Source organism: Ictalurus furcatus, chromosome 15, assembly GCF_023375685.1.
Source record: "Ictalurus furcatus strain D&B chromosome 15, Billie_1.0, whole genome shotgun sequence".
In the NCBI taxonomy this organism is placed as follows: domain Eukaryota; kingdom Metazoa; phylum Chordata; class Actinopteri; order Siluriformes; family Ictaluridae; genus Ictalurus; species Ictalurus furcatus.
The window spans coordinates 5,077,282-5,149,370 of NC_071269.1; the positions used below are offsets into that span (position 1 = coordinate 5,077,282).

General features: G+C 39.4%; 3 protein-coding genes across 6 annotated transcripts; 1 reads left to right on the forward strand and 2 right to left on the reverse strand.

Moving 5' to 3' along the window:
* Positions 1-5,142: 5,142 nt before the first annotated feature.
* On the forward strand, positions 5,143-36,923 carry vwa5b1 (von Willebrand factor A domain containing 5B1). Its single transcript, XM_053642887.1, has 21 exons — positions 5,143-5,281; positions 6,881-7,042; positions 7,399-7,618; positions 7,790-7,944; positions 8,508-8,639; positions 11,276-11,400; positions 12,334-12,510; positions 15,731-15,841; positions 17,276-17,478; positions 20,095-20,209; positions 20,487-20,672; positions 25,249-25,450; positions 25,923-26,122; positions 29,412-29,607; positions 30,319-30,612; positions 30,778-30,915; positions 31,934-32,060; positions 32,187-32,263; positions 32,439-32,508; positions 33,305-33,425; positions 36,297-36,923. The coding sequence occupies exons 1-21, from the start codon at positions 5,143-5,145 to the stop codon at positions 36,921-36,923; spliced, it is 3,777 nt and encodes a 1,258-aa protein (XP_053498862.1).
* A 20,986-nt stretch (positions 36,924-57,909) lies between these two features.
* On the reverse strand, positions 57,910-61,527 carry camk2n1b (calcium/calmodulin-dependent protein kinase II inhibitor 1b). 2 transcript variants are annotated; one of them, XM_053644367.1, is made up of 3 exons: positions 61,182-61,527; positions 60,877-61,058; positions 57,910-59,214 (listed from the first exon to the last, which is right to left on the reverse strand). In XM_053644367.1, exons 2-3 carry the CDS (start codon positions 61,040-61,042, stop codon positions 59,144-59,146), a joined length of 237 nt encoding a protein of 78 aa, XP_053500342.1. In that variant the 5' UTR covers positions 61,043-61,058; positions 61,182-61,527; the 3' UTR covers positions 57,910-59,143. The 2 variants fall into 2 exon arrangements, with proteins under 2 accessions (XP_053500342.1, XP_053500341.1); XM_053644366.1 differs by having other exon boundaries at positions 61,174-61,527.
* Positions 61,528-65,383: 3,856 nt separating this feature from the next.
* On the reverse strand, positions 65,384-68,470 carry mul1b (mitochondrial E3 ubiquitin protein ligase 1b). 3 transcript variants are annotated; one of them, XM_053644318.1, is made up of 5 exons: positions 68,201-68,470; positions 67,133-67,260; positions 66,963-67,050; positions 66,545-66,665; positions 65,384-66,403 (listed from the first exon to the last, which is right to left on the reverse strand). In XM_053644318.1, the coding sequence occupies exons 2-5, from the start codon at positions 67,250-67,252 to the stop codon at positions 65,686-65,688; spliced, it is 1,047 nt and encodes a 348-aa protein (XP_053500293.1). In that variant the 5' UTR covers positions 67,253-67,260; positions 68,201-68,470; the 3' UTR covers positions 65,384-65,685. The 3 variants fall into 3 exon arrangements, with proteins under 3 accessions (XP_053500293.1, XP_053500295.1, XP_053500294.1); XM_053644320.1 differs by lacking the exon at positions 68,201-68,470 and adding an exon at positions 67,460-67,759; XM_053644319.1 differs by lacking the exon at positions 68,201-68,470 and adding an exon at positions 67,367-67,759.
* Positions 68,471-72,089: the final 3,619 nt, after the last annotated feature.

A 72,089-nucleotide genomic window follows, 5' to 3' on the forward strand; every position in this document is an offset into this window, starting at 1 on the left:
ACTGAACTATCCAAAACACAAACCGTTAAAAACAAATCACACGCACTGTACTGTTGGATGTACAACTGTAATATGGCTGTGAAGGTTGTCAGTAGGTGTGTGTTACAAATGTCAAAGAGCAGGAAAAACACTAAAATGTGCAGGAGATGCTACCTTCCATTTTACTAAATCCTCTTGATGCTGTTCATCATCCAGGTTTCATCCTCATGACTGGAGATAAAAAAAAAAAAGGCTATTCCACTAATCAGTGTGTTTTATATCAAAGCAAGATGACCTTCTCTCAATGCAGCATTTCCACTGGTGCCTGTTTATTTAAACTGCCTCCATATATCACTCTTACTGCAGTGGAAGAACAGTCTAAAAACTGAAATATGCACTCGTACTTGTTTCATTCATACTAATTACACTGGACCACTTCCATCCATCCATCTATCCATCCATCCATCCATATTCTGTACCGATTATCCAACACAGGGTTGTGGGAAGCCTGGAGCCTATACCAGGGAACTAGGGGCACAAGGCCGGGGAAAACCATGGCCGGGGTGCCAAACCCATTGCGGGAACATTGGACCACTTTAAAATTTGAATCCTGAACACTTAGAATAATATACAGTGGACATAAAAATTCTACACAGCCCTGTTAAAATTGCAGGCTTCTGTTAGACAGTGAAAATGAAGAAAACTTTCATCTTCCAGTCTGATAATGACCCAAAGCACAAATCCAAGTTAACAACAAAATGGCCTCCGAAGAAGAAGATCAAGGTTGTGGAGTGATGCAGATCTAAATCCTGTCGAAAACCTGTGAAATGACTTGAAGAGGACTGTTCAAAGGAGATCCCAACTGACCAATCAGGATATGCCAAGCTGGTAGACTCTTACGCAAAAAGACTGAGTGCTGTATTTAAAGTATTAGTTAAGTGGTGTGAACTTTTCTATTTGTTTTTCACTTGAATTTTGGTTGTTATATCACATTAAAGGTGAAAAAAAATCTGATATGATTTTATCTTAGTTTCATTTTTTTTTTTACATCACAAAAAGCTGCAATTTCAACAGGGGTGTGTAAACTTTTTCTTTTAATACTGAATGTAATATGTGATTTTAAATTATATTTTAATGTTAGGCTCTTTACAACCATGGTTGCACCATGAAAAGCACCACAGAATGCTCAGTTGATGGAACCTTGTGGGTTTCCACTCCTCTCAACCAAGAACAGAAATCTGTGGCGACATCTGAAGATCAGAAAAACGTTGCCTGGTCTGATGAATTTCGATTTCTGCTGCGATTAATGTCAACATGAATCCATGAACCCAAGCTGCCTTGTTTTAAAGGTTCAGCCTGAACCTGGTGGTGGTGGTGTGATGCTGTGGGGAATGTTTTCTTGGCACACACATGGCCCCTTAATATCAATCGAGCATGGTTTGAATGCTACAGCTTCTTCCAAGATGATAATGTGCCATGTCAAAGCTGTCTCAAACTAGCTCCTTGAACATGACAGTGAGTTCAGTGTACTTCACCGGCCTCCCTTGTCACGGGACCTGAATCCAAAAGAGCTCCTTCAGGATTTTGTAGAACGGCAGATTCGCAGAATGAAATTATGCAATTATATAATGTGTTCATGTAAACATTGACCAGAATCTGAAAGAAATGTTCCACGCCTCGAAGAAGCCGTGGAAAGGCAGTCCTACCAAGTAAGTGAACGTCTATAATGATCTTTATTGGAAATAATAATCACGCATAAGTAATAAATAATCGAACAAAGATTATCATATTGTTTTCATGCTGAAGGTTTCATTTGACCCATAAAAAAACCCCCACAAGGCTCTTTAAATTGTTTTGAATTTGGCGAAAAAGGCTAAGCAGTCTTGTCACTGCGGAAAAGTTCCACATGTTATGAGATGTAGAGACAAGCTGCTGAGGCCAGACGCTGTTGATACCCTTGATAATAATCTCATGTCTGACGAAGACATTTACTGCTGATGTGTAACAGATAAGAATAGTCGTGCATCTTTTATTAAAGAAAGGATAAATTATTCTATAATTGTGTTAGTTGTAATTAAGAGAGACAGAGAGATAGTAAGAGAAAGAGCAAGAGAGAGAAAGAGAGAGAGAGAGAGAGAGAGATTTAATTTAATTGTGAACGCTCAGTTAAGCCCCCCTAGCACACACACACACACACACACACACACACCCCAACCTGTTGTCTTTAAGAAGCCCTAGAGGCTCCATATTGATTGTCATGGTTACCTTCTGTGCAAAAGCAGATGGATCAAATGAGCCACATTGGCAAAAATGTGAAGAGAGTGAGAGAGGGGGAGAAAAAAAAAAACAAAGCAAAATTTTACAGATTAGCAATCAAGCAAAACATATGTAGCTGCCTGTGGGGGCCAAAACGGAGACTGCTGTGCTCTCTGTGCATGCTGGTGCATTTCATTTCCGCGCTGATTTATCAAAAAGGACGCGTGAATAGACGCCCTCATCAGTGACTGTGGCCAGCCGAGGAGAGGAGGGCACACTAGGTGGTGCTGAGGGGATGGAGTAGTTGGGGGGATGTTATGTTGCTAAATGAGACATGCATCCACATCCTTCTCCGCATCCTTCTGTCTCCGCATCCCTCCACCACCAGCAGCTCCAGGCACCGACCAAGAGCTACTTTTTATAACCACATGTTGCTGTGGCGAGCAACTGCATTGGTGGGGTTGCAGCTGCTGCTCATGCACACACATACACACACACACACACTCACACACAATCTCACAGTCTCTCTGTCTCCCTCTCTCAGTTGTTTTGTGAGAGTGGTTTAATTCAGAGTTTCAACCACCTGTGACAGCTGCTGTTTCCTCTACGCCATTCACACAGACACAGACAGAGAGAAAGGTAGGAAGAAAAAGGCAGAGTGAAAAGGACTGCCTTTCATGCTGCTTCCTCAAAACCTTGCAAGTATTAGAAGAGATTTCCTCCGTCATCTCAACACCAATGTGAGGTAAGAGTGCTGCTTTGCATTTCAGCCTGTCATTTAGCTTTTGTTTTGTTTTGTTTGAAAGTCTCTGGTTAGTTGTGTTTAAGTGTAAAGGATCGAATCTGGCATGCTTTGTTGGCTGAATCCAAATATCCAACCGCAGATGTATGTTGAATTTAGGTTTTAAAAAAGAAAAAAAAAGTGCAGTAGAATTAATCAGTGAAGCCGGTGTGATGTGAACACGCAGTACGGATCAACAGGTGACTTCTGCAGCGTGTTCTCAGCATGTCTCTCTGCATGAACGGTCGCAAGGGGTAGAGCGGTTTATACTAGACGCTGGAGATCTCTCATTAGCCTGTGCACTGATTCACTCAGCCGAGACTCCTGGGAGAGGAACTGAGTCATGCTTGGGGGGGTTTCCTGGACTCCCAACTCCTCTGCTCTCCTCTTTTTTTCCTCTCCTGGTCAGTGTCTGTATCAGATGTGACAACTCAAATCATAAGCGATCAAGCTCATTACAGGGATCCTATAATTGAATCTGGCTTGCCGTAACCACCAACCGGGCTAAATATAGGTTATCTGGGATGCTGCTTGGTTTATTTTCCAGCTCACAAAATCTCGATCAGAGCGAAATCCGATTACGAGGCACCTGCTTTGTTTCAGACGCACACTGTATACTGGACACTTGATGGCAGTCTTGGCACAGACTTGCAAGGTAGAACGGTTTAACGCATCGCTGCTGTCCCTTCTCGTTTCTCATCTCAATATAGCGACATGCCAAAGCCTAATGTAATACAACGCTTCCTCTGTGCATGAGTTATTGCTGGCTGGAAGTTGGATGGGATGGATGATTGTGATGCTGGATGCTGATGTTGGTCTGTGATAACACTCAGAGAGATGTTTAATCTTCAGCTGCCATCTCTTGCTTTATTCTGGGCGAGGGATTAGGTTATGAGAGATACATTTCTGCCACATGCAATTAAGTCAGCTTTTCAGAAGGCTGTCCTCACATAAGGCTGTACTCGCACATAAACCTCACATTATTCCAGAAAAAAAACATGGAGAAGAGGAAAACAGTAAGCAATTGAGCATTAAAAAAAAAACATGGATATGGGTTAAAGTTAAAGTGTGGGTTAAAAAGGGTAAAGTGGATAGATGTAATGTAATGTAATGTAATGTAATGTAATGTAACAATGATAGTACTGTGAAAAGCCGATTATCCTTCCTTGTTGACTTTCCTTGTTGGCCTATTTTAATGAATTAAGCCAATAGCATTAATAGCATTAATAGCATTAAGCATTATTAATCTTCTTAAACAACTCGGATTCACAGGTTAAGACATGTGTTATACTGTATGAGACTGTAGGAAAAAATCGAAATATGTATCTGCACACGGTGGTACAGGTACAGATCCTCAGTTCGATCCTGAGCTCGTGTGGTGTTGGCCGTGATTGCCCATGTTTCCCTGTGGGTTTCCTCTGGGTTCTCTGGTTTCCTCCCTCCTCCCAAAACCATGCCAGTAGATGAACTGGCTATGAGAAACTGTCCCTAGGTGCGAATGTGTGTGTGCAGGGTGCCCTGTGATAGACTGGCTTCTCATAAAGGGTGCATTCCTGCTTCATTTCCCAGGATAGACTCCTATCGCCACTGTGACCCGGATCAGGATAAAGCTATTACTGAAAGTGAGTGATCGTGATAGCTAGATAGATAGATAAATAGAATAATAAGTCCCAAGCCTTGAACCTCCAGGGTTGAGGGTTGAAATCCCGCCTCCGGCCTGTGTGTGTGGAGTTTGCATGTCCTCCCTGTGCTTCGGGGGTTTCCTCCAGGTAATCCGGTTTCCTCCGCCAGTCCAAAGACATGCGTTGTAGGCTGATTGCCATTTCCAAATTGTCCTTGGTGTGTGAGTGTGTGTGCGATTGTGCCCTGCGATGGACTCGCTCCCCATCCGGGGTGTCCCTCGCCCTGAGTTCCCTGGGATAGGCTCCAGGCTCCCCCGTGACCCTGTGTAATATAAGTGGTACTGAAAATGGATTGATGGATATGTACACTGCAATAGCGCCATGTAGAAATGTTGTGTTAAATAGAAATGTGTCAGCATGTGACTTTGTTGGTGGTCGGTGTTTTCAGAGACCTTCCCCATCGCAGCTCTGTGTGTGTGAGAGAACACCTGACAGTCTGCAAGCATGCCAGGTCTGATCAACAAGGCCAAGCGCAGCGCGCTACCACTCAGCGTCTCTGACATCACTTCCTGTGTCCGCGGTTACACCCTGGCCATGACAGCCTCCATGACGTATGAAAACATTGAAGATCACCCCATAGAAGGTGAGACTGCCCTCTCTCTGTATTCACCACAATGATGGTAGAGATCTGAGATCTGAGCTCCTGCCATACTTTGTATTAAATCGTGGTTTTGAATGTATCGGGTGATATAACAGATGATATCATCTTCATTACATGCCTTAGCTTAAAAGTGTTTTTGCAGATCTTTCCAGCAATGCATAAAATTTGGCCACAGAATATATAGGATGTGTATTTCCCATACAGACCTGATGTACTACAACCAAGATGTTCTTTTGTTAAATAATACGACTCACAATCCGTTTTTCTGGCAAGTGGATGCACTTGAATGTGTAGCCTGCGCTTCAGCTACCCTCCGAAGACCTACAAAATCGTTCAGGCCAGACAGTAGACATTCCTTTGGCAGCCTAACTCTGTCTTGAGAGAGCTTGTTGCTGTCAGCCGTAGTAGCTTAACAACATTAACCTGTGACATGCTCGAAGGAAGGAATCAGGGTGATTGATACAGGCCTCGTCATTGTGTGGGCAGGGTATAGCAAATCCACAACTGTCTTCTAAAAGAACAACACAAGGGAGTGTTTTAGGTCCATTTGTCTTTCCCATTTAGTTTTACATTCAAAAAAATGTATCAGATGCCAGAGATCCAAAAAGAGAAAGCTTGCCAGAAAGGTTCACGGGGCATCTGCTCGAGACTGCACAAAGACTGGTTTCCCGTAGGATGCAAAACAAGTTGCCTGAGTGGCAGGTTTTTACTTTCATTCTGGTGTGAACAAGCAGTCAGACACGAAGCTGATGTTACAAAGAAAGATCATGTTAATGCTTTGTTGTCAGCAGGGAGTGTGTTATTAACTAACTGCCTGATCAAAGTCATGTGGGTTTAAATGAGGCTACTATGTTACATTTAGGGAAACAGAACCAACTAAATTCATTAGAAAATTAAGCAGGTAAGTACAAACAAAAATAATAACTATGCCAGAGGGATTAAAAAAAAAAAAAAAAGTCCAGCACACATCTAGTTTAAACCAATTATGAACTTGAGCGATGTAGCTGAGGTTGAAGAACTCACACACCGTACTGACAGGACTGGCATTTCTACCTCTTTTTTTTTTTTTACCAGGTTTTCTGGGGCCATTATGGTAGGGTTCATAATTAATAAAAAAAATCCCCTTCAGGTTTTGACCACACCCACTTCAGGTTTAGATCTGAATCCAGATATTTGGAGCACCAAATACCGACATAGCTATTGGCATTACGTTGCATTTCTACTTTACACATCCAAACTATTTTAGCTGTCGATGTAAAGACAGGGAATATCCCTGGTATGTTTTGATAACCAAATAACATTTTAGTACATTTTAGGTTAGTGTTCAATAAGGCTGAATTTCTCAAGACCTTCATGGCAAAATTGAATAGAAGTGCTTTTCAAAAGCCCAGATCCAGATAGTAAAAAGAAATAAATAGTGCCTTTGTTGGATACTGAAATAGCAGTTGCCATTTTTTTCAAAGATATTACTGCTAAATGACTGAATTATGAAGAAATCATTGCATGCTTTACTTTATTTCCTAATGTTGCTGAAATGTAGATGAGTTAATGTATCATTTTATTTTGTTTCTCTTTTTTGAGGTATCTTCATTTACCCGCTGGAGGAGGGCTCAGTGGTGGTGGGCTTTGAGGCGATGATATCCAGCCAGATAATAACGGTGCAGATCAAAGACAAGACAAAGATTGAAGATTGCTACTTCCACTGCTGCACAGCGACTAACGGAAATCTAAAGAGTGGCAATGGTGGGATTTTGTGCTTTGCTTTTAATACTGCCCTCAAATGCTGGCATGTTTTGACTTCATCCAGAACTTCCTTTGCATTACTGCCATTCAAAATTGCTCGTGGAATTCAAAAATTGTGTGAAGATTATCTAAGTATCCTAGCTGCAGCCATAAGCCTTCTCAGAGTGCTGGTCTAGAACAGGGGTATTGTATCCTGATGAATACTGTGATAGGGACGAGTGGTGAGGTGATCCTACTAAAGCACTCTTACGGTTAGACACAGTGACTCCACTTCACTTGCTCATTAAAGGTAATGGAACACGCTGATTACATGGCCTTGATTGGACCCTGAATAGTACTTTGCGATTGTGCCGCAGGTCATGTGGTACTTGATGAGGATCTAGAGAGGATGGTGTTGGTGGTAAACCTGGGGATCATTCCACCTCTGGAGACTGTGAATGTGTTGGTCAGCACATCCTATGAACTTTCCACCCTTCCAAATGGGGGCATACGTGTCACTTCACCGCCTGTCTGCACTCCGAGGGTCCAGCGCTCCATTAAAGAGGAACAGGCCTTCTCTCCGAACACAAGCAGGAAGTAGGACATTAACAATAGTTGTTAGCTATGTACAGTTTTCTGTTTGGTGATGAAAAGTCACCTGTTGCCCACTGGTCAAATATGTTTAACAGCTCTTTTCGAATGAAAAGGGACTTATCCTAGATTAATAAGCAGTGACGTGTGGGATTTTTTTTTTTGTTTCTGACTCAGGAGAGACAGACACCACTGCTCTCTGGGGTCTCATGAGCAGATGGGCTCAAGCAACCAACTGTGTCTGTCCTGGCTACTGGAGGAGGAGTCTATCAACTCCATTGACTACGAGTTCAACTTCCAGCTAGAGATCAGAGGGCCATATCTACTGGCAGGTCAGAATATTACAAAGACTGGCATAGAGAGATGGATGGACAGGGGATGGACAGACAGAAAAATAAATAGATTAACAAATAGGTGGTTGTTTGATGGGTGGATATTGGATAGATGGTTGGTTTAATGAATAGCAGATGTATGTATGTGTGGATGGATGAATGGATAGATGAATAGTGCGTGGTTGGTTAGACAGCATGGAAGGTGGATATATAGAAGGATGGATAAATGAATGGTTGTGGATTAATAAATTTATGAATGGATGGGGGATAAATAGATGTATGATTGACAGGTGATTGGATGGATTGAAAGAATGGATAGTTAGATGGATGGATGGTTGGTTGGTTGATTGGATGGATGGATGGATGATTGGATTATTGTATGGGTGGATGGATAGAAGACAATAGGATTGATGGCTGGCTGGTTGGTTGGTTGGATGTATGGTTGGATAATTTGAACACTGATTAAAACTGTGATACTGATTGGCCACTTGACTTGAACAAACCCACTTGGTAAAGAATGTGTAAATTAAATATATTTGTAAGGTTAAGATTTCTCTGTTCAGGAGTGGAGAGCCCTTCTCATGCCATCCGGGCAGATGCTGACCCTTCCGCCCATTCTGCTACCAGCATTGTGGTCACCCTGGCAGACAAATACACCTATGACTGCCCTGTGGAAATTCTCATCTACCCCAGTGGTATGTACTATACAAGCAACCAAAACTACACATATAAACATCATTAAAGTTTGCTAAAAAAAAAACAAAAACAAAAAAAACAACAGGAAGGTTTAATTTAGCACTTTAGTAAAAGCAGCTGTGCTCAGCAGTAAAGCATCCCACACAGATCCTCGTAAATTTGGTGGCGTGAAATCATGTGTAAAGCTTTTGTGAAAGCTATTTTGAGGCAGAATAATACACACCTAAGCTTGTCAGTGATATCCAAAGATGACTCAGTTGAAGTTATGCAAAACCCAGATTAGACAAGTGTAGCCTGGGCTTTGTAGAATGGGGGCAGTTATGGATTTACACTCATCTTTCTCAGTTTGCACTAGCATTTAGAATAATGGCATTCATTCATACAGTGATGCTGGCAAAGACATACGTCTTTCTACGCTCTTGTATAGAAAGATGAGTTTTTACTAGGTTGCATATTTATATAAAACTGAAGTAGTCTGGAACCAATAAGCCTTTTCCTACAGTTAGCCACTTGGCCAACCTCGGGAAGGACTTTAGTCAGACCAAGAACCCAAAGGTTACTATGAAAGAACTCCAGATGTTCTGCTAGAGAGGGACAACTATCTCAGCAGCCTTCCACCAATCTGACCTCTATTTTAGAGTGGCCAGACAGAAGCCACTTTTTGGTAAAAGGCACATAATGGCTTACTTGGAGTTTTCCAAGAGACACTTAAAGGACTCTCAGGTCAAAACAAGATTCGATAATGTGATGAAACCAAGATTTTGCCCTAAAGGCCAAGCATTACATCTAGGTACCACTCATCCTGTGGCCAATTCCATCCCTAGTGGAAAGATGTTCTGGCTATTATCTTGATGTGTCTTACACTGTTTTCCATCTTACACAAGCTCCAAGTTCCATTGTGCAAAGTCAAACAGATGGAGTCTTGCAATCTTGGTATACAGATGGTGTTATTCACTCAGGTTTCCAATAGAGAAAGCAGCTTTCACGATCGTTGTTTTTTGCCCGCTTGCTGTTTAGTTGCTCTGCTGGTGGCCTCCATTGTCTTTTTAACACATGTTAAAGAACACAAGCAAACACCAACCAATATGAAACTCCTACATACCTGTAGCTGTACACGCCATCACACAATTATGGAATTTTGTAAATTGCCTATCTTTTCCTGCAGTTACCCAACTGGATATAAACACAGAGATGACCACTTTCCTGTCTGAGGTTTTCAAAGAAAAATCAGCCTTCAGGCTTCCCCATATACCTCTTAATGCTCCCACACACCCACACCAAGCGTGGGCTGTTATTAAATCAAAACTATTGAAACATCCTCACCATCTTTTGCGTCAGATTCTTCTCAGTGTGGGCTATGGTTTGAATGTTTTCAGGCAGTCCCGTCCAAGACGCTTGCTTTTCTGCTTTCACTTCTCTGCCTTATTACATTTTCTTCCCCTGGCACTTGCTCTTCCTGACCTCTATCTCTTGGGGGAAAATCAATCTGGTGCTCCCTCATCAAGCTGGCGAGGAACAACTGAATCTGCTGGGCAGCTTTTGTCCAGTGGCTTCTTCAAGACTCATGCTGAGGAGATGTGCTGGGTTCAAACAGATGCCCATGTTAAGGACCATGCATCGTTAGTTGATTTCAGATCAATGAGTTGTAAAGCATGGCTTCTCAGATAAGCAATCCGATCCTAGAAAAAACATGAAGCAAACAAGTTATTTCTATCCTCTGCTGTTTGCAAATCTCATTTGCCCATGAGCTACAGATGGACAACCACAAAGCAATCTGTTCACTGATCCCAGTGCCACCTCAATATGTGTTAGCAGTGCTAATAATGGCACTAATATTTTGTGACATGCTGATTCACATGCCGTAGGTGTTTGGGGAATACTATCAGTGTCACAAAGTACATTAAACCGCTGAGCCGGAAAGGTTATTCAATGGTGAGATCATGCAAGCCTTGACACCATGCGTATTGTCAGATAGAGTGTTCTTTTGGCACTCCATATCGAGTTTTACCTTGACTGTAGAAATGCACTGGTGTGTGTTTTTATATTGATTTAAAAGGATGCTTTTACAGGGCATTTTTCAGGGCAAGTGAACAGCAATTACTAATACAGTGCTTAGACCGAGAAATTCAAGACTATCTCTATGGCTAGTGTCTAATTAGTAATACGTAACACATAAAGTATGTAATAGTAACATGTAGTAGTAATATGAAAAAAAAAGATGTGTGGAAAAACTGATTAGAGTAGATCTAGGTTTTTTCTCATCATATAGTCAGTATTCGTATAGACCAGTTCCCCAATTCCAGTCCTCCAGAGCCAGAGTTTGGTGATTACTTGGTGATCGAACACAACTAATAAACCTGTAATTAACTTGTAAGGGAAATCAGGTGTCTCTGAGTGGGGAAGTCAGCCAACTGCCCTAGACATTAACCCTTTAGAACTGTTTAGAATGGAAGAACCCTGAATAGACAGTGCTGAACTGTGTAATGGAGAGGCCCATGAGAACTTTAACTAATATCTGCTCACTTACTGTACCTTTAGCATTCTATTTAACTGCTAACTTTTTTTTAACTAAATGGTTTAAGGGACTGGTTAGCGTAGCTCTGAAGTCCACTTTCCTTTCCTTTGCTGTCTCCAGAGCCCCACCTGCCCCATGTGCTTATTGAGGACGGAGACATGACGCTGGAAGAGTATGATGAACATCTGAAGGGGAGGAGTGATTACATCAAGGCCACCAAGAAGGACTCTAGCAATGAAAAGAAAGTGAGAACGAGACAAGATAACAAGGCTGATAACCACAAATGATTTTCATGCACTGTTTTGGAAGGAACAACAAACAAGGACAGGCACCTGTTTGTCATTAAGTACCCACTTCTTGTACTTCCTGCACGTTGCAGCAAGCACAGATGTATCCTTGTGAAAGACTTGCATGAAGGCAGATTCAATTAGATCCTTAAGCGACCGCTGTTCCTCAACAGGAGGCTGAGAACATTCAGCCGTAAATATGATCGGCCGTGAAAAGGGGTTTTGTTGGAAACTATTAGAGGTCTCTGATGGAGTGTACATGGTGTATCTACATACAGATCAGCAGAACAAGTATACTATGTGCCCCTTCCTCTCATTATATTTACACCGGTAATAAAAAGCTTTAAAACTTCCAGTGAATAAGGAACGACTACGAACTGCAAAAAAGACGTTATTCATATATATATATATATATATATATATATATATATATATATATATATATATATATATATATATATATATCATCACAAAAGATATTCATTTCAGAGCTTAAGTGTAAGAGTGTGTGCTAATTTGCTGCGTTTTGAGATCCATTAATGGCTGGAGTGCGTTGAACTCTGCACACATTGATTTAACTGAATTTCATTGCTGCATTAGCAATGCAAGCTCCAGCGAAATTAGCATACCCAAACAAAAAAGTAATAGGGCAACAAAGAACGTAGGCTGCTGAAAGGGTAATTACTTCTTGTTCACTCAGAAGCGTCTGAATTATTAACTAGGCCAGACCTTTTTTTTTTATGAGAATCTTTCCTCGGTCTGTTGCATACACAGTTCCAAATATTAGAACCATGTCTTTCATGCTCAAAAACAAAAAAGTGTTTTAAATGAAACAAGTGCTGTATTGTTTAGAGATGCTCCTGATTCGTGCTCTTCTCGTGCTCTGCGTAGGTGGATATCATCCATAAAAGGCTCCATAAAGACATACTTCACAACCCTGTGGTTATGCTTAACTTCTGCCCTGACTTGCAGTCCATGACCTCTGACCTGCGCAGGGTGCAGGGGGAGTTTATCTTCCTTATTGACCGCAGCGGGAGTATGAGTGGTGTCAGTATCAGCCGGGTTAAGGTAAGGTAATTCTGTTAATTATGGACTTTTTTGTCGACAGATTATATATATATATGTACATATATATATATATATATATATATATATATATATATATATATATATATATATATATATATATATATATATATAATGGAATACAGGTTATGATTGTACACCAAGCTGGAAAAGGGAAGAATAAGTCAGGGTTAAAGGTTAAGGTTAGATAACAAGTACACATGGAGATAATGATGAGTCCAAATGAGTTCTTGCTAGTAATTCCAGGGTCATATATACTGTAAGAGGAACATAGAAGTAATTTGAAAGCAAAGGAAAATGTTTCTTCAAATCCTTGTTTTGTTAAAGGAATAAGCCAAAGTTTTTGTAACCTAATCTTTAGTGTGTAGACCATGGACAAAATTATACACAGAATTGCTTGCACTGAGACCCCGTCCATACGTGATAACTTTAAGACCATGCATATTGAGTAGAAGGCAAAATGTGGAAAACAAAAATAGCCAATTCTTTGGAGTTAAAATTAAACTAATGATGAGGTGGACATACTGTATGATGTTACACTTGAATACAAAGTGTCCGCTCCAAAATTTTAATTTGTTCATGTATCCTGCCAGAGCAGTGGATTCAGGAGCAGTACAGCGAGTATCATTTCTCCACCTTGGAGGGCATTTTAATAAAAAAGCAATTTTTCCGTGACCCCAAATGCAATAGTCACATGGATGGGCGGCCAAAAATGCAGAGACAACAATTATGTTTTTGAAAATATCTGTATATGTGTGGACAGGGCCTGAGGAAAGAACAGAGAACCTGTTTACTCAAAACTCATATCTAGCATTAAAATCTAAAGGCAGATGTTGGGACAGTCAATGAACGTTTATGCACACACACATAAAAAAGGTTTTTTTTGCTGTTATTATCTTATGATAGAGAAATGTTTGAAATGCTTGTCTATGGTAATCACACACATGCTGTACAGTACGCTACAGATGGTGTAGCACATACACTACAGATGGATGGAGCTTAGGCTGAAAAACACTGAAGTATTCCTTTAATACATAGTGACTGCTTTGTATTTACTGATTTACTGAGCCTACAAGCATCTCCGAAATTGCTACAGCCTTGAGTCACTATTAATCTATCAATACCACTGTGGGCCTGAAAGGATAGAGTGCATCATTTCATTAAAATATGCATGACATTAGCCTTCTTCTTGGCTATTCTGAAGCCATAAAAGTAGTCCAGTGTAAAACGGGCAGTAGGCGAAATATCAGACGGTGTTGGTCGGTGCACAGCTCGAGCCGCATGAGTGATTATGTCTGAGGGTTTGGTGAAGGGAGCAAATGTTAACCATGCGCCAGAGCGTGTGAGGCTGGGGCGTGTGACGCATGCTACAGCGATGACTCATTCTGTGTTTGATTGAGGATGGTCCTGTTCTGAAACCACAGGAGCCACCCTTGTAAGATCGGGTCACTCTAATGCGACTGGATTCAAAAAAGCAATCCACTGACATAAAAAAAAGGAGAAGAAGAAAGCACAGAGCACAAAAGCCGTCACATGATCCACTCTCAGCCAAACAGAATTAACGGATTGTCTCATACTGTAGCGATAAAGGTAATGAGAATTCTGACCTTAAAGCGACACATTTCTACACAGTCGATCAATCGATAGGTGTTTGGTGTCTGACGTTTACGTCGCTAGGAATTAGCTGACAAATTTGGAAGAAATTTCACCAGAAATCCGTCCAAAAAAAATATCTGCTTCAAGCTCCTCAGGTCTTCAGTAATGCTATAAAGAATTACTGATGGGGTTTAGGAGCCAGTATGATTTATTGTGAAACTCGGAAGTGATGCAGAGGATGATTTAATTCCCTCTTCGAACTCGTGTATTCAGTTTTCAGAATAATTTGCAATCACTTATTTAGAAATGAGATTAATAATGTTGTTTGAAGATATGGAGATTTGGAGAATAAAAGAAGGATCACATAAGCAAGTAATGGAAGCTATGGAAGTCTATCTTGGCCAATGTTTTTTATTTTTTCTATAAACACATAGTAACCTTTTTTTTTTTAAAAAAAACTAAAATATCCAGGATATTTCAATTCAAAGGATAATTAAATTATAATCGTCATCACTTACAGCTCAAATACATTATAAGAATGTCTGTGTGGACTTTATGGAAAAAAAGACATGATTTGAAGCAGCTGTTTTCTGAAGAGATTTTGGGTGAGACAACCTTCGTAAGTTGTTTTGAGGCACACAGGAAGAATGGAAAAGTGCGACCCTTTCTGGCATCTAAGGTTGTGATCTACATTAGCCTTTTTGCTAAAGTGCAAAACTAAAGAAGCTAAATTTAATGTTGGACGAATTTCTTAATTGATCACCTTGGGGTTTTTCCCCCCATTAAATGTTTTACTTTAAGGTCAGATTGTTCCTTTCATGTTGTCCAGCATGCACGCATGTATACCTATGTGACAGTTCCTCAATTCTGATTGGCTGAGAGTGTATCGTGTCACCACTTTTGTGTCATGACTTTTAAAACAAATTTTTTAAAAAAAAATCAAAGCGGCTCTCTTTGTGGGATCCGGTTGCACTGATGATCGTATTATGACTGTATTTTTCTATTTTTTATGGAAGTCAGGCAACAAATTGTTTCAACCTGTTGCTACTCCACGCTGAATCGTTTCACAAGAAATTAGCAATGCCTCTTGTCTGATCAACTATATCTGATGTAAATGGAAAATTGTGTCGATTTTATTCTATAATTTCGGCCTTTTCCTGAGCTTTTAATGCATTCTGGACTTACGGATTTCACTGCATGTGCAGAAATCAGCTTAAAGTTGGACTCAAAGTGAATTAACCGTGACTTTTGAAACTGTAAAGCCGTGCTTTTTTGAAACATTTCATTATAAATGAACCAGAACGTGTCGAATATCCGGATGGTTGTTACTTGGCTTGTTGTTGCTTTCACCTTTTCTGTGTGTGTATTACTCCATGCATTTGTGCAGACTGTCAATATAACCTTTACTGTACTACAATATGGTAACAGCTAGAGAGTTTCCATTTATATATAACGGTGTATTGAGATATAAAGAATAGCTCTTGAGTGGCAGCTTTGACCTTTTCTTGGTTCTTCCTCTGTCCTTTTTTATTCCATGCCCAGCTCATTCAGCTTTTATTTCGTCCACTCTTTTGCAATCACTCATTCCTGGTGTTTGTGTTGCCAGGACGCCATGGTGGTGATTCTGAAAAGCCTTTTCCCGGCCTGCCTGTTCAATATTATCAGCTTTGGCTCAACCTTCAAACCGTTGTTTGCCACCAGTCAGAGTTATGATGAGGTACAACACTTACCACGAGCTACAACACAATCAATCACCACAATCTGATTTACTGCTTGTAACATTACTTAGCTTTCATTTCGGGTAGTAACGCTGTTAATAATGAATGATTACTGATAAGGGCTTGTGTATTTTTTTTTTTGCTTGGTGCTTACTTTCATTCATTATTAACAATGTTGGCATTTTTTGGCTGAAGCATTTCTGTACAGCAATGGTAAAACCTCTGAATACAGCATATTTTTTGTTTTGTTTTTTTTTTAAAAAAAGATGATTTTTATTACAAGACAATATTACTTGCCTAAATTCCTGTAGCATTGCCAAAATCCATTTCTAAACCACTTACCTTTGTGAAATGATTCACTCTATTATATATGCATTAGGAGTGTAACACAATGCCACTATCTGTACCCATATCTGTATCTGTTTAGTGCTTCAAATATCCTTATCTATATCTGTATTTGGAATTAAACCCCAAGTGAGCATGGCCTAAACAGGAAGCGTTTCTTAAAATTATTATTATTATTATTTTAAATGAGCCCTACTTGTATGCCCCTTCAGAAAGACTAGAAAACACTGGCGGTAGAAATGACAGCAATACCATCATGGTGTGTGAATTCTGGCTCTGACAGTTCCTCAACCTCAGCTACATCATTCGAGTCGACAGTTCGGCTCAGCTGGAGATGTCCGCAAGGCTGGTGTTTTTTTTATTTTTTTTATTTTTTATTTTTTTTAATATCTACCCACTATACTTTCGAACACATTTAATTTTCCCAGAATAGATAAACAAACTAGTAGCCTAATTTAAACCACCACAACGCTGATCAGGCAGTTACTAAGGATGAATGAATGAAAGAACGAATGAACGGACGCTGTCAGTGATCATGTTCTCTCTTTGCTCCTCAAACTTGAACCATCTTGAACCATGCTGAACCGTCACCTCTGTCCTGTAGACTTTCCCATGGTGGAAAACTTACTGACTGCTACTAAGCGCAAACCCTGGAGATCTCTGATAAATAAGACACCATATTATACAATTATACTTGTGACAACAGGTTTCTTTTATTTATTCATAAATCCATTTATTCGTAGGCTTAGATTATACGGAGTGCCTGCCAGACTGAGCTGTTACTAAAGAAACAATATTAGAACAATCCATCGACACTGAAATGCTGTGCACTTGACAGTGGTTTGGCAAAACTTGGCTTGGTTTTATTAGCAGGAGTGTTTTTTTTTTTTATTATATGAATTTCCATCCAGGCTCAAGTCATTCAAATTAACTTAAAATCAAACTCGTTACTATGAATTGCTGATATTCCTGAGCATATGCTTTTTCTTAATGAATGAGCTTAATTAGCTTAATGCACTTATGTTTTCTTCTGAACTGATGGATTTGACACTTCTTGTACCCTGACAAAACACATTACCGCATCACAGGAAAGCTTGGGCACTGCATGTGAATATATAAAGAAGATCCGGGCTGACATGGGTGGTACCAACATCCTGGCCCCGCTGAACTGGATCCTGAGGCAGCCGCTGTGGCGCGGTCATCCTCGCCTGCTCTTCGTCCTCACCAACGGAGCCGTCAGTAACATGGGCAAGGTCATCGAGCTGGTCCGCAGTCACTCCCGATCCATCAGGTATGAAAAAAACCGCAAGATTGTAGTTAGACAATAGACTGTTGATGTACAATAGAATATGTTAGAAGCTGATTATTGGACCGTGGAGTTGATTATTTTCCGATCACAGCACAACCTGAAGTCGCTCATGCTTGCCAACCGTTCAACTTTTTATTGATTAAAGAATGACATATTGTACTTTTATCCATGAATAGTTACAATCAATCTTATGGAATGGCTGTGGAACGAGTTTACTTTATCTGTCGTTCCCTCACCGGCCGCTCTTTTTTTTCTCTCTCGCTCTCTCTCTCTTTCTTGACGTTAGTGCAAAGTTCTCTGTCTTGAAGACTGCCAGAACCAGAAAACATAAAGAGCCAGCTTTACCTCTGACTGTTACAAAGCTATGACACCGGAGACTTCTTTCTAAAACGTTCTCCTTTTACAAAACTTCACCTTAGCAACAAGTACATCTTTTTCACTGTTAAATACTGCAGCAACACCTTTTTTTTTTTTTTTTTTTTTTAACCTGTTTATTATTAGGCTTAGATTATTGTGGAGCATCCGTCCAACAAGTCCTTGTGTATGCCGTTACTATAGAAACAGCAATGTATTAGAAGGAGCACATTAATATGAGCGTGTGATTTGAATTACAGCCAGAGCTGCTGTTATAGAATCTTAATCAGCATCTTCTGACCAATCAGAATTGAGAATTCAACAATGCTGTGGTATGATATTTACAGTATCAATGCATTTTCTTCAGTTCTTTTGAATGCGAAAAAAATCAAAGAAAACAGAGCTTAGTTCTGAAAATGGCTGCAGTTCTTTCTTGATTGGGGGGGGGGGGGGCAAACAGACAAGCAAATATAATACAAGTGCGTAATCAAATCAACCTGGCTGCCGTGCGTGCAAAATGGTATGCTTCTGTAATCCGTTTCAGATTGAAATAAACAGGATGTTGCTGGTATTCACACGTGGTTTTGTTTGCGCCGACGGCTGTCTGAGATTTACAGCGTAAGTCGCAGGTCTGTCTTGTGTCGATATGCAACATCCGGTCTAATGTTCATGCAAATTTCTATCAACGTTTGTTCATCCCAGTAGATCTGATGCATTATTCGAGCATGAGAGAGGAAAAAACCAAAACAGTACCAGTACTAAGAGCGACTGACAACTCTGACTCTTTGTCTTTTAAAGAATGAACCCCATGCCGTGATTTCATTAGGCACACAGTCTGCCCAGACCTCCAAGGCATATGGAATTGTCCTTGCTTCGCATCAGCTACAAAGCAAACCCTGCCTAATGAGCAAATAGTCATGAATCTCTAACTCCGACTCTGATGAATCTTGGAGATCTCACTGACAAAACTAAAGGTCACGCTGAGGTTTTTAATCACCTGTGTTTTCCTTCATCTCATATGCATGAGTGACCCAAAATACATCAAAAACCTCAACATTAATCACGAAAACAAAACAAATGAGAAGCCCGATTTACAAATGTTTAAAAAAAAATATATATATTGTTTTTTTGTAATGACAATAATCCGGTTTGTAAAGAAGTTCGCTCACTGTTACGAAAACATCTCTTCGTTACAAGAAAAGCGTTTTGTTACGAGAAGAGCTTCTGGTTATTATAATGAGTAAAACATCTCATTACCACGAGATAAACATCTCATTATTACGAGAAATTTCATTTCATTGTTATGAGAAAAAGTAGCTCATTGTTACAAGAAAAGCGTTTCTTTGTAATAATGTGATGTTTTTATGCAATAATGAAATGATTACTCAGAATAACAAGATGTTTTTCTCGCAATAATGCAATGTTATCTCATAATGACAGGATGTTTTCTCATGAAAATGAGCTGCTTTTCTTGAAAAAACAAGATACTTTTTCCTCATAACAATGAAAGGAAAGTTCTTGTATTAATGAGATGTTTATCTTGTATAAATGAGATGTTTATCTCGTATTAATGAGATGTTTATCTCGTATTAATGAGATGTTTATCTTGTATAAATGAGATGTTTATCTCGTATTAATGAGATGTTTATCTTGTATAAATGAGATGTTTATCTCGTATTAATGAGATGTTTATCTCGTATTAATGAAAGGTTTATCTCGTATTAATGAGATGTTTATCTTGTATAAATGAGACGTTTATCTCGTATTAATGAGATGCTTATCTTGTATAAATGAGATGTTTATCTCGTATTAATGAGATGTTTAGCTTGTATTAATATGTTTAGCTCGTATTCATGAGATGTTTATCTCGTATTAATGAAATGTTTATCTCGTTTTAATGAAAGGTTTATCTCGTATTAATGAGAGGTTTATCTTGTATTAATGAGATGTTTTACTCAAAATAACAAGAAGCTCTTCTCATAGAGACACTTTTCTTGTAACAATGGGATGCTTTCGTAACCATGAACTGTTTTTCTCATAATAACGAGATGCTTTTCAAAATGTTTTCTTGGAATATTTTCTCTGGCATTTTTCTCACAACAACAGGATGTTTTCTTGTGAAAACGTGGCGCTTGTCTCATACGAGATGCATAGCTCGAAATAATGAGATGTTGATGAGAATGTGCTTCCATAAGCTTATGTCTGCTCTTGATCTCAATATGAATGTGATTGTTTACGTCGCAGGTGCTACACGTTTGGTATAGGTCCAGGAGTCTGCAGACGGCTCATCCAGGGCCTCGCGACTGTTTCCAGAGGTGCTGCTGACTTCCTGGCAGAAGGAGAAAGACTGCAGCCTAAGGTTTTCATTCACACTGACATGTTTATCCTGCTCTGAATGTCGCTGCTTTGCAATTAGAGCTCGGATATAAATTGCGGCGCGCTTACAAGTACCAGTAATTAATAATTCATTCTGCTCAGTTAAAACAGTAGGACATTGTTTAAAAAAAAAAAAAAAAAAAAACGAAGCAAAATTTTCCTTCATTTGCTTTGTCTGAGATTTCAGAGAGCATAATAATTATAGTCTACTTCCTTGAAAATCATCGTGCGTCATGTTCATGTGTTCGGAAATTTTGTAGATGATTAAATGCCTGAAGAAGTCCATGGCTCCTGTTCTGAGTGACATCTCCATCGAATGGCTCTATCCTGAGACTAAGGAGGTGCTACTGTCTCCAGTGGGAACAACATACCTGTTTCCTGGTGACCGGTTGATTGGATACAGCGTGGTGTGTGACACGACACGCTACCACTCCAACCCCAAGTCTGTGAGTAAAACAGGGCTCTGCACAAGCAAAACTGTGTGAAGGGAAAAAACCAACCCTGTTGTGTTGTGTTATTCATACACACGTAATTTATACTCATACCACAGCGCTGTTAAATTCTTAATTAGTCGGAAGGTGTTGATTTATTTTCTATAACAGCAGCTCTGACAGTAGTTTTGTCTACAATTCAAATCACAGGTTTATATTGTAATCGTGCACTCATTCGAATACATTATTGTTTCTATAGGAACAGCGCATTCACAGGGACTTACTGTATATAGTGTGTATAAAGTAAGGCTAATAATAAACACATTAAAAATGGTTTAACAACATACAGTGAGGGAAAAAAGTATTTGATCCCCTGCTGATTTTGTACGTTTGCCCACTGACAAAGAAATGATCAGTCTATAATTTTAATGGTAGTTGTATTTGAACAGTGAGAGACAGAATAACAACAAAAAAATCCAGAAAAACGCATGTCAAAAATTTTATAAATTAATTTGCATTTTAATGAGGGAAAAAAGTATTTGACCCCCTCTCAATCAGAAAGATTTCTGGCTCCCAGGTGTCTTTTATACAGGTAACGAGCTGAGATTAGGAGCACACTCTTAAAGGGAGTGCTCCTAATATCAGTTTGTTACCTGTATAAAAGACACCTGTCCACAGAAGCAATCAATCAGTCATATTCCAAACTCTCCACCATGGCCAAGACCAAAGAGCTCTCCAAGGATGTCAGGGACAAGACTGTAGACCTACACAAGTCTGGAATGGGCTACAAGACCATTGCCAAGCAGCTTGGTGAGAAGGGGACAACAGTTGGTGCGATTATTCGCAAATGGAAGAAGCACAAAAGAACTGTCAATCTCCCTCGGCCTGGGGCTCCATGCAAGATCTCACCTCGTGGAGTTGCATTGATCATGAGAACAGTGAGGAATCAGCCCAGAACTACACGGGAGGATCTTGTCAGTGATCTCAAGGCAGCTGGGACCATAGTCACCAAGAAAACAATTGGTAACACACTACGCCATGAAGGACTGAAATCCTGCAGCGCGCGCAAGGTCCGCTGCTCAAGAAAACACATATACATCCCCGTCTGAAGTTTGCCAATGAACATCTGAATGATTCAGAGGACAACTGGGTGAAAGCATTGAGGTCAGATGAGACCAAAATGGAGCTCTTTGGCATCAACTCAACTCGCCGTGTTTGGAGGAGGAGGAATGCTGCCTATGACCCCTGGAACACCATCCCCACCGTCAAACATGGAGGTGGAAACATTATGCTTTGGGGTTTTTTTTCTGCTAAGGGGACAGGACAACTTCACCGCATCAAAGGGACGATGGACAGGGCCATGTACCGTCAAATCTTGGGTGAAAACCTCCTTCCCTCAGACAGGGCATTGAAAATGGGTCGTGGATGGGTATTCCAGCATGACAATGACCCAAAACACATGGCCAAGGCAACAAAGGAGTGGCTCAAGAAGAAGCACATTAAGGTCCTGGAGTGGCCTAGCCAGTCTCCAGACCTTAATTCCATAGAAAATCTGTGGAGAGAGCTGAAGGTTCGAGTTGCCAAACGTCAGCCTCGAAACCTTAATGATTTGGAGAAGATCTGCAAAGAGGAGTGGGACAAAATCCCTCCTGAGATGTGTGCAAACCTGGTGGCCAACTACAAGAAACGTCTGACCTCTGTGATTGCCAACAAGGGTTTTTAAACCAAGTACTAAGTCATGTTTTGCAGAGGGGTCAAATACTTATTTCCCTCATTAAAATGCAAATCAATTTATAACATTTTTGATGTGCGTTTTTCTGGATTTTTTTGTTGTTATTCTGTCTCTCACTGTTCAAATAAATCTACCATTAAAATTATAGACTGATCATTTCTTTGTCAGTGGGCAAACGTACAAAATCAGCAGGGGATCAAATACTTTTTTCCCTCACTGTATATCTCCTCTTATGCTCCTAAACTACAGAGTTCACTAATGAGCTGATATCAGACACACACAGACATTAGACATTTTTATATCTTATCTTAAAACATACTTTTTTTAGGTTAGCTTTTACTTTATAATTTTTTTTGACTGTTGATATGTATGTATTCTATGTCTGTTGATGCATATGTATTTTTTATCGATTGTATTCATACGTGGTTGTGTTTTTTATGTAAAGCGCCTTAAGAAGCTACTTTTAAAGGCGTTATATAAAATAAAGTTTATTATGATTATGATGTGCCCTGCGATGGATTGGCACATCATCCAGGGTGTACCCTGCCTTGTGCCCCATGCTCCCTGGGATAGGCTCCAGGTTTTGGAGGATAAGCGATATAGAAAATGGATGGATGGATGGATGATTATGATTATGATTATTATTATTATATACTGCAATTGTGATGGATATAGTGAAGTTTTCTGTAAGGTGATATTTCTTTAACATTCATGGAAGGAGTCTCCAGTGTCAGTGCTTTGTAATAATCAGTAAGTTTTCCACCACAGGAAAGTCTTCAGGATAGTAACATGACAAGCTTTTTTTTCTTCCTTCATCTTATTAATTTCAAGCACAAGAAAAAATGGATAGCAAAGGAACAGTGGTTTATTTCTGTTGAAGCGTAAGTGAAAATAGGAACGAACTTGTCTCTTGCATGTTCCACAATGATAAATGCAACTATAAACAGATCAGTATAATTACACATACTTTAATCAATACAAAAAAAAAATCATCACTGGCAAATATCTATGGTATAAGAGGAATATAAAACTTCAGGATGTGCTGTTATATATATATATATATCCATCCATCCATCCATCTTCTACCGCTTATCCTTTTCAGGGTCACGGGGAACCTGGAGCCTATCCCAGGGAGCATCGGGCACAAGGCGGGGTAGTCTGGTCACAGGGTGCCAGTCCATCGCAGGACACAATCACATACACACTCACACACCCATTCATACACTACAGACACTTTAGACACGCCAATCAGCCTACCCTGCATGTCTTTGGACTGGGGGAGGAAACCGGAAACCCCCGCAGCACGGGGAGAACATGCAAACTCCGCACACACAGGGCCCCGGCAGGACTCGAACCTCGAACCCTGGAGGTGTGAGGTGAACGTGCTAACCACTAAGCACTTTTTACAATGGATATTGTTTCAAAGCAGCTTTACAGAAACATATAAACACAGGATACTGATTTTAAGTGTGAGAATTTATCCCTATTGAGCGAGCCGGTGGTGACGGTGGTGAGGAAAAACTCCCTAAGATGATACGAGGAAGAAACCTTGAGAGGAACCAGACTCAGAAGGGAACCCGTCCTCATCTGGATAATAACAGATAGTGTGAAAGTAAAAGAAAGTTCATTATGGTTATTACATGAAGTTTTTGTTGAACTAGTCCACTGTTCACCAAAGGAGACCTGAGTGCAAAGCTGTATGTGGTAATTGCAGTCCCAACCGTAGCAACCGTAGTCCCAGCAACCACAGCGAGAATGTCCATGTGGAATTGAGGTCCAAAACCATTTCATGGTACTTCAAGCGGTACCATCCTAAGCAATCTCCAGGCTGTAGCCTCCAGTTGATGACAGCTCCATCCAGAGGTAGGGCATGAGGATGGATCAGGCAGACATGGATTTCAGATTTCACATTGTGCAAAGCATCTAAAAAGTTCCTGAGTGCAAATGGAAAACCCACTGAAGTTGGCTGTTCCTCCTACAGGCAGCATGCAATAGTGACATTATATCTGAAGATGATTTTAAAAAATTTTTTGCTGTTAAAGCAGTAGCTTGTCAATTTTTGAGTATTGCAAACTACCTCTTCAAATGTCTGATAGGACTAGGTGCTGATGGAAGTCCTAAAGATACAAATCTGATTCTTTGGTATATCAGACATAGTATATGGAGAGCATATTGCAAGCTGAAATGCTGACATGCTTACTAAAAAAGGGCAAGTGAGAGGAAAACACAAGCCTCCCATCCATCATGAGCAAACATCATACGCACAACTATAGGACTCCAGAGATTAGCACCTTTGGGAGGCTTTCCCTGATTCACATTATCAGATTATTAGTTGAAATCCCATGACTGGGACTGAAAAGCACTGCTTCAAGGATGCTAATTTTTCTTCTCTCAGAAGCAGAGTTTCGTTTTTTCCCCTTCATCATTAATCACACCACATTTTATTGAAATGACCTGTTTTTTTCTTCCTTACAAGATGCCTCAGTGTTTACCAAATAAATGGTAAATGGTAAATGGCGCACTTATATAGCGCTTTTATCCAAAGCGCTTTACACTGTGTCTCATTCACCCATTCACACACACACTCACACACCAATGGTAGCAGAGCTGCCATGCAAGGCTCTAACTTGCCATCGGGAGCAACTTGGGGTTCAGTGTCTTGCCCAAGGACACTTCGGTATGTGGAGTCACGTGGGCCGGGAATCGAACCGCCAACCCTACGATTAGTGGACAACCCGCTCAACCACCTGAGCCACAACCTCCCAAATAACAAAATGTCAGCTTAATTGAACCAGTTCAGCCCTCTTTTGCTCTCTCTCTCTCTCTCTCTCACTCACTCTTTCTCCTGTGGTGTGGCAGGACAAGCGACGGCGCTACAGCATGATGCACTCCAACGAGTCGGCCAGCTCAGTGTTCTACCACAGTCAGGAGGAGGACCCAGTGAAGAGCGGCTCAGACGGGCATAGTGCTGTCAGGGATATATCAGGCACAGGAACGTTTGATGCATACCAAAACACCATGTCTGAAAGCAGCCCTGGCATGGTGGAACAAGATGGAATTGGTAATAACCTAAAACTTTAAAACATTTAATTTCATCAAAGTGCTCAAAGACATCAATCTAGTGAATGTTGCTACCTCCAGCAGTGAGATCAGAACAGTGTTGTTTCACAGATGGATTACTCTAGGTACTTGCGGCATGCCAATCTGTACATATTGCTATTAGGGCTGATATTGGATCGGATTTGATATCATTTTGATGTATTTTTACCATGTGATGCTGACTGACACAATACAAGTTGTCTAAAAACCCATATCCAGAGATGACTACATTTTGTTTTACCTTAAAACCCAATTTAGTACCTTTTTTTAAAAAAAGTAATGCTGCAAAATCCTCTAAGACTAGACACTCTTAGTCACAGATCAAGTTCTTTATTAAAAATGTGTTCAGTGGACCAATAGAATGATCGTTCATTCTTCTGTGTGCTTTCTCTTTGGCCTAGTGATTGTTTAATTATGGATAATTCCCATCACAGGGACTAGTATGAGCTCTTCTCCGAGAAGGCGCGCATACAGCACCAATCAGATTGAAGACTATAATCCTCTGAAGAAGGCCTTCACTCCCAGTGACCCAAGCTCAGTGGTGGGGAAAAACCCTCTGAGGAGAGCCAAAGTCCAGGAGCTCATCGGACAGACGAGTCCTGATAATGGGGCCAAGTGGAAGATGAACTATCAGGTCAGTAAGACTTCAAAACATATGTGATACGGAGTAGCCTTTTAGAGCTGCAAGAGTGCCTTACATAAATATTCACCCCCTCCTTAAACTTTCCCAAATTTTGTAGTGTTGCAATCTGGAAGTGAAATGGAATGAATTGACATTTAACGTCATGAATCTAGACAAAATAGTCCATAGACTGAAGTGTCAGGTTTGAACAATAATTTACAAAAAGTACAAATTTGTGATTGCGTAAGTATTCACCCCCCACCCCCCCATTGATGTGAAACTCCAACATTATTTCTGGTGCAACCAGTTGCCAGTGAGATAATTAGTTGAATGGAGTTGATCTGTGTCCGATTTAAGTGTCATATGATCTCAATAAATAAACTTGTTCCTGAAAGGTCCCAGAGTTTTCTAGAGAACATACCTAAACAAGCAGCACCAGAAAGACCACAGAGCAATCAAAACAAGTCCCAGACAAGTTTCAGAATGTATCAGTCAGGGTTTGATTATTTAAAAAAATTATAGAGTATCTCTTGGAGTGTCATGAAATACATGATTAAATCATGGAAAGACTATACGACAACCGAGACTCTGCCTAGAGGAGGCCAGTCGGTGACCAGTAAAGGAGGGCATTAGTCAGAGAAGCAACCAAGAAGCTAAGGGTAACACGATACTACCACTACCATGCTTCACTGCTGGGGTGCTGATCTCAGGGTGATGAGCAGTGTTGAGTTTCCTCAAAACGTACCACTTAATACTTTTAGCACCAAGGCTAAAAAGTTCAGTTTTGGTCTCATCTGACCAGAGAACCATTTTCCACATATTGAGTCTCCAACATGTTAAGGATGTTATACGGCTCACCATTTCTCCATAAAGCCCAGCGAAGTCTGAGCTTGTCCTATGAATATTTCCAGGTACCTTCAATTATCCAGAGGAAGCTGCCCACCAAAAGTAAATCAGTGGGTGCTATAATAATTTATAGAAATGAGCTCAGTCTTGACTGCTTCCCATTAGACACCAGACCTCACTAAATAAAGGATGAAAAAGAATCAAATATGACTAAAAGTTTTCTTTAACTCTACGATTATGCAGCATTAAGCTAATTAGAATAAACTTGCAGTTAACACAATCAGTAAGGTTAGAAATAATCATACATAATTTTCTGGTCTCAATAGCGAAAGGCTTTTGTTGGTGATTGTAATAGCTTTTGATACACGAAAGAACCGATGCAGTATCTTAAAATTCTGTTTCACGGTTTTATTTCTGATTGATGTTGAGATTTCCTGGCGTAATCTCTCCAATGCCATCTGTTGCATCCGAGCATCTGGCATGATGATAAGAGACTAAAGGAACCAAACCCTGAGGATTCCACTGTTTATTCCCAGCAGTTATTTGATCGCGTTTCCTACCTCGAGTTCAGACTCGGAACAATTCAATCTTCTTTCTGTCACATCCATACACAAATATAGTTTTGCCCATTTGTTACAGCAGACCATTCCCTGGACAATTATATCAAGACTGGAATTTACATTTCAGAAAAGTAATTTACGTCTCAGACGGACTGGCTTCCAGGTACACACTGATAATGACTTCCTGTGGTGCATGGCCACATTCCCGGTAATGCAAAATCCCCTTTGGTTCAGTTGACATGATAAAAAAGAGGGGGCTATTGGCTGTCATGGAAAGATGTGTCAGTGCTGCAATTGCCATGGCAGTGAAAAGATAATTAGGTGACAAAAATACGCCCGGCCCAAAAGAGTAACTTGAATGCAATCAAGAATACAAAGAGAATCCTCTTCTCTCTCCTAACAAAGACTATCTTATGCACAAACCTCAAAGATTTCTTGAGAATCTCACAAGTATTTATATATATATTTTTTTATTAACTCAAGAGTGTGTTTCAGCCAGCCTTTCCTAGTGACCGCATTTCAGAAAGGAGTAGCTGAGAAAACTGGAGATATATTGAATACTTTTGCCCATTGTAATGCAACGAGAAAATGAAATACACATATAAGCAACAGCTTAATATTAATCAACACAATGATACCTCATTACTATGATAATCAATGGCTATGCATGCATCACTCAGGGGCTGTTAATGTATTCTCTTCATTATTTCAGCATTATATAAAGATCCAGCATTATAAAAGCATCTCCTAAGTATTAAGTGGAGTTTTATCGTAAAAGGAACATCAATATGCAGATTCAAATTAGCATGACAAGCCACAGGCCAGTGAGACGAAATGAACAAGACCTGTGATTTACCCTTGACTAGTTTAAGCATTTTCTATATGATCATAAAGAGCATTTTAGTGCGGGAAAAACTAAGAAAATGTTATTGTGTGGCACCGCTACATGTGGTCTAACAAGGTTTTGCCTTTTCTACATCTCAGTTGGAAATAAATCAAGAGAACACTGATTGCCAAGATGTTATACACATATTTTTCCCTTTCCCTAACACAAAGAATTTCGTATAATGTGCAAAACCCCTGCCATCTTTTAGGGTAATTAACCAAAGGCTCTATGAATACTACGTTTCATTAAAATGTTGGCCAAATATGACATACTGTAGTCAACTATACAGTAGTCTCAGTCTCAGACACTCTACTCGTCGGATATGGAGCATCTTATGTCTTTTGTACACTGTTCTGGCCATGAGCCATGAGTTTCTAGCATTATTATTATTATTTTTAAATAGAGCAAGCAAGACAGTCACTGGACTAAAAGACAACTTTTTCAAAAGTTTTACAAGAGTTTTCAAGGACTCATTAGTAAGTAAAGTAGATAATCTCGCTTAATTGCTGACAATCTTCAGGAAAAGGTCTTTATGTGGTCTCTTCTAGTGAAATCAGGCAGGTCTTGGCCAAATTTATAAAATGAAATGCATAAGCAAAGTACTAAATTGGAAGGGTATAAATTTAAAGGTATTTTGGTGGCAGTTAGGTGTAGCTAGCTGAACTCTAAATTCAAATCCCAAACCAGCCATTCCTTTCAGTGACTAGATCACAACACCTGAATGCAATTCACTGTAGCAAGCAAGAGCTTCAAGTGCTTCTTAAATTGACAAGCAAGTGGAAACGCTTCCTTGTCTTCTTCAGACACTGGTGCTCCATATCTTCTGTTTGCAGAGCCTGTGTGTGTACAGTTTTCCTTTGGAAACATATTTTATGACAGCTGCCACATTGTGAGGTGAACGTCACCAACTTAAAACTCCCTAACCACCTGCTTTAGGGCATATCATATCATATCATATCATACACATTGAAAGAATGCTATAACAGGTTTGTATGTTCTCCACATGCAGCCTCAGCTGGCCAGCCTGTGTGCTATTTCGTCCAAAGGGCACGGACGCCCACAGCCTGACGAACCCCACGGAGGCACTGAAGCAGAGGAAACCCAGGTGAACCCCAGTGCTCAGGCAGCCATCCGCGGTCCAAACTGGGAGAACGGCTCCAAATCCTCCACTGACAGCCCTTCCCTGGGCAGCACAGGAGAAGCAGGTCAGTCCGTTCATAATGAAAGACTGTGTAGATCAATAGTGTCAGAATGAATGCGCTGAATGCTGCCATTACGTCTGGGGGTTGAATGGTTCAGTGGTCTGGGGAAACAGCATGTAGTTAAAATCATTTTTAGTTTTTCAGTAGCAAGCCTTGTAAAAAATGCACAAACAACAACAAAAAAAAACCCCACACAAAAATGGTTCTGTCACTTGTGAGCAAAACAAATTAGCCACAATGGACACCAAATCTAGGAGGCTAAGGTGATCTTGCTCGGAGTAATCTCAACAGTCAACAGTCAACGATTGGCTGTATGAATCTACAGTCTCAGCTAGAGAGAAACCAACCCCAGCCTGTACTTCATACCATTTAGTGTATTTTTTTGAAGAACATTGGTGGTTGTACTGTAGTGCTTTTGTTCTTGGTTCCACAACAACAACAACAACAACAACAACAACAACAACAATAATAATAATAATAATAATAATAATAATAATAATAATAATCCATTTCTTAACAGCAAATAAGACAATGTATAATTTTTCATATATTTTATCCTTGGGAAAGATTGAGTTCTTAGCCCTAATAGCCCATTTATATCTCTTTTATTACAACACATAAAGTAAAATGATCCATGCAGTCTTGCTGCTGTAATTGTGAGCTTCAATGTTGTCAGACGTTCAGATGTTTATTGCACTGTGTTTTCGCTTGCAGATGGCTACACCCATCAGCTCTGTGAAGCGGAAACACCTCAAGACCCACACGCTCCAGACTTCAAGCACGTGAACAAAAGCAAAGGAGACTGCAAGGCAGTCGTCTCGGGACTGCTGTGTGGGAAACCTGTGAAATGGGAGGTGAGCTTCGACATCGAACCCTACCTGAAAGGGCGTGAGCGAGAGGAAAAGGTTCATGAGGATCTCTGGAACGAAACCTTCCATCATCTGGCTGCGAGGTCAATTATTCAGGACTTTGAGCAGATGGCTGACAAAGAGTGTGAGATTGAGCACGGTAAGTATTAAGATGATGGACTTTCTGTAATCAAGTGTCGTGTTTCGAGTAATCTATACCGAGAGATCTATTCTGTTCTTTATTCTACATTGATCACGCTGTGTCTCCAAGCTTTGCAAAAAAAAAAAAGTGTGAGTAATCACATGCCTTTCTTATTTCTCTCAGGTTCCGGTAGGCGCTATCAGCTGTACGCCTTGCAGACTAGCAAAGCTTGCAACATCCTGAGCAAATATACAGCATTTGTGCCCATTGATCTGGACAGCAATGAATATTTACCCATTTCTATTGAGTATCGATATGCTGGTGAGTCACATGTCTGTTTCCTTGATGAGCTTTGAACTTTCTGTCAATATGTCAGCGCCTCTGTCATGAGAGTTCATTTAAACCCTGAGCTTCTCCCAGAGGAGATCAGGGCTGAGCTTCAGTTCCCTCGTGAGTGGGAAGAACAGGAGCGGACTTTGCACTTATTCTATCAGAATATAATAATGAAGTTATGTCAGGTGTCATGTTTAGATGTAGTCATTACCTAAATAAAACCCAATGTTGCAAATTTTATACCAATGAAATATAAAGTATATAAATTAGAGCTTTACATGGAGACTGGGTTTGACTCGGAGCAAAATTTCAACGAGAGTCTTTAGCTGTACTACTTTCAAGCATAATGACTTGAGAGGTAGCTGGTGTATGATGTGTACATTCAAAAGATTCTTGCTAATTCGAACCTGACAGCTCTGTCTTAACTCTGTATTAGTATTAAACAGTCATGCCCCCCCCCCTGCCCATTTTTAAACCAGAACATGCTATGCTCTCTTTCTTTAAATGAACATATAACAGTGCTATTTATTGAAGATAAGCATGGGTAGTAATAGCATAAAAAATTGTTAAAGTGCCCTCTTCTAATAAGCTGGCACAACAGCAAGATTTGCTGTAGTTATGTCCATGCCCCTTCATGTCAATTCAACCTTATGAATTTAGGACAGCTCAATACATACTGTATTAAAGCCTTTAATTTGCAAAATTTCATTTAAGAGAAAGACAGTAGTGTTCAGAAAATTAAAATCAAAATAAAAATTCAAGTTTGCCTGCCGGAGAACCATTTCCCTTGGGTTTGGACAATCTCCTGATTTCTGAGCACTCAAGATTGGCAAGTATTACTAATTAGTGGATACTCGCAGCGCTCGTTGTTTATTCCCCAAAGTGAAGCAGAAGGGAAGATCGCCAGGCTTCGTGACTTTTAAGGCATCATTGAAAAAAGTTCTTCTGAAGTGGGAAGAATGTAGGAATGAACTTAATGCTAATATCAGTCTGTGGATATTCTCAGGGGAAGAGCGAAAGGGTAGCTCACATTCGAGCCAGCGTTCAGGGAGCAGGAAGAGTCGTGGTTATTCGGTAGGGTTGGGCCACTCGCAGTCCGGCTGCCTGGCTGAAGGAGAAGACCAAACAACGCCAACTTGTAAGCTGTTACGATATCACTTGTGGCCACTACTGAAATTCTACATTCACAATTTCGAAGTCTCATATATTTTTTTAAATATTTAAATCCAAAATCTAATCTAATCTAATCTGTCATTTTGAAACCCAGTTGAAGACAGAGCCTCTCCTTGTAGCACTCCTTCATCAGCTGGATGGGAACGGTTCAGCTTCACAGAAGGTATGGTTTCCTGGCACTGCAGCGGTAATAATCCTGAAAGCACCATTAAGTGCACACATGCTCCACAGGGAGTAGTGATGCTACTTAAACTGAAACATCCACCCCTCTGTGACTATCTTTGAGGATCAAGCGCTGGAGGCTAACCTGTTGCTACTGCTCTCTCTCTCTCTTTCAGCTTCTCAGAGGAGTCCGACTGTGACCTCAGACCATTCGCAGAGATCAGTGGAAAGCCTCTTCTCAGCCAGGTGAGTATGAGAGATAAAGAAAGACCACATTCTGAGTCATGGATTGATACAAAGACAGAGGAACACACAGTGAGGGAGAGAGATATTGGAAGGAAATGACAGATTGCCAGTTTTCATTGCATTTCTCTCTGCCACTCAATTTTGAGAGGCGATAGAGGAAAGAGTAGTGACAAAACCCTCAGTCCATTTCCACTCGACTCAGTTAACCACAGACTTTGGCAAAGAAACTACAAATTACCTGCAGTCGTTCAACTTCTCACCCTTTTCTTGCAATGCAAATTGATGCAGATGTAAATTACAATGCAAACATTGCGAGCAGACGATCTACAATTTGATTATTCCGTACTCGTTTTTTTCCCCCTCACAGTGGTGCATTTTCATTGCTTTATGAGTGCTGTTATCAAACGTCGAATGAAGTAAGCCCTGCGTGGAGAAGGTTTCCATGTGGTGCAGAAAAGCATTTACTTGATTGCCAGATAACCGCAAGGTCAAATCCTGACAGTCTCACAGTTATCCATGCCTAGGAGATTTACAGTATACACTGATCAGCCATAATATTAAAACCACTGACAGGAGACATTGGTGAAATGTGGTATGTGTCAAAGTAATATCTTATATGTGATGTATGTCCCATATGGAATTCTCAATAGCTCACGCTGCAGGTAATCTAAAAGGGTGCTGTTTACCGAATAACAACCAGCTTGAAAAGAAATTATTCCAGAGACCCGTGTTGTGAGGAATGAGGTTTGCCTTTGGTGGCATGTCGTAAAATGTTTTTCCTTCTTTTTTCTCTCAGGTTGAGTCTCACCAGAACACGGCTCCTGACTAAAGCAGCTCGGGGCTTCATGTGCCGCACACAAAGCAAAGCTGATTCAGTGGGAGAGAGTGATAATGACAACAAGAACTACATACCTCTGGTTCGTATTGTTTCATTCTGTGCAAGTGTTTTGTACCTTGTGTCAACAATGCGAGCAACAAAAAACAAACAAACGAAAAAACAATCACAGTCTAAATTGGAATCAAATCCAAAATATCCCATCGTCAGTGTTAATGCATTCTCTTTACAATACACACAATCGCTAGATAGTTTTAGTGACTACAAAAGACATTTAAAAAACTTTTTTTTTTAACAAAGGCCTACACATCATGTGCAATTGCACCAAGGAAAAAAAAAACAACAAAACAAAATAGTGGCATCATCAATTCACCAAACACATTATATACACTTTAATATTTGGGACTAAAGTTTAGCTAAGAGTTTAGCTAGTGTAGAATTGTTAAATTTGAATAAATGGTAAGTCAGCTGCATTCTGTTCGTATTAAAGTGTTAAATCTCTCACACTATTCCATTACTTACACTACACACTATTTCTTAATGTTACATGGAATTTTAGAGATTTTATTGTCGATTCCGGTGTTCATGTGACTGCTCATCCATAAAATCCCCCAATAATAAGCTAAGAACAATGGCTGTTGCTTATAAAAAAGATTACTGTAAGAGTAATCTTGTCTCTGTAATTAGAGGGACAGCCCTCATGTAAATATAAAACAACATCCCAAGCCTGTAGAAGTTTAGTATGCTGTAATTTTCTCATAATAATGAGATGCTTTTCTCATAATAATATTTTCTCATAATAATATGATATTTTTCTCGTAATAACGTGATGTTTTTCTCGTAATAACGTGATGTTTTTCTCGTAATAATGGAATGCTTTTCTAGTAATAACGAGATGTTTTTTTTGTAATAACGTAATGCTTTTCTCTTAATAACATGATGTTTTCTCACAATTATGCAATGCATTTCTTCTTAAAAAAGTGACACTCTTCACACAATATTGCAACGCTATTTCTATAATAACTAGATTTTAGATAAGTAATTAGATGAGTAATTTTTTCTAATTGTCTTTGCAAAAGGCAAAAAAAAAAACAAACCTTAAGTTGAAAAAGGAACAGAAAGACACATACTGTAGCATGTTAGGCTTCAGTGATGTTCCTTCATTATTACAAAAATGGGGACATAATCCATGATGAAATATTAACTGTGGAAGAAATACATAGTTGACTTCAGGTAGTGTTTCCTTTTCTGAAACATTTTCTTGCTTGTTGGAACGACGTTTTTTTGTGCATTGCCTGCCACTGAAACTTTCAGTCCTGTATGTAAAAGTTACATGAATTTGTAGAAATTAATAGAACACAATGGCAGAAATTGGCCAGCTGGCTCGCACTGAGTGGGTGACGACGTTGGTGCTCATAGTGGGCGACTGTCGAATCCAAAGTTAAATGTCAATTGGTCTCTAGTCCTCTCAGGCTGAAATAATGCTGACAACCAGGCAGAGCTTAGCTCTAATGATGTATGGAAAAAGGGCACTCTGAAAAATATAGGCCCAGAATTGATTTGGGAGACGTGGACAGTACAGTAAGTTCTTCTGCTTAGTTTTCTCTTAGTCACAGCCTGGTGTCTATTGGATTCAAACTTATTAACTTTTTTGCAGCCTACAGCAAAACCAAAATCACAACGCAAGAATAACAAAAAAGAAACAAACCAACCAAAAAGTAAAAAAAAAAACCAACAACAACAAAAACAAAAACATGATAGCAAAAACCAACAACACAACACAACAACCAATAACACAAACACAACCAAAAAATACGACATCGAAACCAAAAATACATCAAAACTAAACACACAACAACCAATAACACAAACACAACCAAAAATACATCAAAACCAAAAATACATCAAAACTAAACACAACAACCAATAACACAAACACAACCAAAAATACGACATCGAAACCAAAAATACATCAAAACTAAACACACAACAACCAATAACACAAACACAACCAAAAATACATCAAAACCAAAAATACATCAAAACTAAACACAACAACCAATAACACAAACACAACCAAAAATACGACATCGAAACCAAAAATACATCAAAACTAAACACACAACAACCAATAACACAAACACAACCAAAAATACATCAAAACCAAAAATACATCAAAACTAAACACATGACAGCAAAAACCAACAACACAACAATCAAAAACACAAACACAACCCAAATCAAAATAGCAAAACTAAAACAAAGCAGCAAAAACAAAAACGCAACATAAAACCAAAAACATTACGGAAAACACGACACAAAAAACAAAAATACAACATGAAACACCGAAAACAAGGCGCAAAACTAAAACACAACAGCGAAAAATACAAATACAACATCAAAACCAAAAATACATCACAACCAAAAACACATCAAAACCAGATACACAACATCAAAACTAAAAAAACTACAGCAGAAAACAAAAATACAACATGAAACACCGAAAACAAGGCGCAAAACTAAAACACAACAGCGAAAAATACAAATACAACATCAAAACCAAAAATACATCACAACCAAAAACACATCAAAACCAGATACACAACATCAAAACTAAAAAAACTACAGCAGAAAACAAAAATACATCAAAACCAAGCGCACAACATAAATACAGCACCAAAATCCAAAGGCACAACATCGAAACCAAAAACATGACGGCAAAAGTAAAAACACAACAGCAAAAAACAAAATACAACGTCAAAAAAAACAAAAATACAACAGAAATCTAAGAACTAAAAACACACACAAACACACACAAAACAAAAATGTAACATTAATGCCGGCTGTGATCTACACTAGGTTTGTGTGCATGTCGGACTGAGACGCTGTTCAGCTAAACTTCCTTTCAACAAGCTCTCCCTCATCCTTCCCAACTTTACTTTGATTGCTGCAGGTATCTCTGCAGCTGTCCTGTGGTGCATTTGTCCTGGACGCTGCCTTGTGCGAGGCCATAAACGTCCCCATGGACAAGCTGAAGTGGACGTCCCCGTTCACCAGCCACAGACTCAGCCTCCCCCACCTGTCCTACTCCAGCAGCAGGAGAACCGACAGCCTGGAGGTCCAGCACAGCTCTTCACCTCCGCCTAAAGACTCGGATCTCTCTGAATCTGAGGACACGGCGCCCCGCAGCCCCCGAACCGACAGCAGCTCGTCCGGTTTTGGCGAGGCCTCGCTCTCTCCCAGCTATTCGCATCCCGACAGTGGACGGGGGGCCGATTTGGGGAATATGGAGACACCGGTGTCGCCTGGAGGTGCGCAGAGGATGGCGCAGGAGCCAGAGGGCATGGTGTGGGCTACGGCCGTGGCCTTGGCGTGGCTCGAGAACAACTCAGCGAGCTACTTCATCGAATGGGAGATGATCGCGGCCAAAGCGAGCCTGTGGCTGGATGCGCAGGTGGTCCCTGAGGGACGAGAGCTGGCGTCGGTGAAGGCGGCGGCCAATCAGCTCTTCATCATCCTCAGACACTGGGACGAGAACCTGCAGCTCAACATGCTCTGCTACAACCCCAACAGCATGTAGATCTCGAAAGCTCACTACTGGATGGTGATTTTATTGGTTTGCTTCTGTACAGCATCGTGTGTCTGGTTTAACTCGATCCACACTCCATGCAAGTTGTCAAACCGTGGGTCGGTCAGTTCAGTAAACACTGAACGGAATTTAAAAACGGCGTTAGTGATGTGATAATTATACCTTATGCTGAGCTCTTGCACCTTTTTAAAATTCTTTTCCTTTGTTTTCGGAAAAACAAAAGCGACACATTTTGAATTCGTTCGTCATATTATCGAAATGCTGCAGTGCCACAATAGCTTCTATGAAAGCCAGTAAAATTTGTTCCATTAAACGTTGTCTCCAGGCTAATTAAGCTGCACCGGAAGACGAGAAAAAAAAAAGATCATTGGATGGTTAATTATTCACTAACGGAGGTTATATGCAAACCAGTAGATGGTTGTGACAGCTGAAGTGGATTCTGTTGGCACATCCACTCAGGGATGACCACGCTGACGTCGAAGCATGCTATCGTTTGTTAAAATTCTGTTATGGAAACGAAGCAGGATGTAACCGGAACGTGTTTGTGTTCGTCTCGGACGAATGTGTCGTTATGTACTGTAAACGTATGTTTATTTGGTGGACGGCGTGAGTAAACACGGCCGTTTCTTCGACAGTCATCGACTTACACCGTTCCACGCTACAGCGTTCTGTGGAAATTCTTTTCATTAAGGCACTGAAGGATCAATCGCTTATAACGGACGCTTGTTCTGTTGTAAAAGGCAGCAGTAATATATTGTATTTACAACGCAGTGTTATTCGATTGTACTTGGAGACTTAACAAGATGTCAAACTATTGCTGAGACAGCACTTCCTGTCGAGTGCTCTCCAGTCTTAAGTGCCTGACCCCAGCTGAACTTCTCCAATGAACTATGATTTGTTTATTTCTGTAATGCCACGTGTTTATCTCTTGTGCGCTGTTTACTAGTGTATTTATGAAATCTGTGAAGCTGTTGTTGCTGAAGTTTGCCATCGTTTGATTGCCTTTAAGTGTGGCAAATCGTATATATGAATTCCAAGAAGTTTTCTGCTCAGAGTTATCCACATGAATGGCGGTGTTTTTATTTTGTTTTTGTTTTTTTAATTCGTTTTTTTTTTGTTTTTGTTTGTTTGTTCCATACAAGATTGTAACTGTCACTCAGGTATCGCTGCTGTGTAGCTGTGAGTCCCTGTGGCGAGCACGAGTCTGTTGATGCATGAGTTTGTCTGAGAGCCACCGCTGATGTGTAACGTTTTGCTCGTGAACGTGGCTCTGTGTGTGGAAAAAAAGCCAACAAAAAACGTGGACGCTATGTTTGAGGTCAATCGTGTTTTTTCCCAAAGTGGTTATCAAGCGCTTGTCAGCTCGCTGTAGTGCCTCTCGTGCAATGACGGAGTGTGTAACTGCATGTAATAAAGTCTTGCTGCTGAGTAAATGATGAGAGAGTATGTCTGATTATTACAGTGCCACTGTCTCTCAGTCTGCAAGCGGAAAATAAATAATCGACAATGGGTGTACTATATACCATGGCAGTTTACCAAGGCTAACATCCATCCATCCATCCATTTCCCATAACGCTTATCCTATACAGGGTTGCAGGAGAGCCTGGATCCTATCCTAGGTAACTCAGGGCGCAAGGCAGGGGACACTCTGGACGGGGTGCCAACCCATTGCAAGACACAATCACACACCTATCCACGCAGTACGGACAATTTGGAAATGGCATTCCGCCTACAACGCATGTCTTTGGACTGAGGGAGGAAACCGGAGTACCCGGAGGAAACCCCCGGACTTAATAAGATTTAAAAAGAAGCACACACCATGTCATGTTAACAAGTAACTACAAGGCACAAACTCCTCTGTCCTGAAGACTTTCCTGTGTCGGAAAACTTCATGTTACAGCTTTACCTTTGACTGTTGCACACTGGAGACTCCTTCCAAATGTTAAATAAACATCTCCTCACAGAAATCCTGCCCAATCAGAATCAAGAACGCAACAGTGATGTGGTATAATAACACGCTAACAACTCATTACTTAGCTACTTTGCTGACAGACGGAATAGAAGACAGTAATTATTGAATGTTTACATTTATACTTATAGCTGTTATTACTATTATTATTACTATTGTTATTATTATTATTATTATTATTATTATTCAATAACCAGTCTAGCTTGTCATTATTCCTTTAAAAAAGTTAACATTATTGTTCGGTCCTATAACTAGACAGTTTAAACAACATTAGTGGTCGTACCGCATTCTGGACAACAACAACAACAACAACAACAACAACAACATGGTATATTGTAATAAAACATAACAAATCCTTTCCTCTACTTGCTCTATCTCAGGCTCTGTCGAAAAAGCAATACATTTTGTAACCAGCAGATGCTGCACCACACTTTGACAAGTGGAAAAGAGACGGAGGAGTTGATTTGGTAGCAAAAGGATGCATCCTACGTTAGAGATTCAATTTTCACTCTTGCCTTTCTTTCTGAATATGGCCTGCATTTCAAACACTGAAATGTATGTGTACTTACTTAAAGAGTTCTCAAACCCTTGACCACAACGATTTTTTTTCTTTCGATTTCCATCTACTCCTGAAATGTTGTCTTGGTAACCGTGATGCACTGCAATCAGTTTAAAGGGGCAGTTTGTAATTTTTAGAGCACCTCTGCACCCTGAGAACAACAACTGCAATGAAAACATTGACAAGACTTCACTTTTCCTCTCAAACTGACCCCAACGACTCTGTTGAAATTACCATTTACCATGTCGGTTGAGCTTTAAGAGAAAGGGGCGGAGCTCATTTCTGGGCCAGAAAAATGTAAACAAAAGCCTGAAACTTTTACATACATTTTTTCCCCCAAAATGTATTTGTAAAAGGAATGATTAGAAGTTAAAAAAAAACAACAGATTGAGTCAAAGTAATTTCAAATATTAGAATTTTGTTTTTCGAAGAATTTTTTGTTGAAAAATTAGTTAAGAACAATTTGCAATGTGTTTCTGAGTGAAACGGCATGTTTGAGTAACTTTAATAAATAATAAAAAGTTGCTATGGTTTAAGAGGAATAAAAGACTTGAGGATGTTCCACATCATAAAATGTGACTATAAACAGACGACGTGTTGTTCTTTAATAAATGAATAATTGTTAGCGTTAGCAAATTGCTGTAGTATACGAGGAATAAAACATTTGGGGACATGCTGTATTAATCACCGTTGTGAAGATAACAGTAACACATCACACCACCCCGTCACTGATGTTTTTTTGCACAACAGTACAAATGGACAAAGAAGGATTTTGTCTTTTGAAGTCGTTCATACAGCGGACTCTGACCACGGCCATTATGTAACGAGGCAAAAAGGGTCCGTTCTGATTTCAGGCCGTCTTCAAAAGCAAGAAATAATCTCATGTTATGCCTGATCAGAGTGTGTGTGGGTGTGTCAAAGGGCAAAAGGATTGTCAGTGGTGTCTCCATAGCAACAGAAAAGCCCGGCATTTCTTATCATATTTGGAAAGCCAGCGAATAGAATTTGTTTGTTTCTTTCTTGATGATCCAACAAGAAGCTCAAGAATGCCAGGGGCGTGGCTAATCACAGCCCCTCCTATAAGGCAAGGTAAGACTGTGGTCCATGTGTGTTATAAAAAGCTACACAGAGGATCATATTGCAAGCCGCATGGCTGTGTGACACCGAGCGCTGATGTCAATGCAGGCAGCTACATGAACCATGACAAAGCCATTGTGGTGTGTTAGCGTCCTGCCAGGCATGCAGATGACCTAATTTACCAGCCAACGGCTGTGCTACTGTCTCAGCACCAGGTTTAGGAGAAATCCTAAAACTTCAACACAGTATAGACCACTTTATTACAGAGTACAGATCAGAGCAGCTCTGTGTTTTAAAACTAATTACCACAGATGAAGGGATGTGGGCTTGGAGAGACAGTGAGATGATCAGATCTGTGATCAGCTACGGATATAATACGTCTTTGATGATGGTATCAGTAGTAAAGCATGATGAACAGTGTGTGTGTGTGTGTGTGTGTGTGTGTATTGGGGAGGCTGAGCTAATCAATCCTCATTAAAACAGAACTGATCTTCAGGATGTCCTCTGTGACCTCACTGGTGCAGAAATCAAAGGGAGCTTCTTCGTAAGAGCTGCTTTGAAAGTGTCTCTCCTCCAGAGCCTGTTCACTGAGACCATGCAACACACACACACACACACACACACACACACACGCGCACACACGCGCACACACGCCTCTCAACTGTGAACTCTCATCAGATCCAGAAGCTTCTCCACAGCCTTCATCTTCCTCAGAGGACGTGCTGAGCGTGCTGCAGGAGTACTAATGAGTACCGTACTCTCCGGTCATCTGTAATAAAGGGTACCTATTATGCCGCTATTAAGATGTAATATAAGTCTCAGGTTTCCCCAGACATGGGGTGTCTGTGAAGTTTCAGCTCAAAATGCCCCACGGATCTTTTATTATACCATGCTGTAAATGCCCGTTTTTGGGTGGAACAAAAACATGCTGTTTTCATGTGGGTCTCTTTAAAATGCAAATGAGCTGCTGCTCCCCGCCCCCCTTTCCAGAAGAGGGCTGTGCCTTTACAGCTCGTGCTTCGGATGTTACGGCAAAAACAAATCAGGAGAACCAATATGACTGACACCGGAAATACGGTGTTCATCCCTATATGTATGAATTATATGGACAGTAAGCGTTTTTGTGTTAAAATAAAAATGACGACATAGCTCTGGTCTCTGTGAATACATTCAGAGTTACAATGGCAACTGTAGCCGCATTAGCCATGGAATTTGCTAACAAGCACATTCGGAAAGGCGATTTGCAAACGTTCACATAATATAAAGAGCGATACTTACGTCTTCTGGATATGAAACTGGATCACGAACAGTTGGTATTGAACCATCCTTCATCAGAATCAACTTCATCAGCAAATCCTGCTGTGTATTGACCCTCGTTCAAAAAGCAGTCTGGTGTAAAATGATTCAAACGAACATATACGAATTTCGTTGTTTCAAAAATAAAACTACTACACTGCGTCTTCAGTGGCACTGATGCCGGGAAGACTCTTGTGTTCATTCTTACAGCCGAACACTTACAACGCTTATGAAGCTGAAACATTCTTCTTATCACTGTAGCTGCTCCAGCACGGTGAACACGACGGACTGTGTGCAGCCCACTCAGGGCAGGGGAGGATCTATGCTAATAGGGCATGATCCGTCACCAGTCATGGGCGGGGCCTGTTCCAATCTGACGTCACGTTGGAGATAGAAAACGTTGATAAAATGTTGATTGATCTAAAGTAAATACTACCGTATTAAAGTAATGAAGTGCTATTTTATTTACTGATGATGCCATGAACGGCCGTGTTGGCATGGCATCATATCCTGAACTCGGGGTTAAGAAGCATAATTCAGAGAAGGAATTCCGAGTTGACAGGGTGCTTTCCAAGTAATGAGCTTTAGTCAAACTTAACACAGGATCGCAGATAAGAAGAAAGCTATTTATACATAATATAACCTTTTGGGATATTATGCAACACAACTCACCTTATTTCCAGCATCATTAATACACCTCCATTATTATTATTAAAAAAGTGTCATTTGCAGGGAACTTTGGGTGACTGACTTAATTGATCCTGTTTGTAATCCACTGCGTCATACTGCTTGATATAATCTGATGACAAGTATGACTATTTTAATACTGCAGTTTACCATGGTGATTAGGACAGTGTGTGCTTTGTTAACTTTCAAAAGTGCAGTGTGCTTCGGTTAGAACTTTGGTTCCTATGGAAACTGGCAGTGTTATGAAGAACTGAGCTTCGGTCCAAAGCCCTTGATCATCTTTGATCAACAGCTTTTGTACAGTTTATTATTTATGAGCTAATGATCGACTGTGTGAATGATCTTCGTTCTCGATTAGAGAGAGTCAGCTGAGCCTCCTTCGAAGCTGACCGTGAGCTATGATTCATTGCCTGTAATCATTTATGATGAAGTGTACACGGTGGTCTGGATTTCCCAGTCACAGTCAGGAATTTAATTACTGACCTTTCTATAATGCTTCTGGGTGATTCATTGACGAAGAACATGAATGCAGTTAATGCTCTTAAAACACTTCAAGGGTGCTGTTCTAGGAAAATAATCAATGATGCAGCAGTGTGATGCAAAGTAGAGTTACGCTTACCACTTTGAAGTGATTATTTTATTCCTCTTCCACTACAGCAATTTGCCAAATCGAAGAATGTTTTATTCATTAAAGAATGACACATTGTGCTTTTTATCTTTAGCTTGTAGTTATATTTATTGCTGTGAAACAAGTTCTTCTTTTCACTCAAGTCTGAAAACTTTACAGCTTTATATTCTCTGAATTTTACAAAGTACTGACACTGGAGAATCCTTCCAAAGATTATGTAGCGTGTCTGCCTTCAAAGTCCCTGTAAACTAGCTGTTACTATAGAAAAAATAATGTTTTGGAGCGAGCGCATTAATATAAACCTGTCATTTGCCTTATAGCTGCACTACTGTCAGAGCTGCTGTTATAGAAATGGAATCACCTTCTGACCAATCAGATTCAAGAATTGGTGTAAGTGAAATAAATCAGTCTAGAAATGTGAGATTTAACTAATAAAATAGTCCCATTTAGTCCCAATAATATTAAAAAGAAATATTTTTATTATAAAAAAAGTCCTAAAATAGTCCCAGTTGATGAGCAACAAGACAAAAATTACTAAAGAAGAAAAGGTAGAAAAAAAAAGGAAGATAAAGTTATGTAAATTTCCAATATAAACTCTCAATCTGGGAGAGAGACTTTGTAAGACCTGTTTTCTCTTTCTTTCTCATTCTATTAGCTTAAATGACCATAAACCAGCTCTCCTTCCTCATGAGATCATATTTTATACCGCTACATGACCCTGACGATCACACCAACAATCCCGCTACACCTCAGAGCATATTCATTTGCATTTTAATTTGCCTCGGGCATAACATTTATGAACATGCGTCATCAGGCCGCTCGTGTCTGGCTGGAGAGAGATAGACTTTTGATAAAACGGTGCTTACTGAAACCTGAAAATACAGGTTGCATGTTAATGATAGGAATTAACCACTCAGACTGAAAAGAGAAACAATATCAGGATCAAATGCCACACGGCATAATTAAAGTCATTAACCGAAGATAAACATCTAATAAATAATCAGGATTTTAGTGTGTGTAGTTTGCTTAACTCCCATTAGTGAAGTGTGTGCATATAAATTGCAGAGCTGTCCTATCTAAATCTCAACTCGCAATTCTCATAATCTCAAATTGTAATTCTCATAAACTGAAATAACAATTCTCATAACCTCAAAGAGCAATTCTCATAATCTCAAATAGCAATCCTCATAATCTCATATAACAATTCTCATAACCTCAAAGAGCAATTCTAATAATCTCAAAGAGCAGTTCTCATAATCTCAAATAGCAATACTTAATCTCAAATTGTAATTCTCATAATCTCAAATAGCAATTCTCATAATCTCAAATAACAATTCTCATAATCTCAAATTGTAATTCTCATAATCTCAAATTGTAATTTTCATAATCTCAAATAGCAATTCTCATAATCTCAAATTCAACCAAAGACAGTAAATCACTGACTAGTAAAATTTATGGACAGTATTAACTTATTAAAATAAGTTGTTCTTTATTAAAAGACAACAAATAACACTGTTTGTTAGACATATTTAACACAACAGGCAATCGTTACCGAACATCGAAGTGATCTTAAGTTTAATACAGGGCTTTCATACAGTAAAACATCAAAAAATCTGAATAGCTAGTCTAGGTCACTCAGCTAGCTAATGGCTTACCTGTTTATGATTCAGAATGTTGTATACTGAGTTGTGAAATGCAAATATCTCCACGTTCACATAACCTGCAGATCATTATATCATGCTGTTTTCTCTGAAGCGATTAAAGCTGAAGATAGCTGATAAATTGGACCAGGGATTCTCATCTGTCTTCGCTGTCTCAGACACTGCTGCTAGGAATTTGACACCTGAAGTGTAGACATTCAGCATACTGTCATACAATACATACTGTCTTGTAGTTGGCTTACAGTCTTCTGGGGTGAAAGGTATTATTATTTCTTTAACTCAGACATAAATATAGCTGTATTATTCTGTATTATTGTACTTCAGCCCAAAATGCAAACACACACACACACGCACCCACAATGTTCTCTGAACAGATGATACCAGGGATTTCCTCATAAGCTCTAATTTGTATAATAGTAAGTGGCACCTTTTAGCTGTCAGGTATTATTACTTTGGTCAGTCTTGGATGAAGTAATCCTTTAATGATTGTAATTCTCAGTGCTGAGAGACTGAGGTTATACCCATGGCAGTAAGGGAGAGCTTTAATAATGCCGCCTATGTTCTTCATCACAGAGTGAATCAATCATCCATTTCATAGTATGACCCTGGAATGGTCCTCTAATTGATGTAGCACACATCATTGTGCCAGTGGAGTACTGATGTATGGTATATACACCTCCAGTCCTATAGGTTAAGCTTCAGTGTCAAAGTAGGTAAAGCATTGGTTAGAGGAAGGACACTAATTAGGAATAGGCTATATACTATTGTGTAATTATTTCTAAGTCCAGACCAACTCTCTGCAATAACTGCATACTTTATAACCAGCTTCAAAATAATACGCATTAAGATGCGTTTTGAGCTATCTTTATTTTTACAGATGAGATAGCAGTTTGTAAGCAACTCAAAATTGTTTACAGTAAGTCAGCTTGATGCTAACTGGCAGTTATGTTGCAATTATCCCACTTATTATCATATAAAGTCCCTTCTGAAAGTACTGGAACAGCAAGGCCAATTTTTTTTGGTCTTTGCTTTACACAGAAGACATTTGGGTTTGAGCTCAAAAGATGAATATGAGACGTCAGATCGGAATTTCTGATTTGTTAAACAGATCTGTTAAACAGCTTAAAACCTAGCATCTTTTGTTTGAACCCACCCATTTGGCAAATGATGAAAAATATTGGAACATGTGATTTACAGATGTTGCTTGCTGCCCAAGTGAGCCCTGTTAAATTGATTGTTTAAACAATTAATAGCTCTGAATGTCTACTCTTGATTTGAGCCCTAGGTTTTGTCTGTGAAGACTGTGTTTGCTGTTAAAAAGGATAAACCAACATGAAGACCAGCGAGATATCTATGGGAGAAAAGCAGGCCATTTTGAAGCTGAGAAAAGAGGGGAAATCGACGCCATTGCAAAAGCATTGGACATAGCTAATATGACAATTTGGAATGTCCAAGACATCAAACAGGTCAGCCAAGAAAAACATCAACAAGCTGATGACAGAAACATGGTGAGAGCTGTGAAGAAAAGCCCTAAAACAACAGTCAGTGACATCACCAACAACCAATCACAGGGCAGGGGTGAAGGGATCACAATAAACCATTCAAAGAAGACTGAGAGCAGAAATGTCGAGGCCATACCACAAGATGCAAATCACTCATCCGCAGTAAGAAAAGAAGAGAAGAATTTTTCCTTCATAACGGGCTTAGCTTTTTCAGACAGGCATTGGAATGAAAGACTGAACATATTATATACATTCACCTACCACTTTATTAGGAACACCTGTATTCCTTCTCATTCATGCAATCACCCAATCAGTCAATCATGTGGCAGCAGCTCAAAGCATAAAATCATGCATAAAACTGTGACAGGAAGCCAGCTTTCTCACAGCAATGACTAAATGTTCCACCGCCCCGGATCAAACAGTTCTTCAGCTTGACCATAACATACACGGTTTCTAAGGAAAATGTTCTTCCTTCACTGAAATAGTCCATTAGAGGATGTGAATTAAATAGCAGATACTGTAAATGAAAGCTCTTCCCACTGAAAAAAATGTGTGTTTCCAGGCAACTGTTGAATGCATTAGTGTTTTAAAGTTGTTTCCTAAATCTTTTAAACTTTGCCTTTAAGTTTCCACTTATTGATTCTAATTTAATCTCCAACATTCAGAAGAACATTGCTGAAGGTCAATACTTTGCATGAAAGGCTTTGCTTTTTTTCCTTTTTTTTTTTTTTTTTTTTAGGAGAAATCATTTTAGGAGAAAACATTCATGCTTCCTGTACTGGTTCATCTGTACCAGTGAGTGTTTTCGGGGGGAAGGACCCAGATCTGGTGAGATGCACATTTACAGATGTGCTACAATTGTTGCCTAAGCAATCACAGGAAACAAGAGCCATTGTTAACATACAACATAAATGCTATTTGATAGCAACCCTGTCAGTCATGTGTTATCTGTGTAATAGCACATTGAATGGCTAGAATGGCAGTAGACAGTTGTTTAGACAGGTCGTAAGATGATGTGAGCCAAACTTGGTGAAGACTGGACAAAATTTAGAGGAGAATTAGCCAAAATAGCAGTTAGTTGTGAGAATTTTTAGCATCTTATGGTAACTTTTGACCAGTAGGTGGCTCTGGCATGAAGTTTGTTACATATCCTCAGGTCATGGCCCTAAGGATGCCTACCAAGTTTTGTGTCAGTGTACAAAGTCGTTCACTTCCTGTTTGGCGGCTTCACTATCAGATTCATTGGCCTATTAAGGGCAATCTGTTTGGAGTATTCACAATTCTCTTGATAACGTTTGTGAGGGTTACTCTAAAGATGATGTATGCCAAATTTGGTGATGATTGGACAAACTTTATAGGAGGAGTAACAAAAAAAATCAGTTTTTGACTAAATCCAAAATGGCAGAAAAGGAAATTAATATCACAGGATGTGTTGAACTCGGCTCGACCAAGGGAATCCAGGGTTATGAGGATAAACGTTCTTCTAAATTAGGCCCAAATTTGACCCAATGGTGGTGACAGAGCGTTGGCTTCACTTGGCCAAAATTTTCTCAAAATGTTCCTTAGACCCTCCCCAATAAGTGTGCCAAATTTCACAACTTTTTTTACCGGATGTTTCTATGTGCTGCCATAGACATCCTAGCCAGAAGAAGAAGAAGAAGAAGAAGAAGAAAAGGTAGAGTAACAATAGGGTGCCTATGCACCTTCAGTGCTTGGGCCCCTAATAATAAATAATGTATAAGTATAATAAATTAAATAAATAATAACATAACCATAGAAAAAATTCCATTAATACAAAATAATAATAATGTATTTGGCAAAGTAAGGAATTGTAGCTCAGAAAAAAAAAAAACCTATTAAAAAACTTAAACTCGAGTTGAAACTTGTAACTCAAGATTTCTGACCTCCGACTAGGAAAAACCAAAGTAAATACCCCACCAATTTGGAATTCTTACTCGGAAATTCGGGAAGGTCTCCTCAACCAGCAAAATCAGATCAACCTGGCTTCTCACGGCATCAGCATTTTTATCCTTGCGTCTATTATATTAAGACTTAAGTCGAAAGTACATATCTATTATACAGAACTCTATCATGTAAACTCTTTGATATACGTGCGTGCGACACAATCAAATGCTGACACTTTTCTCAGGAGACTATATAGTGTTGCATAAGCACCTAAGGTGAAGCAGATTTATTAGCTCCAGTCTCTTAGCTAAGATGATGGTGGTTGTCTCTGCACTCATGCCTCGAGGGGAAAGGCACTGCAGTGCACACACGAGGTTGGCGAGTGGTAGGTGGTAGCTTTAAATTAATCATGAGCGACAGGGATGATTCCTATAGGGCTTCGCTCTACGAGAGACAGAGGATTGAGTGTCGCCGCTGCCTGGTGACGGCCGGGTGGTTCGGGCTCTGGCAGGATGTTGCAGCGTTATTGAGGAAAGCACAAGCTCCATGTCATTTGATAGACCATTACTAATTCAACATCGTGACTGTATTATTACAGAGGAGTGCATGATATGTATAAGTTAAAGTACATGTGATCCAGTTTTGTACATGTGTATGAGATATACATATCTAGATAGACATAGATGTAATATTTTAAAGATAGTAAGTAGGTAAGTTGTGACATGATTCGTTGTTTTAAAAATTTAGACCACTGACTGACTTTTGCATGGATCATGAGCTTGTCATTATGAATGGCCTTACTAGCTGTAATTATTTAATGAGGCTCTGCTACTCGGTCATGCCATAATCACATCACAGTGTCTCACTAGAAGGTCTGTAACAGATCCAGACCTGCTTTTAGGCTTTTATGGTAACCACCAGGTGCATGGGGGAAAAAACAATTACCACTCGTCTGTTTTAGCTAAGATTTAGACACTAGTTAATTTAGATACCAAGTTTAGATACACACTTTGTTTCTTCCTATAGGAAAAAGATGATTAAGTTATGTAAAATGATTAATAAGAAAGTGTTTCTATGTGATAGGTACGATCACTTTCTATATCATTACTATTAAAAATTGTTTATCTGACACTGATCTTAGATTTCTGATCTGACTGATCCATTTCGCTCTAGGTATATTTAATCTGTTTTTTTTTTTAGTCAAACTTTTCTGCCTTTTTCTCTTTCAGCGACATTTCGGCTGAAACTGTTTGGTGGCGTACCTAAAAAATAAAGTAAACTGATGTTCACTATATACTTGTTTAATGTCAGTGATGTCAAACATACATTGATAGATTTTGATTTGCTTACAAATCATAATCGAATACAGTTCAATACAGACCCCAGTAGGTCAGTTAATAGTTTCCTTGTATCTTGTGTTCTCTTCATTATGTTGACATTTGCATGGTAATGCTAATGCCCTCCAAAGGGGAATTTCAAATTTCATAAAAATGTCTGAAAAATGTGCGAACGAATTCTTATTTAAAAAATGCAAGTCTATCAATATATATATTTTTTTATATTTGAATAATTATTGCTTTGCTTCCAGGTCTTGTAATTCTGTGTCCTTTTTGGTATAAGATCAGCTCTATAACTCGTATCTCTCATAACTTTTATATAAAACGTCTCATTTCTGCTCACCTTCTGTACTGTTTATAAGTTTTCCATCTGGTGGTCAGAATTCTGCAAACTTTCAATCTAGAACCTCTAAAGGTTACGTTCTATCTAGAACCCTACAACAATTTTTTTGATCTCAACAATTAGACTGCTTTCAAGAAATTATGAACCAATTAACTATCCCCAAAAACCTGTGCGTGGTTAACTAGCCCAGGGGTTTCGAAACTTTTGTAGCCATTTAACCATAAAAACCAAACAAATAAATAAATAATACTCAGTACAGATGTACTTTCTTTTCTGAATATCATACAACAATTCAAATATTAGACACAATTAAATAATTTATTGGAGCCATAGACTTATTGGGGCCATAGACTTTTTTTTTCCTTCCTGAACTTCCCACTCACAGAACACATTTTTATAAAAATTCAAGTTGACATTATTCACTAGCTTACTTGTTATTCAGTTAGTGAGGTTTAAATGATTTCTACCGACCCCCCTGGCTATGCTTCATGGACCCACTTTGAGAACCATTCATCTTTGATGATGTCCTTTTAAGCTGAGGCTTAAAGTGCATACTTAGTATTCAGAAAACTGACCTTATTTTCCACAGCAAACGTGAAAAATGACATTTTTGCGATCGTTTCTTTCTTTATACTTGTATCTATCCCATATCCAAATGCCTGCACAGCTAAAAAAAAAATAATAATAATAAAAATGAGTGCCGGCATCTGTGGGCTGGTTATATTTACTCGTTTGGCCTCATGAAAAAAAGTGAGGCTGAATGCAATCCAAGCAGCAATACTGCAACTCGAGTGTAAAATATCTCATATGAGTCATGAAGAAAAGAAAGTTAAGCGCTCCACATTGTTTAATCAATGTGATCATTGACTTGACAGTTTTGTACTTGTATTTGTTGCTGTCTTCAGGCACATCAGCTACAAACCCACTCACCTGCCAAGAACGTTTACAGAGTGATCACGTCTCTTTCAGTCAGCCCTTTGTTGTTGAAGAGACTCAACGTGCGTATCATCAGGGCTCTACAGATGGTGCTATCCATTTTAACAGATGAAGCTGTCGGTGATCTCCTAGAGTCAATTAATAGTGGACAGGGTTTAATGTGCTTAGGGCTGGAAGATGTTTTCTGTGTCTATCACATGCATAAAACATGTTGCATGCTGTAGAATGTGCGTACTTGCACGTGTGGATGTGAATCATATCGTCTCAGGGAGTTTTTCCTTGCCACTGTTGCCTCTAGCTTTAACCTCAATAGGGTATACATTTATACATTTCAAATTGATATATTTCTGTAAAGCTGATTTGTGATAATGTCCGTAGTTAAACGTGCTACACAGATTAAATTGAATTGTATTGAATAGAGATGTGGAAAAGAAAAGACTTTCATAATGAAATGTGATGAATAATTTGCATGAATAATCATGTTTACTGGAGACACAAATCCATGTAAGCATTATTGTTGAGATAATATATTACTTTATTACTGAGATAGTATATTACTTTATTGTTGAGACAGTAAATTATTTTATTAATTAGATAGCATATTATTTTATTATTGAGACAGTATATTATTTTATTACTGAGATAGTATATTACTTTATTACTGAGATAGTATATTACTTTATTGTTGAGATAGTATATTATTTTATTATTGAGATAGCATATTATTTTATTACTGAGAAAGTATATTACTTTATTACTGAGATAATATATTACTTTATTTTTGAGATAGTATATTACTTTGTAGTGGAAATAAAAATAAGCTTATGAGAAGTTTATTATTATTATTATTATTATTATTATTATTATTATTATTATTATTATTATTACTACTACTACATATATGTAGTATATAAAATAAAATTAAAAACTATAAAAATGTATAGTATATTTATTTATAATTATTCCTAATGCTTATATATCATAAAATTAATATTTATATAGTGTATATTTCTGTATTTATTATTATTATTATTATTTTGTTGTATTATTTATCGTGGGGCACAGTGGCTTATTGGCTAGCACTTTTGCCTTGCACCTCCAGGGTTGGAGGTTCGAATCCCACCTCCGCCCTGTGTGCGCGGAGCTTGCGTGTTCTCCATGTGTTTCAGGGGTTTCCTCCCTCAGTCCAAACATGCATTGTACGCTGATTGGCATCTCTAAATTGTCCCTAGTGTGTGAGTGTGTGTGTGATTGTTTCCTGCGTTGGTTTGGCACCTTGTCCATGGTGTCTCCTGCCTTGTGCCCCGAGTTCCCTGGGATATGCTCCAGGCTCAATAAGTGGTACAGAAAAAGGGATGGATGGATATCATTATTTTATTCATTTCTGCAGGTTGCAGCTCAACACGTAACTCAATCGCTAATTTCATCACAGCCTTATTAAACAGCATCAACCTTACTGCACCGTCCGTAAGCTTTAGTGGAAAATACAATTCGTTTTTCCTCGAAAAATTAAACTGGAAGTAATAAATCGGAGTTATGCAGCTAGATCGAGGAAGCACATGCTCTTTGATCGTGTGTGGGATGCTCAGACCTGCCATCCTCCTCCACAAAATTAAACTCATCCTCAACTTTGTTGCGAATTCTCTGCATGTCTGCGTGCGTGTGTGTGTGTATGTGTGTGTGTGTGTGTGTGTGTGTGTGTGTGTGTGTTCGAGACAGCTAGAGAAGGAGGAGGAGGAGGAGGAGGAGGAGGAGGAGGTGGTTACCATGGCAACAACTTTGGCAGCACTCACCTTCAGCATACAGTACTCGGTGCCAGGAGTGTGTTACCATGTGCTATCCCAGCTTCCTGCGGGACCGTCATTTCACACAACAAACCCTCGCACACACTCGAGTCTGTCAGCTTCTGCTAATGATGACAGGGATCACAAGAAGGGAGCTGAGGGGCTTGTAAAATGAGATCAAATTGATCTGAAAAAAAACCCCATCAATCATCCTGAGAGTATAGATTTTTTTTATAGATAGATAAATGCTCCTGTACTGTTCTTACACTGGAGTACAATGAAATAGCAGTCATTTAAGACATAATTAACCACTATTATAACTATTCTACAGCGTGCGACAGAAAAAGAAAATCTGAAAAGAGACCTCTTAGCTCTGTAACAGAAATGAGATTTAAAAAAAAAAAAAGGAAACCAAGTCGTATCCTATTTGGCTTTTTAATACGGCAAAAGTCGGCAGTTATCTCACGCTTTAATCACAGGAAAAAATCAATTCTTTGGCTCATTCAAGTTCACCTAATGAATTACCTCCTAAAGAGTTATATTTGCGACAAAGATATCTTGCTACGTTAAGACAAACCTTTAAACATTTCCTACTAGTCAAAAAATTGCTGCCATAAAATTCATTTCTAAAGGAACTTACTTTATAATGTGCAGTAAAAACATTCCAAAAAAAGTGTACTTTCTATTTTAGCAGTGTTCATGAAAACTTTTTATAATGAAATCTGAATCATCTACCAGCCTCATTATCATCCTTTAATAATTCAATGACTGATCCAATTATGTGAAACAAAGCCTTACATCCTGCAGGCATGATTTGCATGAATAAAACTGAGTTCGAGTAATGTCTGTCTCACTGCAATGTTTGTTTCTGATCAAAACCTAATGACTTTGCGATAGTAAGCCTGCCTGCTGATCTCTGTAATACGATTTCTTAAGTAAATGACGCACGAGAACGTACAGTAAATAATCGAGTCAATTACGCCACGTACAAAGTAGGAGTAAATCGATACGTCAATTATGTTTTTCAGCAAGTTCAGATCTCTACGTGTTAAAGTGTTAAACTAAACCTCGCCACAATTGTGCATCGAGTACAGTTAAAGGCTGTGGGGCACGGTACGTTGGAGTAAAATGCCACATAAAATAGTGTTTTGTTTATAAAGTGTTAAATGATTCTGTGTAAATGCTGTTGGTATCAGTGTGAACGAATAGCTGCTATAATATTGCCTTCAACTGGCAGAAACGGGATTCTGCAAATGTAATACCTGCTTTTTGGTAGTACTAATTTGCAGACACAATTGCTGTGTCTGAAGGGCTGCACAGTAAATTACACTGCAGGTGCTGAAATAATATATTTGCATAGACACCACTATGTATTTAGCACTTTTGGTGCTTTTGGTGTAGATCACACGTTCTATTATGCTAGTTTAAAACTCAAGCTTGGATCGTTTTCTTGAGGATGTTCTCAAGTTTAAATGTGTCTTCCAGACTTTAAATATCCATTATTCAGAAGACTACTTCAGGTCAAAGGCCATTTTTTTTTTTTGCATTTGAGCGTTGTCTCAGAGCAAACATTCCCGTCAGGTATATGATAATGCATGAGAACTCAGTTTCACCCCATGCAAATGCATGAATTGTTTTATCTATATCTATGAGAAGTTTTGCTTTTTTAAATTCTCTATCACTTTTTATCCTCGTCCAAGCTCTCTACAAATTCACAGGAAGGGATTTTGTTGGATTTTTGGATTTATAAACATCATTCATCGGAAATCCAATAAAAAAAAAACCCTGCCCCATATAATCTCTATTAAAAACACCTCAAATATTGTGTAGGTCCCCCTTGTGCCACCAAAACAGCTCTGTCCTATCAAGGCATGGACTCCACGAGACCTCTGAAGGTGTGCTGTGGTATCTGGCACCAAGACATTTAATCCTATAAGTCCATCTCTTCCTCAGTTAAGTGACACACACGCATCCGATCGTCCACATGATGTTAAAGAAAACGTGATTCATCAGACCAAGTTACTTTCTTCCATTGCCATGGTCCAGTTCTGATGCTCACGTGCCCATTGTATATGGTACATCCCACCCCTTGATAGGTGCCACTGTAACGAGATAATCAACGTTCTTCACTTCACCTGTCAGTGGTTTTAATGTTATGGCTGATTGCTGTATGTTTGTTGTTGGTGCAATTCAATTCTTTTCTATCTACAGTAAATACAGACACATCGAAGCTCCATTCAGAACCTAGAGACGATTGTAGTGTGTTAGATTCAAAGTCACATAGCATTTGAAACTTTTTTGAGCCAATTTTGCTTCTTAGCTCCTGGCCACAGATGCATGTGGTATCAGTGGGATTCGAATTTGGATACGGTGCACGATATGGTGAATGCTTTTCTGTCGCCCCTAAAATGTTTGTTTAGCTGTGAAAGCAAAGAGGGAGCAGTTTTTCTCTGGTTGGATGAAGAAGAAAAAAAGCTGGTGTTCTGACATGCACTGAGTCATCAGTCCACTGGGCAATGACAAATAAAAAAAATAAACCCTGACTTAATCTGCTTGTCCTGTGAGCTCGAGGGGATGATTGTCCACTCCTGCTTTGTGTTAGCAAAACGGTTAATGGTGCCCAAAGTCATGAGAGAGAGATCCATACTGAGCCGCACTGGAGGTGAAATGGATTCAACAGCACTGTCGTTGTAATTCTCCTAGATGGAGAAACGATCATATAAACAGCTCTTCACCTATTCTGCCCCTGAAACGATGCCATCCTTTTAAATGCATCATAATGAATGAATTAGGGGAAAATGAGCACAGCTGAAGTGTCTCCCTTTGTGGTAAAATGTTTCCATGGCAACCACCGTGCATGGGACATTGGTTTCAGGCTAGACAAATAAGTGTTATATATCGCTTTTGCACACAATGTGTTGTGTAGGCTTACAGTAAAGCAGAAATCATGCTCATTCTTCTACTTTAATACAAAGAAGTACCACTGTAGCAAGAAAATATAGATCACTGCTAACACTACTAGTGCAAGACGCTAATGACCTGCTAATAAGCTGATACATGCTAATACTGCTCATTGTACGGTACATAATGGATATGCTAAACCTATACTTATAAGTTATGCTGAACCACTTCTAAAATCTTTCACAAGTGGTGCTGTTGGATGGAGCCTGAGGGACACTGGGACATAAAATAGATGCTTAACACCATTTCTCTAGAGTCTTGAGAGGCTCTTGAGAGCGTTCGGTGCTAACATTGAATAGAGGGCTGCTGATTAACTGAGAACGAGTGCTGAATAATTGAGCAATTTGATGACCAAGTCCGGGTGTTGGTTCAGGGGCCTAAGAGAAAGCTAACAAGCTAATTTGGGGTACTTCTCTGTTGCCATGGCAACCAACTCCAGCTCACACTCATGAGGAAAGATGGCAGGAAGTGGATTCGCATCACACTCTTCTCAGGGGCTAGCAGATGTGGACATAATATGGTCTTTAATTCTTTATTTTCAAAATGTTGAGTAACATATGTTTAGTTATAGAGTTCCAGAGCTATAGCTGTTTTCACCCTATTCGTTGAATTTTGAATTTTTAAAAAATAGATTTTACACATGGTATCAAGAACAGTGATGCAGACCTGCCAACCCCGAAGTGAAATAATGAGTAGTACGTAGAAGTAGTAGTATAATAGGAGTATGGCTTGTTTAATGTTACACGTGGAAACTGTAAAATAGTTTCACACAGCTGACTTTTTTCACTTTTGTTTAGTCTTTAATTCAGTTAAAATTATCTGCCTTTTGGACTAAAACTGACAATTTCCATCTGGAATTTTTCTGTGGCCAACCAATGTAAAAGAACTCAAAACATTGTCCATTTACCTTGAAGGAAGGCAAGAGTGCCACAACTTTCAAGCCTGAAAATCAAGTCAAGACGACAGCACCAGCCAAAACATTACTAGTGTGAGATGGGGGGCAGTGGGCGGGGCTTCCAGGGGTGTCAATTATGCTGCGTTTGACTTGACTCAGAATTGGGAAGTAAGGCTGTAGGACTCGAGTCCAGTCTTGAGATGTTTTCTGTATTGATCAGCCGTAAGATTAAAACCACCTGCCTAATATTGTGGGTTCATTCCATCTCAAGTGGTCCAATGCAGATTGCTCGCCTATTTTTAATTTTCCTAATTTTTTGGAGTGATTACCTCTATGTACTGTCATTGCAAAATCACCAGTTTTTTTTTTTATCATTATTTAAATGTTTTTTTAATTTTACTTCGTTTAACTACGACGGCCATCTTTGTGTCATGGCGAACAACAAATGTTGGTTATACATCTGTCTATGGAAACCTCACTATTTTGGCTCAGGATTCCTTGGAACAAAAACTGATCTCTAGAGTACATTACAAGGTAATGTACATATGAAAGATGTACATATATAAAGATTTTGCACATTCGTATTTTTTAGACTTAGAACTTAAGTCCAAATGTAATGCTGAGGATTGCACACAGTTCCACATTTAGGGCCAATTTATAATGGGAAGTGTTCGAGTCTCAGTCTTAATTTTTTTAGAGGGCACATAGGTAAGTATAATGTGCATGCAGAACATTTCAGGTTTGAGACTTCTCTTAATTTTTTTTTTTTTGTGGGTGAGAAAGTGCAATACACGAAAATTTTCCTCACTTTCGGGTTTAATATCTCTGGTAGGGGACCAGATACGAACCTGAAATTTTCACAGAAATAAGTCCTCTATAGTAGCAATCTGCCTTAAAAATTGTTTGTTTGAGATTGGAGGTGAACTCTGCAGGACAGTTGACCCCAAAGGCCAGATTTGAAGAACCAGCCTGAACTATTATGTTTGTACAGGTGTACAGTTGGTACGCGGTTTGTATATAGTACTGTAGGTTAAGCACAAATTATGACTTTTAGCATGTGTCTATTAAAGTGCGGTCTATGTCTATAAGCCCTGAATATCACTCCCCTTTGGAAATTTGGCACTTTTCCTCCCATTTTGTGGACTCAAATAAAAAAATAAAACGGCCTTCTGTGTTGACTTCATTTAGATTTCAACAAGTTTGTCTTGATATCTGCCAAATTTCATGTAGTTGGGAAAAAATATTTCTGGCCGATCCAGAACTTAAATCCAAAACATGGCTTCCCAGATAATACAGTTTCAAAAATATTGTTCACGGGACTGAAAAAGTGTGATGTTGGAAATTCTGCAAAAACAGACTTTTGGTTTTATTAAAAAAAACCAAAGAATGAACAAAATCTGAGACATGAAGCTGATTATTAGTGGATGATAAAAGATTAGTTATGGAGAGCTTAAATGTATCGCAAGGCCAAAATATAGATTTGTAAAGTATGCTGCTTGATTGTGGAAGAAAAAATTAGAAGCACGACATAAAATCAGTCTCACAAGTGATCATTTGTATTGATTTTTTATTGTGTATTCACATTTTGATGGTCATACTTTCCATGATCAACGTAGCCCTGTTAAACGGTAAGAAGTGCAACATTTACTATATGTAATATTCAGGAGTTTTGAGGTCTGTCATTCCAAAAGTTACTGCGAGTACACCAGTTTCACCGCCACACAGCGAGGCACTTCAGCCCGTCTCATGCAAAAAGCAGTTAGAAAAGCCCTGAAAAACGGACAGGACGGCCAGGCTCGCGGAATTTCACAGTACGCAGAGCACAAAGCACAGCGACAAAGCTCGACTGGCATACTTTTACAAGATTTGGCACAAATTGTGATCATAAATATCCTGTACAGCAGAGAGTGGCGACCACGTCTGAAAGTGCTAGAACTACAGCTGCAAATAAGCCAGTTTTACAAACTGTTTCTCTGTACAAAAGTTAGCGATTCACTTTTTACGCTGCTCAGGCAGTTCAGCAACAATAAGTGTTACGATTAGCAACATCAAAAAGTTAATTAAAAAAAACAAAACAACTGTCATCAGTTTATAGAAATGTTTGCTCAGTCTTTTAGTGCTGCAAAAATGTATATAATAATAATAATAATAATAATAATAATAATAATAATAATAATGATAATAATAATAATAATAGATTTCCTTAAAATGAAAAACACATCACTGAAGTAATTCACAGTTCCATTGTGCACAAGATGTTCAGATACAGAATGAAAAAACAAAGAGAGAGCGAAAGGGAAAAAAAAAACAAACAAACAGGAAAAACATAATATAACAGTTACCATTAGTCTGTGATTTTGTGCTTATTAATAATCAATGCATTCTCACAATACAACGGTACCTTCACCACTAAGGATTAACAAGTAGTAATATTAGAGTGATCTCAACTCATAAACTGGGGGGTGGGTGATCAAAAACATGCCCTCGGGAGGAATCAGTGGGTCAGACGTTAGCGTTCTCCGTGTGAGAGCCTGCACCGGTGCTGCTCTCCTCATCTCATGTGCTGTGCTGTGAAATTCAACCCATACTGCATAGCACCAAAGAAGTGCTGTTTCACGCAGGGGTGAGCGATTCTAACATGAAAAAAAAAACGTCCCCTTTTTTTTTTTTTCTACACTTTCGTCGGTGACTTCTCCGTCGTGTTTTGGAGCACCTCGTCAAGTCTGTCATCTTCTATGACGACTGGAAGAAAAGAAGAAAAGAAAAAAAAAAAGGTGGGAGAGAAGACGTCTGATTAGGTCTTAATGAAAATACTAATGATTTTCCTCAACAACAACAATACATACAGGTTATATAACTAGTTGAAAGTATTGAATTATTTTTTATAGATGATTTGAATGAAGTTAAAGACATTAGAAGGATAACACGAGGATACGACACAGTCCGCTCCGCACTGTTCCAATCCCATCATCACCAGCTTCAGCTCGCTCTCTTCTCCTACGTACAGGTATTATGTAATCCACCTAAATCCATCCCTCGACCTGATATTATCTTTCCAGACATTACACCAACCACGGATGAGCAAATATGAATAGATGATAACAATGTGGGCAGTAAAAACAAGCAAACCAACACAGATCACGTTTCTACAGATAAACATCTAGGCACAGATGCTTAAAGATACACCAGAATAATGCATACACATAGATAGATGATGACATGACAGAATAGTATAAAATAACACACAATGCAAGCCTTCAAGGACAAATCAACCCTGAATGGCTTCAGCGGTGTACAAATTAAAACTCTGAGCTGACTTTCCTACATTACCCACAATGCTGTTTGATGATGGTGCCACAGGGATTTAGCCTCTTGCTCTAATCCATGTCTACCTAAAGAGAGTGATGCAGCGGCGGTTTAGTGCTTTCAAAAGGATCAGCTTCCAAAGCTTTTACTCGAACACTGACATCGACGTGATCACGCTCGTCATGGACCCGAGTCTCTCTCACAACTCGGCGCGACCGTGTCGTATTGCTGCACTGCATTCTGGAACTTTGTGTCCAATGAGTTCTCATTAACATGACATGGAACGGGCTGGCACACAGGCAACGTATTTGCCTCACAGCTCCAGGGTTCCCGCTTTATGTTCTCCACATGTTTGTGTGGGTTTCCTCTGGGTTCTCTGGTTTCCTTCTCTGAAACATATGTTTGAGATTGTGCCCCCCCCCCTTCCTGTTTTTTTGCGATTGTTGCAGCCGAAAATGCTGGCTTTTGCTGCGGCTTCTCCTGACAACCCCCCCCGCAAAAAATTTACGATGCAATTTACGTTGTTTTTTGTGCTTATTTTTTTGGTGGGAAACTACTTGAATTGTTGATGGTTTTTCGCCGTGATGTTGGTTGGTAAACGAGACCTTTTAGCTGTACTCACGTTCGACACACGTGAACCAAAGAGGGCTTCGGCTGAACGCGCGTCGTGATGATGTCACATGACGCGTCTCGGCCCAAACCTGCAGAAAGTCTGCAGTAATTCTGAGAAATTACAAACGCCTTAGAATATCGCGAAGTTTGCTCAATTTTGCGTTCATTTCTGTGATCACGAAGTCCCAGACGGACCGGATAAACTCCACTGTAAGTGCGCTAGTGATAACCGATAACAGTGTCCCTCTGTGACATCAGAGCGGGACACGATCATAACTTCATACGTGAATAACGGAAAAACAAAATTGACAAACGAGTTAAAACCAGAATTTATAAACATCTCACACATTTTTCAGTCTAATCGTATGAAAGGGACTCAGGGTGGACTTCTCCTTTAAGGGGCTAACTGGGTTTACCTGGAAATGTTCAGCTGAAATGAACTTTAAAAAGGTACAGCTTGTGTGAAACTCTTGAAAGTCTCCTCACCTCGTTTGCTTCGTCCAATCTGTCCGAGTTTTGGAGGTCTTTTGTTCTGTGTGGAGCTGAAGAAGTTGTTGGTGTTGTGCAGGCGGCAGGTGAGAGACATTTGCTCCTCGTCTCCATCGTTACCGTACCGACTTATATTTTCCTCGTAAGGCAACACCTGCGACATGATTCTCTCTCTCCGTCTAAACCCAAAGTCAACAAAAACATATATCTTAAATTCAAATAAAATAAATGAAAATATCAAACAGACCAACAAAATAGATATACATATATATTTTTTTTATTATTATTATTTACCAGCGAACCTCTTTAGGTGTTTCGGCCAGAGCAGGTCCTATAGTCAGAGAAACCACGTGGTGCACAGAAATCACACCAACACGAAATACGCCCTCCCACGCACGGATTCGCCAGACGTACTGCCAGCCAGCCAATCAAATTCGCTTCGTGAGGATTCTAACCCAATTGCAATACAAGTAGGCGGGATCTCACGAACCGATCCAATCAGCGCTGAAGGACTCGGATTCTTTCAGGAGAATAAATTCAGCACAACACGTATGCGTGTCCGAAATGGTGCCTCCCTATTCCCTACAAATACAAAGTGCACTATGTTTAATCTTTACTAGTTAGGGCACATCGTTTGCACACTGTACATCTGTGTGGGATTTTATTTTCTATCCACTAAGCTTTCCAACGCTTAAGAAAAAAAAAATAGAAAAAAGAAAACTATTTTTTAAATAGTGCACTAGGTAGTGTATACAGCGTGATTTGGGACACGTGGGTTGTTTTCGGACCATTTCAAAGTCGTAACACAGCTGATGGGGGAAAAAAACAGCTGATGGGAAGGGAAAATCAAGCCGAGATTAGATCAAGCTGAGTTTCTCTTATTACTGTGTGAACTGCACTTTTTTAAAAATGTATTTTTTATTTTTTCGATATTACTATCTGCAAGATGCATGTTTTGTTTTTCAAAAACTGATCTTGTTGATCAATTTGCAAAATACAGCCTTTTGGAGTTTTGTGACAATTTGCACAAGAATTAAGAAATAGGCTTTAAATCAATAAAAAAAGTTATTTTTTAATGCGTTTGTAAATACATCAAACCTTTAAATAAAGTGTAAAATTATAATTATAAGCATATTATGCATCATCATTTTAATTCAAGATATTATAGCTTATTCGGACATTCAAACAACCTTGTAATGGGTCCTCATCTCGTTTATTCATTATTTTGTTAATGTTGCATAATTTCTCTGAGGAGTGCGAGTTTACACTGGTGGGAATGTTCCAGATGTTCTGCAATAAGCTGAAACGGATTAAAATAATGCAAAGCCTTTTTAAACACAGTTTAAATAAGTAAATAATTAAATCCTTTTTCTTTTTTGTTCTTTTTACAAACAACGTTACAAAGACCGCTATTGCAACATTAATAATAATAATAATAATAATAATAATAATAATAATAATAATAATAATCCATCCATTTTCCCTACTGCTTATTCTACACAGGGTTGCAGGGGAGCCTGGAGCCTATCCCAGGGACCTCAGGGCACAAGGTTGGGGACACTCTGCACAGGGTGCCAACCCAGTGCAAGGCACAATCACACACACAGATTCACACACTATGGACAATTTGGAAATGCCAATCAGCCTACAAGACATGTCATTGGACAGAGGGAGGAAACTGGAGTACCCAGAGGAAACCTCTGAAGCACAGGGAGAACACAGGGTGGAGGCGGGATTCAAACCCCCAACCACAGAGGTGTGAGGCAAACATGGTGACCACTAATAATAATAATAATAATAATAATAGTACATATGTATTACATATGTTCATACATACATACATAGCCTTCCTTGCCCAAGTATTCACCCCCTTGAAATTTTTCCACGTTGTAGTGTGACAGCTTGGAAATGAAGTTTACTTTGTTGGGATTATGTCATAAATATTCACAAAATACAGTCTCCAAAATAAAGGTATCAAACTGTACTTTCCTGGTTGCTGCCATGGTACCATCAAGGTACATTTTTGTATGTATCTATCACCTGGGAAGGTGCATGTGTTACCTTTAACTAATTTTTAGAGTAAAGCTTTAAAAGGTTTAAAAAAGTTAAAAGTGGTAGTTTAAGGTCAAATTATGTACCTAAATAAAATTAAAAAATTAAAAATACTATATTCACATTTCCAGTTCAAAGATAAATAATAAAAGTACAGATGATGTACCATGCCAGCGACAAGAAAAAAAGTAAATAGTCTGGTACCTTTATTTTCTGAGAGTGTGGCCTTACAATTTTCAAGTGAAGTGGTTCTACACTGGAGTGGTTCAAATCCAAGAACTTGAATGTCAGAATGTCCGAGTCAAAACCCAGACCTCAGTGCGATCGTGTTAGAATGTTAGCGATATACTGCGTATCAAATAATACAATACAAACAATACAAGTTTATCTCAATTCCAGGTTATAACAGTAGCTATAAAATGTGCTAAACTTCAAGGGGAGCGAATACTAATGCAAAGCCCTTCATATAATAGATAGACAGCGCCCTCTTCTGGTGAGGTTTTGTCTTATGTAGAAAACCCTTCATCACAAACATTACACTGAAATACATTTAAAAACAACAACAACAACAATATATATTTTATTTAGAAAAGCAGTTTACCATTTTAGATTCCTGTTTGGAAATCAAATCATAATCGCCATGGAAACACTGATAAGCCTTTCTCTTCCTCTCAACTGACCCCACCCCTACTGTTGCCTTTTCAAGGAAAAGGGGGCAGGGCTGAGGAACTGTGTTAGGACTGCATTACAAATTGCACCTTCAAACAATGTTTAAACCAAAAAATAAAGTAGGGTGGTGATTAGTAAGGGGTGAAATGATAAAGACGAGCCGTCACCACCCCGGCGTTGATGATTTGTCTATAACGTCATGCACTGAAGTGTTTTATTCCTCTTGTACCACACCAATTTTCCAACAATTACATGTTCTATGTACATGTACTTCTTTATTGCTTATAGTTAATAGTTTAATGTTGAGGAACGTCCGTGAAACGAGTTAGTTCCTGTTATCACTTACATTGCAGCAGCTATAAACGATCGTTCTCTCACTTTCTCGAAGGTAACGAGACCAAAAAATTGCTATCGCAACTTCTCCCATTGTGAATTCTTTCCCATGATCCTTACACAGTGCTGACACTGGAGACTCCTTCCATATACAATGTCTTCTTACAGAACGTGTATAGAACACCGTATCAACGATTTGTGGATAGGTTTTCGTTGTTAAATATTGTCTTTTATATCCATTTCTTGTCATTCTTAGATTATCTGAAGTGTCTGCTATACAAGTCCTTGTGCATGTAGTTACTATATCTAGAAACGAGAACGTATTAGAAAGAGTGCGTTGATATAAACCTGTGATTTGCCTTGAAGTCGGCACTACTGTCCAAGCTGCTGATATAGAAAATCGAATCTACATCCCCTGACCAATCAGATACGAGAATTCAGCAGGTCAAACTGACCTTTTTACTGTGTTGTAGAAACGTTAAGCTCCACCCACCATCTGTTAACTACCCGATATGTTTTGGACACTGAGCTGCTACAAACATCGCAACATCTTGAAGGTTACAATCCGATTGGATGTCATCAACAAGGTCTCTACCTCTGGACTTGAAAAAGTGCACACAATCCTCTTTTTTTTTTTTTTAATGAATGTTTGATGTTGGTCATGCATTGTTAGTACAGTTGCTTTTTACTATTTAATTAAGTCACTTGTTGGTGAAAGTCACCAGACTCTCTAACCACAGCTCGACTTCTGTGGGCAAACTTACCCGAGTAAGAAATTTCAAGAGATCTGCACATTGATCTGAAATGACATTTTATTTCCTAAAGAATTCAGCTGAGATTTTATTTATGATAATTAGAAGAAAACTTTATTGAAGCCTTTTATGAATAGAATTTTTTTTTGAAAGAAATGAATTCAAGCATCATCATTTTAAAGCCCTTGAACAACAACAACAAAAAAATTATATCTGTCTAACATGTATATTGTGTATAAAGCCTGTTGTGTCAAACCTTTCACCTATGAATGCATCTGCATTCCCAAATACAAATCTTAAAATTTCACCCAACACCCATGAGATCACAATATCTTCACACAGGTATAAATCACTTTCAGTGCTCAAGCAAAAAACCTCCATGGGCTTTTCTCCTCTTTATAATGGAAGTGTTGTAGTATAATACATAGCTTGTATTCCATCTGAAAGTTTCCTTTTGGTAACAAAGTTGATAATCGACCTGAAAACGTCATAGTGTTCAATTTTCATCTTCTCTCTCGCGCTCTCTGGCTCCCTCTCTCTCTAGCTGCCAGCAGCCAATTAGAGCAGCCCTGGGAGCAGGAACGATTGTTCTAACACTGCTCTGAAACCAGTTAGACCCATCTGCTACTAATAAGTCCATCAAACAATATAACATCACAACAATTTATGTGAAATAAAGCTAAATTCATCAACAAATATTTCCTGATTTTCACCACAACCTTTATTGAGGTATTTTGCTCTACAATTTATCACAATATATTTATCTTTTTAATCATCAGCTCTAATATATATATATATATATATATATATATATATATATATATATATATACACACACATACACACATTTGGTGTTCTGCTTAAACAGAAGGCTTTTAAATAAAGGATTTGGATTTTCACCCAGATTCACTATAGCACCTACCTCCATGTTGGAAATTTGTAATATTTTCAAACAAAATTACACGATTTACTACTCAGGGTTTTCTGTCCGGAGAGCTGATTAGCTGTTGTACAGAGGCACCACGCGGTCTATAGTAGCCCTGCACACGGGGCACTTCTTTGGCACAGGTATCATGCGGTAACACTGCCAGCACGCGCACACGTGGCCACACTGGAGAAAAACACACGAGCGCTGCTGGCTCAGGCACATGACACAAGCTCCGACCTGCACGGCCTCGTCTTCCCCGGCCGTCCTCGTCCTCCTCTGCTCTTCAAACTCGTCCATCATCTCGCGCTCCTTCTTCTTCTCCCTGTGCCAGGTGTAGCGCTTCCACAGCACGTACGCCACCGTGGCGAAGGCTGCCAAACCCATGAGCGCCGTCAGAACTCTCCAGAACCGCACGCTGCTCTTGTGGCTCTCCAGCAGCGTGTCATAGTCCAGGCTGCTCAGGAAGTAGCGCAATCCTTGTTTGGGTGGCTGCAGGCGCACCACGCCGCCATCCATCACCAGCTCGCCCACGCCGGTGATGCTCGCGCCCAGCCGCAGCATTTCCTCCACCTCGGTCACGCCCTGCGGCCGCTCTCCACTCAGGAAATGGCCCACAATGCTGGTGAAGGAGCTCGTGGCTTGGTGGAAGTTCTCGTACGTCTTCTCCAGGACCAGCTCGGCGTCAAGGGGGCGGATCACGCGCACAGTGGCTGTGATGGTGTCGTCGTGTGACGCGAGGTCAAAGGGTACGGTGTTGGTGCGCTGGTGGATGACCTTTTCATAGTCGTACCTAGATTTCAAGCTCGGAAGTCAATTTCAGTACGCACATTTTCTTCACAGCGTTTTGTTGAATTTGTTATGTATAATGAAAGGTATAACGTACTAAGCATGAAACCAAATCCAAAAACTCATATGCAACATATGCGTTTACCAGATATGAGTGGTCCGATTCCACACCATCTTCTTCTCCTTTAGTGTCAGTCTGGCGATCACACCTTGGCAGCTGTCCACAAACTGACTGTTCAAGGTGTCTTTAACAGACCGAACAACCCCTATAGAGAGACAACAGACAGAGACTCAAAATCTTTCTCTCAATTACAGTATAAATTCTGCTGAGGAAATACTCAAGCCCTGATACAGATCGCTAATGAGGCAAAAAATAGAAATAATGTAAAAGACTGAATGGCAAGCAAGAAATCAAACAGCAAATTTAATACATGTTAGCATAAGTAAGGAATAAAACACATGGGGGGGGTGCGCTGTTATAGGAAAATAATCAAGGACATTTGGTTGATTTTCACTAAGTAGCACAATTGTTGTCACACATTTACTCTGATATTAATTCGTACCTTCTATAACAGCGTATGGTATACATTTGCCTGGAGCTTCAGCAAGGATACTCTGCAGATCTTGATCTAATGATATTTTCTTGGCTTCCTGTTAATCAGAATATAATCAGACGCTATTGTAACTGTGCCAGCCGTTCGTCAAAATAAATCCCAATCATTTTTATACTTACGCTTAATCTAGCAGCACTGCTGGCCTTCTTCCTGTACACCGAGTAAAGGAGAGCACTGAGAGCTGAACTGGTGGCCAGGAGCAAAATCTGGCCTGTGGAAGGTATGCCACTTGAGTCCATGTTCCCCTCTGGATTACAGATAAAAGAGAAACCTTATTAATCATAATCATCACGTAATAGTCTCCTGTAAAAGAAAACTAACACTAACAAGCACATTGAAGGTGTAGGACTCACAATATGGGGAATTTTCCACAGTGACACCTTTAGCAACTTTATAAAATGTTTTTATTTATTTATTTATTTTTTAAAAACGACAAATCTTGCTACTTCTTGAACTGATGTTAGTGAAAGTCCTGCACCCGATACGGCTCTTCAGCTCATATCACAGCTGCTGGTTATAGGAGTTGAGAGAGCAGGTTCACTCGAGTCACCACTAGTGTGTAAATCCTGACTGAATTGTGCTTGTGCAAGCTGATGTAGCAAACAGCCAATCAATGACTGCCACTGTTCTCAACAACCAATCACTGATCACCATAGTTCTAAAACGACTAATCCCCACTGTTCTCTATTCTAACTCTATTCTATTTCGAAGTATCTTCAGAACATCTTCCTTCTTCATGTAACACCACCAGATATGCAAATGAGCACTCAATGATTATGCAAATTTAATCCATGATGTCATCTGGCGACTTGAGCATGCATTAGCTACTTTCCCCTGAACCAACACTGATTTTCATGTCAGAACAAATCTGTTATCAGCTGTACAGCTTCAGTTTCAGGTAGATGGCTGAGAAAGAAGAATGAAGTGTTATTTATCCCAACATTTAGATTATATACCGTTTTAACATCATATTATACACGAACCATAACTGCATTTGTGCATAATAACTAGATTATTAGTGTTATTTTAACTAAGTTAGTTGCTGCAGCACACTTTCAGTTTCAGGTATAAGCTACAACAGTCAAATAAGTCACATTTAAATGATTATTGAATAATAATTTACCTTAATACTAACATAAAATGTAAGTCTCAAGCACACAGACTCGGATATATAACTGTATACTTACCTAATAGCTTTAGCTAGCTTGTTAGCTTGTCTTCCTACTGTAGCTGGCTAACTGAAAGCTAGGCTAACATTTCATTCGAGCTGTTTTTATCGTTTACACAAACCTCAGGGCTACAAGGAGAACGACATTTATGTAGAATTTATATTTCTGTTCTTTAACCAAAACACTTATAATGACAAAAATAAATGAATGTCAACAACTCATTATATCTAGTAACTTCCACTTAAACGTCGCCCCTGGCTGGGTCAGTCCCAATTCAAACATGTAGAGTACAGTAGAGAAGCATTTACAATTGTACCGTATAGAGTGCACCTATGTAGAAAACGAGTTGGTTTTTGGAATGCGGCCTTTTTAAAAACCTTCTGTGAAATTTAAAAAGCGGTGTGAATTAACTGCCACCTTGTGGTGTGGAGGATACAATCTTTTCACAGCCACTATTATATCACTGACGATTGGGTTGGATTGTGTTGGATTGGATTAGATTAGATTGGGTTGGATTGGATTAGATTGGGTTGGATTGTGTTGGATTGGGCTGGGTTGGATTGGATTGTACTATATTGTATTGTATTGTTTACCAACTAATTACTTTTTGATACAGTGACAAGCATTTTGTATCTTTTAAAAACTTTTTATTCATTAATTTTTCTTATTTTATATCAGGCACCAAAATTCTATGGAGTGCAAATAATAAGACTGTGTGTGTGTGTGTGTGTGTGTGTGTGTGTGTGTGTGTAGATAAACTATATATATATAAAAAAGTTTGTGCCTTGTAGTTACTTGTTAATATGACAAGGTGTGTTTTTTTATCTTATTAACTCCGGGGGTTTCCTCCGGGTACTCCAGTTTCCTCCCCCAGTCCAGAGACATGCTTTGTAGGCAGAATGGCATTTCCGAATTGTCCGTAGTGAGCGAATAGGTGTGTGATTATGCCCTGCAATGGGTTGGCGCTAGGGATGTCACGAGAACTGGTACTTCGGTACCAAGTCGGTACGACATTCTTAAAACGTGACGGTACTTGTTTTTCTGCAGTAGTGATAGTACCGTTTCTAACGAAAGTACCAAATTGCAATTCTTCCGGACCTGAAGGGGGCAGCAAATACGCGCAAGTGTTTTAGCCGGTCCACGAGTGGTGAAGAAGAACAACAACAACTACAAGCACACGGGAAAAACTACAGAGGATTAGCTCCGCCCTGACTTGTTGAGAGGAAATGTGGTATGGAACATGGAAATACTTCGCATTCGAGGAGGATGACAATGAACATATAATCGATGCTATCGTTCATTTCAAACAAAGCGAGGAAACACCTGGAATTTGGCGAAGGACCTGAAAGACGGTCCTATATTATGCTTGTTTGAGGCAGCTGGCATTGTGGCCGTGAAACCAGCTAACGTTATGCTCCATGTAATGTTTGCGAGAGCCAGTTATTTGTCAACAACGCTAACACATTTCAGTGTTATAAACAACCTCCTAATGGGCAACCATGCATCGCCATTCAGCCCGTGTCCTGTCAGCTAAATGTAGCCTAATGTCACTAATAATTATTCACATGTTCATGCTTTTAATAAATCTTTTTGGCCTGCCACCATATCAGTGAATTTAAACTAATGCTTGCATTCAGAGTATAAGGTGAGTGTGTGTACGTGTGCGCGTGTGCGCGTTTAGGAGTGCACCTCCACTGTAGCCTTCACTCATTGTCAGACAGTGTTTGATACTAAAATATCACCCTCTCTGTCTCTTTTTGCCAGTATCAGCCAGAAGAGGATGTCTGCCAGGAGAGTTTTTAATTTAATTAAAAAAAAAAAAAAATAAATTTTATACCACACTGTGGTATCGGCTTTGGTATCGAGTATCGTGTACTTTTGGTGGTATCGGTACCGACTACTAGATTTTTGGTATCGTGACATCCCTAGTTGGCACCCCGTCCAGGGTTTCCCCTGTCTTGTGCCCCAAGTTCCCTGGGATAGGCTCCAGGCTCTCCTCAACCCTGTGTAGGATAAGCGGTATAGGAAATGGATGGATGGATAAAAGGTACTTGATTAAAGGATAAAAGAACGAGTGAGTGCGTGAATAATCATTTTTAAGAAATTAAAAATGTACTTTCTTAACGGATATATAAATGCCTTTCGAGTGCAGGCGTTTAAAAAATTTTCAGAAACGATATCAGTTTTGTTCTTTGCCTACCTTCTATCTATTTTTGAAGGCTAATTTATTTAGAAAGATTTCTTTAGGAACTGAACTATCTTTATTTCATGATCATTGTTCAATCAAGACCAGTATCTCTTTTCACGATGTTCACATTCATTGAGAAAGGAAGAAAGGTGGAAGGAGCACAAGAGCACAGACTCGCTGTTGTACTGTAGATGGTAGTCTTGAGTCATGTTGTTCCTGTAAACTGTGTAAGGAATAACACACTCTAGGGCATGCTGTTAGAGGAAAATAATAAAGATAATAAGACAAGCTTGGCAAACTAGAAAGCGCAAAGATGTCTATTCTGAATACCTTCCTGTGGTGGAAAAAAAAATACTTACCCTGCATCCCAGTTGGTATAATATCCGTATTAAATAGTGTCCAAGATTAGAATTTGTGTGTCCCAAATTGTAGTATGTTGAAATGAGTATCCCATAGCTACCCGGATGGTCTACTATTTCTGATTGATTTTCAATGTGTGGATCCGTAAACTAGTGATGGGAAGTTCGGATCATTTTACCGACTCAGATCTTTGAATCTCGTTCAGCAAAATGAACGAATCTTATTTCCGACTCATTTTGTTCATTTCAGTAGAATATAATTCAAATGTTACACGTTAAATTCCCCAACACATCCAGTACTTACGCAAACGTTGATCACGTTTGGAATAAAAAATAAACTATAGGCTAATGCGGCCAAGGTCTTCAGGCTATGCGGTCTGTTAGTTCATCTCACTTCCCGATCCGAGTCGTTCTGTCACATCACGTGTCACGAATCACGTCAGTGATTCGTTTGTTTTGTGTTGACCGTCCCATAGGCTGAATGCATTGGGGCTGTGACGTGATGAATGAACGACTCGAACCAGAAGACTCGAGAGCTGCACTAATCGTTTCTGTTTCCTGTACAGAACCTATGGGGACGTTGCAGCGCACGCACGTTCAACACAAAACTAACGAATCACTCGCTGAGACAACTCGTTGTTCCCAAGTCATATTATAGATTCGTTCAAAACGAACGAATCGTTCATGAACGACACATCACTACCGTGGACAATTTTTCAGCTAATATTTAGCAGTTTTGTGATGGTTTGATTCTCCATATTTGAGGATGCATTTTAGAGTGGTGTAAATGAAAAAATAAATCAAGGGAATGATAAATGAAATAAGAGAGTATAAATAATATAAGGCATAATGAATGAAGTACTCTTTTACTACGCAATCAAACGTGTGTATTTTTTTTGTACACAAAAAGAGTACATACTTTTAGTACATAGTATAAGTATGCCAATTGGGACGCAGGGTCACTGTTACAAAGCCCTGACACTGGAGACTCCTTCCATAAACGTTTAAAAAAAAAACATCTCTGTCATATAACAACAAATGTTTAAGTCTATTTATGATGAGTTTTAGTGGTTAGGTTATGTGTCAATACAAAACCCCCACGCTGCGTTCCTGTATGCAGAAACCCTGTGAATAGTTGCTCTGCGGAAACACATCTTCCGATGAACAGCGTTGCAGGTGATGAAGTCACGGACTAATAAATCTTCCACGAGCACAGAAGCCGGTGGCGCAGCAGCAGAAACAACAACAGCAGACTTCACCCAGTGACTCTGGTTTGCATGATAAACAGTTATGTGTAAGCGGCACAAAGCTGCACAGAAGGTTATGGAGATAACCCCGAGAGTGTGCAGCAGAGGAGTGA

What these genes read in the sequence shown, in the direction of transcription:
- vwa5b1 (XM_053642887.1), top strand. Translation starts at nt 5,143, where the DNA reads ATGCCAGGTCTGATCAACAAGGCCAAGCGCAGCGCGCTACCACTCAGC. An exon ending in AGGGCCATATCTACTGGCAG is followed by an intron (nt 7,945 to 8,507) that starts GTCAGAATATTA and finishes TTCTCTGTTCAG; the next exon opens with GAGTGGAGAGCCCTTCTCAT. An exon ending in TCAGTATCAGCCGGGTTAAG is followed by an intron (nt 12,511 to 15,730) that starts GTAAGGTAATTC and finishes TTGTGTTGCCAG; the next exon opens with GACGCCATGGTGGTGATTCT.
- camk2n1b (XM_053644367.1), bottom strand. Translation starts at nt 61,042, where the DNA reads ATGTCGCAGGTGTTGCCTTACGAGGAAAATATAAGTCGGTACGGTAAC. An exon ending in GATTGGACGAAGCAAACGAG is followed by an intron (nt 59,215 to 60,876) that starts GTGAGGAGACTT and finishes CTTTTCTTCCAG; the next exon opens with TCGTCATAGAAGATGACAGA.
- mul1b (XM_053644318.1), bottom strand. Translation starts at nt 67,252, where the DNA reads ATGGACTCAAGTGGCATACCTTCCACAGGCCAGATTTTGCTCCTGGCC. An exon ending in ACCATACGCTGTTATAGAAG is followed by an intron (nt 66,666 to 66,962) that starts GTACGAATTAAT and finishes GTCTCTCTATAG; the next exon opens with GGGTTGTTCGGTCTGTTAAA. An exon ending in AATCGGACCACTCATATCTG is followed by an intron (nt 66,404 to 66,544) that starts GTAAACGCATAT and finishes CTTGAAATCTAG; the next exon opens with GTACGACTATGAAAAGGTCA.